The sequence below is a fragment of the Pinus tabuliformis genome, chromosome 2_1, assembly GCF_031772625.1.
Source record: "Pinus tabuliformis cultivar Carrire ecotype Pingquan chromosome 2_1, CPIR1, whole genome shotgun sequence".
NCBI lineage: Eukaryota > Viridiplantae > Streptophyta > Pinopsida > Pinales > Pinaceae > Pinus > Pinus tabuliformis.
The window spans coordinates 463,682,026-463,754,114 of NC_142299.1; the positions used below are offsets into that span (position 1 = coordinate 463,682,026).

Below are 72,089 nucleotides of genomic sequence, written 5' to 3' on the forward strand. Positions count from 1 at the left end.
ATAAATGCAGGAGCGACATTCCAAAGAGCTATGGATATAGCTTTTAGAGGGTTGATTAATAGAACAGTAGTCGTCTATCTAGACGATATTACTATATTCTCTAAAAAGAGGTATAATCATTTGCATGATCTAAATCAAATCTTTCAGCGTTGCAAAAGATATGGTATTTCTCTTAACCCAAAAAAGTCTTTCTTTGCTCTTGATCAAGGAAAACTCTTAGGTTTTATTGTATCCAAAGATGGCATTTATATCGATCCTGATCGGATCAAAGAAATCTCTGAAATCCCTTTCCCACACAATAAAAAGTCGATGCAGTCATTTTTAGGCCAGATCAATTTTGTTAAAAGATTTGTTCCAGATTTTTCTCAAATTATTTTGCCACTTCAAACAATGATCAAGAAGAATTTAGTCTTTAAGTGGGGATCATCAGAAAAGCAAGCTTTTGATATAATCAAGCAATCAATAATCAATGCCCCAGCCTTGAATACTCCAAATTTTTCTAATCATTTTACATTGTATACCATTGCATCCGACGTGTCTTATGCTGCAGTACTCACGCAACTAAATGAACATAATTTGGAAGCACCCATTTCGTTCTTCAGCTCAAATCTTCAGGGTGCTGAATTAAACTACTCCGATGTAGAAAAACAAGCCTTTGCTGTATTTAAAGCAGTCAAGCATTATAGACCCTTCCTTTTGAAAACCCATACAAAAGTGATAGTTCCTTTCCCGGCAGTTAGGCAACTGTTAATTCAAAAAGAACTGGGTGAAAAAAGGAAAAATTGTGTCACAGCGCTTCAAGAGTATGACTTAGAAATTAGGCCAGCAAAGATTGTTAGGGGCCAAGGTTTTTGCAGGATATTGGTAGGAGCATCCAACATTCCAGAATCAAGCGATACAGAGAAAACTGAAGAAATCAATCAGATAAGTGTTACTGATTCTGGATCTCAATATGCAGATTTAATCTTTTATTTAAAGAATGATTATGCACCTCCAAATTTGTCTTACAAAAACAAAAGGGCCATTAGATTAAAAGCGAAGAATTTTACAATTATTGATGACGTGCTTTTTAGGCAGAATTATGATTCTATCTTGTTAAGATGCCTTGAGAAACCTGAAGCCCAAAAGGTTTTGCAGGAGTTACATGATGGACCAGCAGGAGGACATTTCGGAGCTGACACAATAACTCACAAAATTATTCATGCTGGTTACTATTGGCCTACTCTGTTTAAAGATGCCCACGAGTATGTAAGGAAATGTCTCAATTGTCAAACTGCTAGTGGAAGACAATGTAAATCAGCTTTCCCTCTGCAACCAATCAACATTGAACAACCATTTGAGCAATGGGGATTGGATATCATTGGGGAAATCACTCCATCGTCTTCAAAATAGCATAAGTATATCCTTACTGCTACCGATTATTTTACTAAGTGGGTTGAGGCAATCCCTTTAAAGACAGCAAATTCTGAAGCAATCATTGAATTCATAGATCAATTCATTATTACCAGGTTTGGTGTCCCAAATGCTCTTGTTTTTGATAATGCATCTTACTTTTCAGGCAATGCTATGTTTGATTTCGCTATTAAAAGAGGATTTAAGTTAAAATATTCTGCTAATTACTATCCCCAAGGTAACGGTTTGGCGGAGTCTACTAATAAGAATCTGATTAAAATCATTAAGCGAACTATCGAACAAAATCAGAGAAATTGGCACAAATCCTTAGTGTTTGCATTATGGGCTGATAGGATAACACAGAAAGCTTCTATTGGAACTTCTCCGTTTAATCTTGTATATGGAAAAGAAGCAATACTACCCACGAATCTTGTTATTCCTTCTTTAGCCCTAGTGCAGTTTATTGAGGAAAGACCTTCCTCTTCTATTCAGCTTAGACATGACCAAATTCTAAAATTAGAAGAGGAAAGAGAAAAAGCCAAGGTTATCCATGCCAAACATCAGCAAGTCATCAAAGCAGCTTTTGATTCAGTCTCATCCGGTTCAAAACAATTCCAAGTCGGTGATTTAGTTCTGAAATGGGACAAAGCCCATGAGGACAAGGGTAAACACTCCAAGTTCCAGAAGTTGTGGCTTGGACCATTTCAGATCTGTGAAAAGATAGGCCATTCAACCTTTATATTGCAAGATTTATCAGGTTTGAGAGATTCTCTCCCTGTTAATGGCATTATCTTGAAGAAATTCTTTAACTGAGGAGGTAACCCCTTCTCCTTTCATTTCAGTAGGATTTTATAGTTTGTAGGATTTTTTAGAAAATAAGGTTGCGAGATATCTTCCATTGACCTTTTGCTATGTTTGAAAAGTTGTCCCACAGAACTAGTATGAATATTTGCTTTTAAATAAATAGAACTTTTAACCAAAAAAGGATAATTTCTAGGAAATTAGATATCATTGTATTTTGAAACCACAATTCAAGTTTTGTCAACTCCTCTCAAAGCATAGAAATATTGTAACTCATTTTCTGTTTTCAAATCGGTCTCAAAAGGTTATCAATATCAAGATAGAAGTCAATCCAATTTCAGCATCTTCAACTCTTACCCTGTCATCCATTTACTCTTAAGGAGAAGATTGTTCATCCCATTCACTAAAGTTTATGATTATTCAGACTGTAATTCTAAAATATAAGATATTAAAGATAAGAGGTCTTATTACAAGCCTGCTTACCATGTTCATAGGGAAATAGTTTATCTGACATTACCAATACTGCAAACCAAAACAGGGTAATGGCTTGAAATTACAAGACAAGGGGTCTCATCACGAGCCAGCTTGTTCAGTTAGACTACTACCAGTGAATGGCCTTGTCAATAGCTGGCCACCAAACCAGGACAATGGCTTTTTATCTTATCAACAACAAAAAAGGAAATGAAGTACAAAATATGAAAACATATTTTGAATTCATTCTGTTAATCACACTCTTAATTGGATGGGACAATGGACAATCACATGGTTAAAAGGTATCCCTGTCGAAACTATAGATGTTTGCTGGCAGCAGAGGCTCTACCTATGACAGAGGAGTTCATTTTAAAAGCTGATTTGGAAAGGTTTTCTGTTTTATCATTGTAAACTAATAAAGGCCTATTTTAAAGCTTAGAATGTTTTTGTTCTCTTAGAAAAGGGAGGAAGTTAACAAAATAGTTTCATTTTATTCAGAATACATATATATCTGGTTATATTAGAATTTTCCCCTTTTGATTGAAACTCTATTTTTGAAAAAGCTTAAGTATTTCTATCATTTCCAGAGATAACTGGTTCTTCCAGCGAATCGCCAATTGTTGTGCTCTACAACAACCCCCCATTTCATATCATTTTTATTTATAAATATTAACATATGAAATGGGTCCCTTTAAAGATTAATTGGTATCAATACTTATTATTGTTCAAAAAGGTCCGATAATCAAATGAACTCATTTTATAAAACCCTTTTGAAAAACCCATTTAAAGAAATAAGGCAAATCTTTGTCATTGCGATAAAGCGATCGCAAGATCGCATATCGCAAGGACATAAGAAATATAAATAAACGGCACATTGATTTCCGCCGATGCGATATCGCAATCGGCGGTCGGCAATACTTCATGCACATTTTAAAGCGCCCCATGCCATTAGCCCCGATGCGATGCGAAATCGGCGATCGGATATCGGCGGTAATCTTTACTTAAGTCTTAATGTTGCTCAAAGCTTTTCCCCCCGATGCGATATTGCAATCGGCAGTCGGCAATCGGCAATATCCAATGCACATCATTAAGGCGCACAGGTCATGCCCCCGATGCGATCCGATATCGCTATCGGCGATCGGCGATACACTATATGTGCACTTTATAATCCTCATTCTCCCGACGCGATGCGATAAAGCGCAGTTTTCAATAAAAAGCCGTTAAGTGATGGGATATCACAATTCATTCATATTTAAAGCTTGATCGGTTAAGCAGTCATTTACCTACACTCAACCGCCAAAACGCCCACTGCACGCTTAAGTGAATCATTCAGCCGAATAACGATATAATGAGCATTTAAGGAATGACAGGTTTTAAACGGCCAATTAATGAGATCATAAGTCTTAAAATCTTTCCATGGATTGTGTCCGCGCCCATTTTTAAAGGCTAATCCCTTATTACGCACCTATGCATATGTTCTCATCACTTGCAAGTTTTCATTGCTATCTCTGTATTACGCACATTTGCCTCTCTGTGCAGAATCCATCCGAAAGAGAAAACTCAAACAAAATGGGGAAGAAATCCAAGAAGACCGCGGGCGCTTCCGCTACACCAGTTGCAGGACAAGCTGCCGTAGACAAGAAGAAGGGCTTAATATCCGATACTACATGCACGGGTCTCACCAGAGTGACTTGGCAAGGCACTTACAACCTAATTGAAGCCGAAGAACTAGAAAAGACAGTAATAGAAGCTACTGCGGATCCTACTCAGAAGTCTGACTGTACTCTCAAAGATTTAGCCGACTCTTTCCTTCACAGAATAGCGGTCAGGGAGCAAATTCTCCGATACACAGATGTAGTGCGGTGGGCGATTCAAGAAATCCCAATCTTGGACAGAAATTTCAACACTAGAGATGGGAGAATCTTCAGATCGTTCAGGCCGGATAATCTAAGACAAATGTATCATTTTCCCGAGCCGGAGAAGATATATAATAAAGCATTCCTGGAGAAGTTTGCAAGCGAAAATGAAGTTGAATCCGAACCCATCCGGGATTGGAGACAAAATCCAGCCAAACAAAAACACGATGTTGGAAATAATACTGAGAGGGGGGGTGAATCAGTATTATCTAGCAATTTAATAAATCTTCCTTATTTGATCTTTGAATTATTTTAACATGTCAGTACCATAAAATAATGAGCATGAAAAACAGATAGTCACACCAAAGAACACAAGATGTAAGGTGGAAACCCAATGTGGGTGAAAACCACCTGCTGCAATATGTCTCTATCTTCTTTCAATTTAGAAACTTCTTTTACAATGATTTTGTACTGGTGCAGTCCTTTACCAGTACGCAGGCTGCAACCTGCAGAGAGCTACAACTCTCTCTCTCTCTCGTTTTCCAGTCTACTCCTGGAAGGGAGCTACAACCCCCTACTTCTTTTCATAAAGCATCAGATGATCAACAAGTACATAACAGATATAGATCACTACAGATATCAGATCAGCAATAACAGAACTAACCCAGAACACCTTATCAACAGAGAAATTCAATCAACAGAACATCTTAAAACAGAGACGCAGTTTTTCTTTCTGTGGCCTGCGACCAGACGCCGTTAACCTTCTGCTACTCTGCGTCCACACGCAGATATCCTTCTGCTCCGCTGCGTGCCCACGCACTGTTCCTTTGACTGCTCTGCGTTCTGTTGCTTCAGGGACGCACCCAAAGATACTATCGCGCCGCGTCTTTCGCTACAGAGACGCACCTAAAAACACTATCGCGCCGCGTCCTTCTGCTTCAGAGACGCACCTGAACCTTGATCGCCCTGCGTCCCCACGCAGGTCTCTCTCTACTGTGCTGCGTCTCGACGCACTTGCCCTTTACAGTACCTGCGTCCCGGCGCACTTTCCCTTCACTGAACCTGCGACCCTTTAGATATAAATGATATGAAGGCTTCAGGACAAACCCAAACAGTCAGATCTACAGATCTGATCATGCGCCATAGAGATCACAGTCCATTAGATGATTCGCCCTCTTAGATCTAGACTAGATCTCACCAAATAAGATATTCAACCCAAGACAATTGCTCAATCCAAATGAACTCCTTTGCTTTATATAGGCAAGCTCCTCCCCAAAACATGGAACAATACCACGAGCCGACACCATAGAAACACAAAACTGTCAGCTAGATACCACACAAGAAACCCCCACGTGCTTTTCTCTGCCTTGAAATGTGTGCACTGGGTAGACGCACCCCCTGAACGGCTGGCCGGCGTCCCTGGACGCGGGTTCTGCATGGTATACCTGCGGGGACGCACTTTCTGAACCGATTGCCTGCGTCCTTCTTAATTTTCAACAAACTGAGAGCCTTACCACTGGAGTTGCCATCAAGTACAACATCTGTAACATACAGTCATACCAGAAAACATAATGCCAACAATCTCCCCCTTTGGACTTGATGGCAACCTCAACCTTACAAGCTTCAGCTTCATTCTCCCCCTTTGACATCAAGGGCAAAGGGTATGCTCCCCCTTAGCTCATGCTCCTCCAGATCTGCAACAAATAACCAGAAATCCACCATGAAAGAGATAGAGACATATTGCAGCTATTTCCAAGATCTCCTTCTCCATAATGCCAACAATGCATTATGTGCTCCCCCTGAGCCTTGTACCACCAATAAGAAGATGTTCAACAATAAGATGATGCATCAACAACCCCCAGCTTTTGCCTGAGGTATTCAAATGTGTCCCTGGGCAATGGTTTGGTGAGAATATCAGCAACTTGTTCCTTGGAAGGAACATACTCCAACTTGACTTTCTGTTCAAGCACTTGTTCCCGGAGAAAATGGTACTTGATTGGTATGTGCTTGGTTTTTGAATGCATAACAGGGTTCTTTGAGATGCTGATTGCACTTGTATTATCACATAAGATGGGGATTGGTGGAGTACAAGTGATTTGAAAATCCTGCAAAGTCTGCATCATCCAAAGGAGTTGGGTGCAACAAGATGCAGCAACAACATATTCTGCTTCAGCTGTAGATAAGGCAATGGAACTCTGTTTCTTGCTGAACCAAGATACCCGTCTGGAACCCATAAAGAACGCACCACCACTTGTGCTTTTCCTGTCATCCACGCTTCTGGCCCAATCTGCATCTGTATAAGCATGAAGAGTAAGATCTGTATCTCTAGGATACCATAAGCCATAATTTTGAGTCCCTTGAAGATATTTGAAAATTCTCTTTACTGCCTGAAGATGAGTCTCCTTCGGATTTGCCTGAAATCTTCCAACTATTCCAACTGCATGCATGATGTCCGGTCGGGTACCTGTCAAATATAGTAAACTTCCAATCATAGATCTGTAGGTTGGTTGATGTACTGCTGCAGATTCATCATTTGCACTGAGACTACATCCTGTGACCATGGGTGTACATACTGGTTTTGCATCTTCCATGCCATATTTCTTCAAAATCTGCTTGAGATACTTGGTTTGAGATAAAAAGATTCCTCCTTCCTTTTGTTGGATTTGCAAACCAAGGAAATATGTCAGTTCTCCTAGCAAGTACATTTCAAATTCTTTCTGCATGACCGAGGCAAAGCTTTGACTCATAGCTTCTTCATTGCTGCCAAAAATAATGTCATCTACATACACAACAAGTATTAGCAATTTGTCATTTTCAACTTTTATATACAGATTGCTATCTGCTGAACCTTTTGAGAAACCTTGTTGATGAAGATATTTGTCCAACCGATAGTACCAAGCCCTTGGAGCTTGTTTGAGACCATAGAGAGCCTTTTTCAATCGGCATACAAGATTTGGATCATTTCCAAGAATGAACCCATCTGGCTGTTCAATGTACACTTCTTCTTCCAAGTCTCCATTCAGAAAGGCTGATTTCACGTCCATTTGAAATACTTTGAAGTTTTGAAAACTTGAGAGAGCAAGGAACATTCGGATGGCCTCAAGTCTTGCAACAGGAGCAAAAGTTTCTTCAAAGTCTATTCCTTCTTGCTGCGCATACCCTTTACAAACAAGTCTGGCTTTGTTTCTAATTACTTCTCCATTTTCATTCAATTTATTTTTGAAGACCCATTTTTTTCCGATAACATTCTTATCCTTTGGTCTAGGAACCAGCTCCCAAGTGTTGTTCTTTTCGATTTGCTCAAGTTCTTCATCCATTGCTTTCACCCAACATTCATCTTTGCATGCTTCTTTCACATTTTGTGGTTCAGTAGAGGAGAGTAATGCCAAATAGCTTGAGGCTTCTGCAACTGTTCTTCTTGTTTGTACACCTGCTTCTTTCTGCCCCACAATCTGAGATTCTGGATGATTCTTCTGAACATATCTGGATGGAGTTTTCTCTTCTATTCTTGTCTACTCCTCTGGTTCTTCTTGAGGTTCTCCTTGGGGTTCTTCTTCTTCATTATTCTGTCTTTGAGGGTAGCCTTCATCTTCTTCTATATCTTCATGATGTACTTGCCTAGGAATATATCCCTTCTCATCAACCACTACATCAATGCTGTCAACAATTCTGCCAAGTCTTTTATTGTAGCATTTGTATGCTTTGCTATGTGGAGAATAGCCAAGAAGAATGCCTTCATCTGCTCTAGGTTCAAGTTTTCCAAGCTGCTCATCAGTATTCTTGATATAGCATTTGCTCCCAAAGATTTTGAAGTGCTTTACCGAAGGAGTCCTGCCACTCCAAAGCTCATGAGGAGTTTGAGTGCTGTTCACCCGGACATTTGTTTTGTTGAGAATAACAACCGCAGCATGTGCAGCTTCACCCCAGAAAGTTGCGGGAGTTCCTGATTCATCAAGCATAGCACGAGCCATTTGTTGGATTGTTCTGTTCATTCTTTCAACAACTCCATTTTGCTGAGGAGTTCTAGCTGTAGAGAATTCTCTCCTTATCCCATGTTCATCACAGAAATCGAAAAATTCATTTGAAGTAAATTCCCCACCTCTGTCGGATCTGAGGCACTTAATTTTGTGACCTGATTCATTTTCAACCAAGGCTTTGAAGGATTTGAATTTTTCGAATGCTTCATCTTTGTGCTTCATAAGTCCTAACCAGACAAACCTGGAGAAATCGTCAATAAATAATATCAAGTATTCCTCTCCTCTAGGTGTTCTTTTCCTGAATGGACCACATGTATCTGTATGTACTAGCTCAAGAGGCATGCTAGCTGATCCTTCTTTCTCTGGAAAGTTAGTCCTGGTTTGTTTTCCAAACTGACATGATCTGCATATGGTGTTGTCAGGAATTTTGATATCTGGAAGATCGCGAACTGCCTGATATTTGCATGCTTTCCTTATTTGTGAGAAGCTTAGATGTCCCAACCTTCGATGCCATAACCAGTGCTCTTCATCCTTGCTTAGATAGCATTGTTGTTGTCCTTCTTCAAATATGTACAGATTATTTGGAGTTCTTTTGCCTTTGAGTACTGTTTTACCTGTATCAAGATCACGAACAAGACATCCATTCGATCTGAAAATAACCTCGGTTCTTTGATCACACATCTGGCTGACACTTAGAAGATTATGCTTCAATCCATCAACATACAAAACATTTCCAGCTTTGACCTTTCCTTTTAACTGAGCAATGCCTTTTCCTTTTATAGTTGCAGGAGTATCATTTCCAAAAGAGACTTTCTTTCCTTTTTCTAGAGCAGAATAAGATTCAAGTTTTTCTTTATCACCTGTCATATGCTTCGAACATCCACTGTCAATGTACCATAGATTTTCCTGTCCCTCTGCATAAAATGCTATTCCACATCTTTCTGTTTGAGGTTCTTTTATTCTCCATGTTTTGGTGCTTGAGGCTTGCTCCTTTTTCTGCTGAAACCTGCTCCTGCATTCAGATTCTTCATGACCAAAGTTATTGCAAATAGAACATTCGACTTCATTTTCAAGAACCGAAAAGTTGTTATAGGTCCTTTTTGTCATCCCTGTCATACTTCTTTGTTTTTGAGCTTCCCTAGTCATGATTGTTTTATATGCAACACATTGAGCTGCTTTGTGACCAAAATTATGGCAAGAAAAGCATTGTCCATTGAAGAAGCTTCTGCGGTTATTGAATCTACCTGCCAACTGATTGTAATTTCTATTTTCATCTATTCTTGAACCAAACTGAGAAGATTTTACCTGTGGCTGGTTGTAGCTTTTGTTCACCCTTAAGATGGATTGCCCCTGATAGTTTCTGTTTGTATTTTGTCCCTGCTTTACCTGATTATCTTCATTGTTCTTCTGCTCATTTCTTCTTGCCGCATCAAGATAACTTTTTGAGGTGGATGCTTGAGAGGTTTCTCCATTATAACCCAAACCTGTCTTGTTTAGAGGAGACCGCTGCACATTGATAATCTCATCCAAAGTTTCAGATCCTTTGACAAACTTAAGATTAATAGCTTTTGTTTTCTCAATTTCTTTTCTGAGACCAACAATTTCACCTTCTAGTTTTTCAAGATGTTTTTCTTTTTCATCAATTTGAAATTGTAGAGTATCAATGATCACATTCTTTTCTTCTATACATCTCTTGAGTCTAGTAATTTCATCATAGAGGTTATTCACATCTACAGCATCCTCATAATCATCATCTTCAAATGCCATTAACAACTTATATTTATTACCTTGTTCATCTTCATCACTGTTTGATAAACCATCACTATCTTCATGGGTGTAGTAGCTTTTCTTATTTGCACTTTGTTTCTTGTTCCATCTAGCAGGTTCCTTTCCTTTATCCTTATAAGGACATTTTGCAGCATAATGACCTACTCTTCCACAAGCAAAGCATTTGAAAGGTAGCTTACCTCTGAACCTTCCAGAACCCCTTTGAAGATTTCTGACAAAATTTGATTCTTCTTCCTCTTCTTCTGGAACATGGCTTGCTTCATAGTAATCTTCTTTGCCTGATGCCTTAAAAGCAGCTTCCCTTCTGTCTGATGGACCTCCCTTTCTCATTTCATAAGCAGTTAGAATTCCATGTAGCTGAGACATAGTGAGAACACAGAGATTTTCCTTTTCTTCTATTGCAGATACTTTAGATTCAAACTTGGGAGATAATGATCTTAGAATCTTTTGAACTACTATAGCCTCTTTTATTTCTTCACCCAAATTTTTCATACAATTAACAATCTCATCTACCCGAAGAAAATAATTAGCCACACTTTCATCATTATACATCTTGAGAGTCTCATATTGAATCCTGAGAGTTTGAAGTTTAGCTTGTTTTACCTGTTCATCTCCTTCATAGCTCGTGACCATTTTGTCCCATATCTCTTTTGCTGATTTGAAGTGCATTACCTTCATGAATTCTGTTTGGGATATACTTCCTAATAGAGTACTGACTGCTTTTGCATTTGTTTCATACTTCTTTTTCTCAGTTGGATCTGTAGGAGTGGCTGAAGGAAAAGCATATCCTGTTTCTACAATGTCCCAAACTTCTGTACCAAGAGATTGAAGATATGCAGTAACTCTTACCTTCCAATAATTGAAGTTTGTCCCATCAAAAATCGGTGGCCTGATTGATGCTTCTCTCTCGTAGTTGCTCATGATGAACGATCTACCTTCAAGCGATCAAGCTTCTCTGAAGGACCTGCTCCGATACCAATTGTTGGAAATAATACTGAGAGGGGGGGTGAATAAGTATTATCTAGCAATTTAATAAATCTTCCTTATTTGATCTTTGAATTATTTTAACATGTCAGTACCATAAAATAATGAGCATGAAAAACAGATAGTCACACCAAAGAACACAAGATGTAAGGTGGAAACCCAATGTGGGTGAAAACCACCTGCTGCAATATGTCTCTATCTTCTTTCAATTTAGAAACTTCTTTTACAATGATTTTGTACTGGTGCAGTCCTTTACCAGTACACAGGCTGCAACCTGCAGAGAGCTACAACTCTCTCTCTCTCTCGTTTTCCAGTCTACTCCTGGAAGGGAGCTACAACCCCCTACTTCTTTTCATAAAGAATCAGATGATCAACAAGTACATAACAGATATAGATCACTACAGATATCAGATCAACAATAACAGAACTAACCCAGAACACCTTATCAACAGAGAAATTCAATCAACAGAACATCTTAAAACAGAGACGCAGTTTTTCTTTCTGTGGCCTGCGACCAGACGCCGTTAACCTTCTGCTACTCTGCGTCCACACGCAGATATCCTTCTGCTCCGCTGCGTGCCCACACACTGTTCCTTTGACTGCTCTGCGTTTTTTTGCTTCAGGGACGCACCCAAAGATACTATCGCGCCGCGTCTTTCGCTACAGAGACGCACCTGAAAACACTATCGCGCCGCGTCCTTCTGCTTCAGAGACGCACCTGAACCTTGATCGCCCTGCGTCCCCACGCAGGTCTCTCTCTACTGTGCTGCGTCTCGGCGCACTTTCCCTTTACAGTACCTGCGTCCCGGCGCACTTTCCCTTCACTGAACCTGCGACCCTTTAGATATAAATGATATGAAGGCTTCAGGACAAACCCAAACAGTCAGATCTACAGATCTGATCATGCGCCATAGAGATCACAGTCCATTAGACGATTCGCCCTCTTAGATCTGGACTAGATCTCACCAAATAAGATATTCAACCCAAGACAATTGCTCAATCCAAATGAACTCCTTTGCTTTATATAGGCAAGCTCCTCCCCAAAACATGGAACAATACCACGAGCCGACACCATAGAAACACAAAACCGTCGGCTAGATACCACACAAAAAACCCCCACGTGCTTTTCTCTGCCTTGAAATGTGTGCACTGGGTAGACGCACCCCCTGAACGGCTGGCCTGCGTCCCTGGACGCAGGTTCTGCATGGTATACCTGCGGGGACGCACTTTCTGAACCGATTGCCTGCGTCCTTAATTTTCAACAAACTGAGAGCCTTACCACTGGAGTTGCCATCAAGTACAACATCTGTAACATACAGTCATACCAGAAAACATAATGCCAACACACGAATCTTCCGGTAAGTACTCGGTTGATTCTCTTGCTTCTCCTTATTGCTATGCGGGAATAATGATGTGTAGATTATGGAGATTGCATGACTCTGCTAATTTTACCATAGAGATGGTTCCTCTAATGGAGGCAGCTGTAAACGGTATAATTATGGATTGGGCCACCATCCTTTCTGACAAATTAGCACAAGCTGTGCGTGACTTTAGACATCAGACTATCGTCACAGAAAGGAAAATTCCCCCATTCTATTACAGTGCATATATCTTAGATACACTATGTTTCAATTCTGAATTCCCCGTGCTCGGATGGAGGTGGATGCCACAAGATCCCACGGCCATCCACATATACCATCAGAAACTATGGAAGTCCTCTTACAAGCACCATCTGTACCAAATCTGCAATGGCTTTATGGTGCCTATTCACTATTCTATTTTTGACAAACCCATTCCCAAGATTTCCTATCAAGCTTCGTTTGATATAACGGCGGTAGCGAGTTGGTTTGGGGAGGAGAGATTTACCTACATAAGAGTTTTCGGCAGCCAAGCCGACCCACATGTTCTCCCTTTGTATATACCAGACAAGCTACTAGCAAGAGAAATCGCCTATCAGATTATGGCTGAGAGTGTTACGCAAACTCTCAAGAAAGAAAAGAAGAGGGGCTGGCCCTCTTTTCCCTTCAGGTGTGGTGTCTATACTCTGCATGATCTCAAACATGCAGAAAAGGAAGCCACAAAGCTTCAATCTTTAACTCTGGCGACTATCCCAAACAGGCCATATGATCCAAGCAAAGTTGCCTACAATGCACTGGAACAGGCCAAATTGACAAAATTTGAGCACAAAGAAGATTTGTTTGATGACCTATTCGTTGCAGCTGAAACAATAGGTCAAGCTAAAGAACTTGCTCGAATGAAATATAATGATGAAGGGCTGACTGAGTTTAATAAGCTTAGAGAACAGAGGTTGCAAACTCTGCCTCTAGATTTACTAGCAACAACCCCGGCGACATCATCAAGCGGGCCTGTTCGGCAACAATCAAAGGAACCTCCGGTGGTAACAAAGGATCATAAAAAGGAACAGGAGGAAAGGCAGAGGAAAGAGCAAGAGGAACAACAGAGAAAAGAGCAAGAGGAAAGGCAAAAGAAAGAACAAGAGGAACAGCTGAGAAAAGAGCAGGAAAAAGAATGGGAGGAGTCCCAAGCCGAAAAAGAGAAACAGACCACCACCGATGTCAATGTGGACACTACCATAGACCCCAAACTACTCCAGGAATGGCAGCAGTTTCATTCCATCATCAGTGGATTGGAATGTTCAAAAAATGGGGACACTTCCAAGACAAGTGACACACAGGACATCACTTCACCTCAGGTTCCAAGTGGAACCAGCGGCCCACCCATTTCTAAGGATGTTGAGATAATTCCAAAGGACCCCTCTGATCAAATCATTCTCCAGGTAGAAGATATTCCTCCCCTGGATGTTTTCTACAGCCCGAGGCATAGAGCAGTTGTAAAGCGATCAAGGAAAAGACGAAGGACTGATCAACCTTCTATCTTTCCAGAGCAAACAGTCACGGGTAATGTAGTTTGGAAGGAGGAATTGGACCCCTCCGATGACCTAACAAAGCTGTCACAGTATGCAGGAGCCTACTCCGCAGCAACAATCGACAAGGCATCGGAGGTAAGTCTTCTACTGAAGACTAAGGACCAAGAAATTTTTGCACTACAGGCAGAATTGGCCGAGACAAAGCAGAAGGCAGCGCAAGCAGAGGAGCAGTTGCTGGCACAACAGCAAATGAATGATCAATTAACCCAGCAATTGCAGGAAGAAAGGCAAAGGATCGACCAAAACACAATCCAGAAACAAAAGGAATTGTCGGAGGCATTGGCACAATTGAGAGCAGCAAATGAGCAAATGATGAAAACAAAGGATGAGCAAATCGCTCAATTGTCATCGCAGCTCGAAAAAGCAAAGGGCACTTCACAAGTGGCAGAATTCAGAAAGGAAGCATCACTAATCAACAGTGCATTGATATCCCAGATTAGGCTCCTGTGTCAACAAATCCCTCAGGCAGAGCCATTGTGTGAGCTAACGACATCCATAAATCAGCAAGTAGAGAAGGTCAGAAATGAGTTAGACCAGGCCGAAGAGATCATAACTGGATATCTTGACTGGCAAGATTCTGATCAAGGGAGAGAAGCAAATTTGCCCAAGATTTCAGAAACATATAAAGACATACTTTTCACAGAATGGCACACTCAGGTGATGAAAGCAGAAAGGGCAGCTTCAAGGTGTAAATCAACCTCCAACAACCTAGTTGATCTGGTTAACAACACTCTCTACTTAGCGAATATGATCTCCCAATGTACGCCAGGAAAGATAACAACAACAAACATGCTGGAGCAAACATGTTATCCTGACTTGGAGGAAAAAGGGAGATTAATCGCTGGGATTAATAGTTTAACTATGGATGCATATTGGCTTTTTCTGATTAAGCCGCACACACAGAGAGCCGCCCTTAAGTGTTTAACAGATGCAATCGGGTGTATAATTCCCGACATTCAGGATGCCACCTATGCTGCCCAACTCAGTTCGCGTCTCAACAAACCGCCTGAAGTAGAGCCAATGCTTGCGATAAGTCAGCTCAGGTTTAAAGGCAAGCAGCCTACCTGATGAATCATACCGCCGATTGCCAGATCGCTCCGGGAAATAGGATCAATATTTATTGATGCCAATTAAGTAGGATTTCTGTTTATTAGATATTTAGATTAGTTTAGTATTTATAGACCCTTTCGTTGTTTTGGAAAGGGTCGTAAAGTTTTGTAATAGACTTAAAAGACTGAAGTTTGCACTATTGTGCTTCAGTCAATATTCTTTTATGAAACTGGGCCAATTGTTCTTAATTTAACAAGGAAGCTTCTTTATGCAATTGTGCATTATTGTCGTTGTTGAGAATGTTTTTGCGTTGAAGGAAGAACTACAAATAGCGATTGATATGGTATTTCTATCTATGTCTGAATTCATTCCTTTTATATGAATTGTTATGTAATTATTCTTGCTATTGTTGATTATATGCATGCGCTGTAACATCAGATCTTTATTCAGTCCACTATTGGATGTTTTACGATGTGCCTTTTCTTTTAATCATGCATGTGACAATGATATAAATGATAAAGTGTGGTAATATCGCCTTAATCGCTTTGCTTAACTATTTAAGCATAGCAATCATGAACAGAATAACATCCATGTCTGTCAAATGGAGTCATCTATATGCCCGTTTATAGATACGGATCATCAAGCGCTGCACTTTAAAAGCTCAATAAGTCCCCGGGGTAGATCATAGTTATTATATTCTTGTCAATAGTTTTAGTTATTCGCTTATCGCTAGCGTAGTTTATAATCATCCATCCATCCCGTTTATCTATTTCTGGGAAACTGGTCCCATTATCCCCAGTCGGAGCCACTATTCCAAATGGAAAAGGAGCTGTACTAAGGTCCGAACCGGGTGGTTATCCCCGATGTTGTTGCAGCGATTTTCGAGGCATCAACAACTACCTCAACAACCAAGGGTTGTATATTCTATGCAACAATGTGTACCTATGTCGAACATCCCAACCACACCGGCTATTGTGACAGTGTCGCAAGTTCAAACGTTGCCTATTGTATGTCAACCTCAGATTTCTCAGGTTGTAATGCAACAGCCCCTTGACCCTGTGACTCAACCACAATCGCCTACTGGTGGGGCGACACAGGTCCAAACGGGTACAATTACCCCACACCTTGGTCCAACAGTTAGTATAGCGCAACAGAACATGGCTTCACAACCGTGGCTGGTGCAATACCAACAACCACAATTCCAGCAAGTGTACCAAGGTTCTGAGCAGCAGATCTTTGCGAACAGTGGACAACCGTATATTCAAAACGGTCAAAACCAACCACTTTACAGTGGTCAAGTCCACCAACCGTATCAATCATACCGACATCAATTGCATTATGCTGGTATGCAAAGGCCAACTGCTCAGGCAATTCCATCGTACCCTGGGTATGCTTCACGTAACCTGAATCAACAGTTACCATTCGTGGCAACTTTAGAGTTACCCAATTTACACCAGTTAACAAACGATCCAATTGCTTATGCCCCTTGGTGGCCAGCGATTCCTCACAAACTTCCTTCGGACATTCCTAAATTTAATGGAAATCCAGGTGAAGATCCATCGAATCACGTGATGACATTTCATCTATGGTGTTCATCAAACACCCTAAACGATGATTCGATAAGGCTTCGCCTTTTTCAGAGGACGTTAATGGGTCCAGCGGCAAAATGGTATATTGAGTTGCCTAGAGCTTCGTTCGACAACTTCACTACCTTAGCCACGACTTTCTTAACCCATTTTCAATTACCGATAAGGTATGAAACAGGAACGGAACTCCTAACCAACTTCAAACAGACAACGGCCACTCACATATCTGATCGTATACATGAGTGGCGACGTCGTCGTAGGATGGTGAAAACGTACGTTCCCGATCAGCTATTAGCTGAATGGTTTATCAAATCCTTACTTCCTACAATCACGGAAGATGTGGCAAAAGGGGGAGTCGTAACAGAAGAGCAAGTCATCGCTCGTGCGCAATATCTGGACTTGGTCTATACTCAGTCTGGCACGCTCTACGACAAAATACCTGACGCCCCTAGACCAGAATTCTCAATTCCTCCTCCTCCTAAATCAAACAATGAATCTCACGCCGACGATGGCGTGATTGGCAAAACAGATACGAAATCAACAAAGGCTACATCTAAAAAGGCCTGTAAGATTTCTAGTCAAAATGCAAATGAGGAACTTCTTGCCTCGGAAGTAAATGTCATGTCGACCGACAAGGGCAAACAACTGAAGCAACCAAGGGGCAAGAAGAAAAAGAAAGGGAGAAAAAGGAAACCCCCTGCGGGGTGTCATATATGCGATGAGGATAATTGGACGAGAGATTGTCCACATATAGCTGAAGTTAAGAAACTCTTTAAGAGTTCAAAAACCCCAGCGGTATTGACTGATCCGTTTCCAAGCCCGGGAACCAAACTGGTTGCTAATCAAAATGCTTCCTGATCCCAAGTGCTTATGTTATCTGTCTCAAGGAAGCAAAATGATGCTTTGACAAGGAATAAAGATTACAGGAATCCACGGCTGTCGAATAACAAGGCTAATGAACAACCTAGTAGTTCGACGACAACTTTAACCAAAGTTGTGCCACCCATCATTCCTGAACCAATGATAAAGTCGCCAAAGGGAGTAGTACACAAATCGACATTTAATCCTCGTGGCAAAGTAGCACAAAATTATAATATAGTAGAGGACCTGGCCCAATCGCCGTCCGCTATGTCGACACTTGAGGTACCGCAAAATTGCCCCTCCCAAGAGCAAGCTTTATTATCAGCAATAGGTGGGATTGGCCCAATGGATTCCAATCTTGGGGCCTTTGATCATAAAGGATATGACCCTCAGTTACCAGCTCAACTAGCTTTCCTTATTCAAGTGAAAGCCCTCAACAAAACTGTTCATCGAACAATTATTGATGAGGGGGCATCTACATGTCTTATGTCGATGAGTTACTGGAAAAATTTAGGCTCACCACCCTTGTCGAAATCGTCAACGACGTTAAAAGCATTTGATGGACGATCATACACTCCATACGGGATTTTAAGTAACTTGCAAGTTGAACTGGGGGGCAAAACAATAGAAGTTGATGTTGAAGTAATCGATGGAAACCTCGATTACAACATCCTACTGGGAAGGCCCTGGATATATGCCATGGCCGCAGTTGTGTCGACCTACTTCAGGAAGATTGCATTTCCCTTTCAAGGAGGAATTACAGTCATCGACCAACAAACTTTCCTCCCCGAGAGTTCACAAGTTACGGGAAGCACTCCAATGATCCATGGAAGCAATCATTTGCTCCAAAATATTGGAGTAGGTCTCCTAAAAGACCCTGCCTTAATGGGTACTTTTGCCCTACCGCCTGCAAGTAATTTGGAGGAAGTGGCCACAGTGGAAACCTACAAAATGAAATCTTCTATATCTAATGGATTCAGAAGATTCCTAAACATTTTGTCAGCGTGGATCATCGCCCTAATAGAAATACTGTAAATACAGTGGGCTCCGAGGACGGTTCTAATCTCGTGTCAACCTCGTTAAAAAATGAAACAAGGAGTCATGAGGATAGTTCTTTTACTGTGTCAACCTCATTAAAAAATGAAACAACCCCTTTTCCAAATCTCAAAGGTAAACCTTCATTCCAACCACCAAGTTGAATGCAATGAAGATTGGGGGGCATGCACCTCGATTTGCGTTGTTATGCTGGGGGCATGCAAAAAGATCGAGCAGTTTTAGCACACAGTTCATGCTCGTTAAAAAATAAACGCAAGATCCGAGCAGTTTTAGCACATAGTTCATGCTCGTTAAAAAATAAACATAAGATCAAGCAAATGTTTCCACCCGCGTTTAAGCTCGTTAAAAAATGAATTATCCCGGTAAATAACCACTGTGAATGTAATATCATCAGCCATTAAAGCCTTGGTCGTGTTTGCACCGTCACCTCCACTTTTCCATTGGCCGATCGTTCACCTCCATATGTTTGTTTACCCATTTTGAGGAACAGCTGCGAAGAGTGATTTCACCTAGCCATCCTTGTGACACTGCCGTGATTGGAAAATTCCAACCTGTACCTGGAATCAGCTGCTAACCCTGTTTATCACTCGTTCCTCAAAAGACGAGTCTTCTTTAAGCTCTTTTCATCTGACTCGTAAAATATGAAAAGATTGCCGAGTCCTTGGCCTTCCAGCTCGTTAAAGGGACAGGAAGTGCTATCCCTCCTCTAGATTTTAATCTTTTTGGACCTGAGGGATTATTGCACAAAAAGATCGAGCGCTTGTTTTATTCGGCTCGTTAAAACTATCGAAAACTCATCCCTTCTGTATTGTTTTATACTTTTTTGGACTTAAGGGATTAGATGACGAAAAAGAACCTTTAGAGTTAACTTTATGTACCTTTTCAGACTCTCTAAAAATGAAAAGGACCGAGTTATCCTTGTCGTTAGACTCGTTAAAATCATTAAATAGCGACAAACTTGTCTTTAGACGAGAACGAGTTTCACTATCGCTAGGCTCGTTAAAACATAGCGATGGGCTTGCCCGAAGGGCAGGTTATAGAACAATCATATGTTATCCTCCTCAAGCTTGACAAAAATAAAGAGGTACTGGTTAGCAATGACTGGGGAAAAATTGGGAGAAACTAAAGAAAACTTTGATGGTAGCAAGTCGCTCTTGAACATGACACTTTTCCTCCGTACCACAATCGGGTTGGGTTGTTTCATTCACCGGTCACATCCATGGTCTCGCCATACCATCCATATTTGGGGTAATGCTACCAATCCATCGCATCAGTGTTGCCATATGTTCAAGAGAAGTCGTTCAGAAAAGTCAACCGTGTCCCATCCACTACCATACATTGTCCTTCACCCTTTCATGACCGCCACCCTGAATCATATGTCACAGAGCGTTTTCACCTCCATTAAAATCATTAGCTCCGTTCCGTGTCACTGATGTGGGATTCATTAAGGCCCTCCTTTGATGGATCGCTTCTTGTCGACATCAGCTCATTATCCAAGAAGTTGATCTAGGAACAACCCCTTCAGTACTTTGAAGCTTGCATGCCTCAATGGCAAGTTTCTCACTTCCGGCGACAGGTATACATCAATGACCTTCAAACGAAAGATTTTGCGTGGTGTTCGACGCCAAGTCCTTTATTCACACCACGTGAATTGTACTGCAGTACCTTGAGGGTCATTATCATTATCGGTGATTCCTCTCGCGCTTGTTAACGGTTTACATCATTGACCGGTAATCAAGCGATGTGTTTCCATGTTCGACTTCAGGACATTTCTCACATGGATCGACTTGTACTTAGAGTGAAGATCGAACGAGTTTGAAGACCCCGGATCTAGTTTCATCCATCCGGGCTGCGATATATATTCAGGAAAGATAAAGACATTGACATGTACATCATTGCAGCAGATGATCATCCTACTCAAAGGATGATAATTTCATCAAAAATTATCAGTCTACCATCAGACGATTGTCTGTTCTATGTACAGAAAAATGAATTTATAAAGCTGAGCATGGGAATGCCCGCCCAGCTAGATCATGAAAGCAGTATGAAAAATAATGTATTGTATTGTATCTTATTACAGGTCTCCTCCCAGCATTGGATGAACTTCGGATCCCCCTGATAAAGCATTTCACTCGATAAACAGCCTCATACTTTAGGGGGCAACTGTTATAGACATTTTTGTGCCTTACAGCATTGAGCATGAAATGTCCATAATCTAAGGGATCCAAAGTCCCTAAACATGTTGTTCCTACCCCTAGAGGAACAAGGCTAACAAACCACAGCAATTCACAGAAGTTCTCCACCAGAAACTGCTCAAAAACAAGTCAATTCAGGATCATTTCAGTGGCTACACTAGCTGTTTGCGCTGAATGTCAAAGCCAACACTGGCTACCTACGTTGAATTTCAAATGGAACACTGGCTACCTGCGCTGAACGAGAGTGGACATGTGGCGAGCTCATTTCTCAAGGTGTCAAAACCCAGGAAGCTTCCAAAATGACACTTGCCTCAGGGAATTCGACTGGTGATGAGTAAGAGGTTCCAAATCTCCAAGTGGAAGCAAGAACCTCCAAGTGGAATCAAGAACTGACAGAGGGAGAGGACACTAGTCAGATCTCAAGCTGACTCATCCTCTCTCCAAACATCTATATATGGATCTCTCCTCCATGAGGTCTGGAGGCTGGAATTTTGTTATTGCAAAGAATTGCTGTTGGTTTGAGATTGGAATCATTGGGTGCTTAATGCTTTGAAGGGGGTGAAGATAGGAATTCCATTTGCTGGGAAGGAGATGCTGGATTGGAGCCCTCTGGGTTGTATCTCTTCCTGAACCTTGTTATTCATCAATAAAGCTATCTTGGTTTCTCCTATATGCTGATGTATTCTTGATGTATGATTGCATTAGTGTATTTGGTTTATTTCTAATCCTAAACTAGTTATGAATGTGAATATCTGTCTTTGTGTAGTGTTCTTCTCTTGTCGCAAGTAGCTGTTCTCTTGTGATCTTGCAGGAACCCGTTGAAGCTGGACAAGCAAGAAGGCAAGTAGCTATTCTCTTGTGATCTTGCATGAACCTGTTGAAGCTGGGCGAGTGAGAAGGCAAGTAGCTATGAACTCCCAAAGAGAAGAGAGATCGGATCGAGGGACGAACAGAAGACACCGGTAAGTCCATTTATCTCTCTTCTTTCACATTTCATAAAGGAAGAAACCAGAATAGCTGTCTCTATTTGTTGCTAAGGCACTGTCACACCTTAGGTGGATAGGATCGTCCTGCATAGGCATTTTTCCCCACAACAAAAACACTCACCGATACAACTAAGAATGACGAACCAGTATTGTATACAAACTATTGGAAGCCTAGAAAACGTGGAAGTAGATGTGGTAGGGGTGAAGACGCACACTGAATTCGAGGTGATCGAAATAATGGGAGATAAAGATCCATACCCACCACTCCTTGGGATCGACTCGGCCTATGAAAACTATGTTGTAATTGACCTAAAAAAAGAGTTGATTATTTTTGAAGTATAAGGAATGAGGGTGATCCAACCCTTGGACTCTTATAAAGGACCCAAGTTCACAGAACCTGTAGATGACAGGGATGAACCAAGAATGTTAGACCAACTATACACACTAACAATGGGAAAAATGGAAGATTACATAAATCCTACTGTGGGAGAATCCGTCAGCTGGAGAAGTATTCAAAGCTCAAAGACCAGTTCAGAAGCTTCATGGGATGCATGGAAGCAAGGCAGCTATGAACTAAACACTAGGCGATATGCAATGATAAGCCAAGTAAATTGGATAGGAGCAGAGATAAGAGACTATCCCAAGTACTAAAACGGTGAATCGGTGGATATATTCTTGAATGAGGTAGACAGAGAAATGAGGTAAGATCAAAATATTCCTTTTCTTGATATCGCTCTCATGACAACACTGATAACATGGTGGAGAACAAACTATAGCACACTGCAAAACTGGGAAACCATCAAACAAGCCATGAGGGAAATATTTGCTCAGGATGAAGACTGACCATAGGATAATATGAAATACAAATGGAATTCAAGTCCCGAGAGGCACATCGAGGCCTACATAAAAGATTGGAAAAAGTAGGGAATACCGAAGGATCCGTGGGTACATATAGTCATACATACCCTAGGAGTTGTTCCCTGATCTTGGTATGTACAGGAGGAACTCTGTCGATAAACGACGAATTGAGATGTTTTGGAAGAAGAATTTGTTAGCAACTTTTCATTCAGAGGTAGCAATGAATGTATGACTGAGACAATTCATGTTATAAAAAGGGTTCTGTTCGCCCCAGTACAGTTAGTTGAAGGTTGTTCCAACGAAAGTTTTCTACAGTGTCTATATGACATGGATTCTCCAGAATATGCGACCTATGACAAGGTGGATGCAGAGCCAGAAGAGGTTGGGTTAGATGGATTGAGGCACCTAACCTTTGAGGAAATAGAAGGGGAGAGAGACATCTAGGAGAGTCCCTCGAGAGAAGGTGCTCACCTTCTGCTGACGAAGCCGAGAAAACAAAATGTTAGGACGAAGGATAAACCCAAAATGGCATCTATAGGAGATTACTGGGATGAACAAACCACAAATTTTCTTTTTGACCTATTACAAGAGTATGAGGACTTGTTTCCAGCTTCAGTAGTAGAGCTGATGATCCAGGTGGATGTTGGTGGCCACCCACCTATCCCATTTGGACCCCCACAACTATCTCTTTCAGTTTTTCAGTTTCCGTAATTGTAGCACAATTTATTATTTTTAGCCGTTTTTCGGGTCCTGAACTTTTGGAGCTGTTTTGAGGCCCTAAACGACATTTTTTGGAAAATATGGGAGAAACATGGGTCCATGGACCGATGTTTCTCTTCCCAAAGTTGTATTTATTGGATAGGTCTTTCTAACAAGCTATTGTACACGTCAAACGAAGATCGGGTGCCAAAGTTACGACCCCGAGAAGTTGATGTACCAACTTACCCAAAATGGGACCCACAATTTGGCGTTTCATCTTCTAGGGTTAGGTTTTGGGATGTTAAGGGTTTTCCATTGTTTCTCAACAATAAATAGGCCTTCGAGTCTCATTGTAGCATAGTTCATAGGCATGTAGCCGCCACATCTCTTCTCAGAGATAAGCTACCATCGCCCTAGCTAGTTTATTTTCATTTCTATTTGTAAGCATATTTCAGTATTTTACATTAATGAAATGAAGTATTATTTCTGCTGCATCTTTGTGTATATGGTTATCTCTATATTTTTTTGTGTTCCTATTTAAATCTGGATTATGGTATTAGAGTGGTCTATTTTTTCTCTGTTTTTCTTTGCATGTCCCCAACGAGGTCAGGATATAAAGAGTTAGGGCTTGAACTGGTCGAACCTTTGCAAAACCAACCTTGCAAATCCCGACGGCCTCCCATGGTGGATGAAAAGAAAGACGAGGGGGTAAGAGATCCTATCAAAATCTTGCTCGAAGAAGCCCTCAAGTGGCAAAGGAACGCGATGATGGATAGCTTTGCGTAGATCCTTTAGCGGCTACCCGGAGGTGATGCATTGGATTCCAACAGCTACTCTGGAAATGCCACACTGTTTAAGGTACAAGTTAATTTTGAAATCCCCATATTCAAGGGTCAAATAGACGCAGATGCCATAGATAAATGGTTAAATCTGCTATATGGGTATTTTTTTGTTCATGAATTTTCGAGTTGGGAAAAGGTTGTTTTCACTCTTCTCAAAGCAGCCCCCCATGTCAAGGACTGGTGGGAAACCTACTGCGAGCAAAAGAATGAAATTACGGTCTCACTATTTTCAGCCACACCCGCTTGGGATTCCTTCTGGGATGCCATCAAGGAGCAGTACTACCTTGTCAAAAGCTATGAGGACAAATACATAAAGTGGACCATGCTGCGGCGGGGAAGGGACCAAGATGTGCCAGAGTTCACAAACATTTTTCATACCCTTCGCACACAGTTGGGTATCATGGATTCTGAGCTACATTTGGTACTCAAATACCGTGGTTGCCTATATGGATACATCTAGGAAGAGATGGAGTTCTTGAACATCTCCTCACTTGGCACGACGTACCAATACACTGTCAAAATCGAGCAAAAGTTCAAACAGAAGAAGTGAGACTTTGGATCTGCAAATCCAAAAACCAAAGGACAAAGCCAAGGTGGGGTTACCCAAGACAACCCTTTGAAGCCGCAAGAAAAGAACAACATCACGAAGTTGAAGAAGGACACATGAAAGTAGTGTGAGTTCCACAAGAGTCCCACTCATAACACAAGTGAGAGTCAGACCAAGCAGTCACTGGTGGCCAAGTTGAAGGCTTTAGAATCAGATGCATGTTCCAAGCCTGAGTCAGAACCCAACAAGGGGAATGGCAAAGGGAAGTAGATCATTGATGCAGAGCCTAGCGTCACTGTTGCCACCACCAAGATCCAGAAGAATGAACCCGAAGACCCAGAGGAGGGGGAGAGTCTTTTCCACTCATAGATGTGGGTGAAGGATTCACCACTGCAATTCATTGTCGACAGTGGTAGCCAAAAGAACCTAATTTTAGCAGAGGTCGTGAAGCGGTTGGGCCTACTCACTACACCACACTTGTAGCCGTACAGTATCAGGTGGCTTCAAGAAGGATGAGATCTCAAAGTTTGCCAGTAGTGCCACCTTCCCTATAGCATCAAGCCCTTCATAGATGAGGTATTGTGTGATGTTACACCTCTGGATGTTTGTGATGTACTATTAGGCTAGCCATAATTGTGGAGGAAACATGCTACTTATGAGTTAAGGCCTTGTGCTATCATTATTTCTTTGTGTAATTCATTATACAGGATACCGGAGGTAGCCCCACCTACCACCACCTCTTTGATCACTGCTAAGAAAGACAACAAGCTCATCTCCCAGACCAGGAAATTCATCTGTCTGGTTCACTCCCAAAGTAAGGGGAAGGTAGTCACCACATCCATGACCCCCGCAAAGGGTTCCTCCATGTAGCAACAACAACAAAGGGATATAGTCATGACAGAACACAAGAACAACTTCTCCTCACCCACAGGGGTACCACACAAGTTTCAGGTGGGCAACAAAGTCTGGTTGCATCAGCAGAAAGAACACCTTACAAGAGCCCATCAGAAGCTCCAACCACGCCGACATGGTCCTTACATCATTACCAAGGTTGTGGGAAATAATGCTTTGGAGCAAAGCATTCCTCCATTCCTTCACTTGCACCAAGTGTTTAATGTGTACCGCCCTCGACCATACTTCCCACCATTACTGGACACATCCGAAACTGCAGAACAACTCACCAGGGACCAAGTTCAGCAGATGGAGGAACTCAACGCAATGGGGACCATTTCTTCCCAAGGGGGGAGGAATGATCTAGGTGGATGTTGGTGGCCACCCACTTATCCCATTTGGACCCCCACAACTGTCTCTTTTAGTTTTTCAGTTTCCGTAATTGTAGCACAATTTATTATTTTTAGCAGTTTTTCTGGTCCTGAACTTCTGGAGCCATTTTGAGGCCCTAAACGACGTTTTTTGGGAAATCTACGAGCAACATGGGTCCATGGAATGATGTTTCTCTTCCCAAAGTTGTAGTGATTGGGTAGATCTTTCTAACGAACTATTGTACGCATCAAACGAAGATCGGGTGCCAAAGTTACGACCCCGGGAAGTTGATGTACCAACTTACCCAAAATGGGGCCCACAATTTGGCGTTTCATCTTCTAGGGTTAGGTTTTGGGATGTTAAGGGTTTTCCATTGTTTCTCAACAATAAATAGGCCTTCGAGCCTCATTGTAACATAGTTCAGAGTAATGTAGCCGCCACATCTCTTCTCAGAGATAAGCTACCATCGCCTTAGCTGGTTTATTTCCATTTCTATTTGTAAGCATATTTCAATATTTTACAATAATGAAATGAAGTATTATTTCCGTTGCATATTTGTGTATATGGTTATCTTTATATTTTGTTGCGTTGTTGTTTAAATCTGGATTAGATGAAGGGGATAAAAGGAGACATAGGGGAGATGATGATTGTTCTAAGGACAGATGCCCATTCGGTAAAGCACATACCATATAGACTGAACCCAAGGGTGAAGGAGAAGGCTAAGAAGGAAATCGACAAAATTTTGGAAGCAGGGATTATATTTCCGGTAGATGAAGCAGAGTGGATAAGTCCAATAGTCATACAAAACAAGAAGGATGCGACTAAAATTAGAGTATGCATTGATTACAAAAGTCTCAACAATGCATGTGTGCATGACCCATTCTTGACACCTTTCAGTAATGAAGTCCTAGACAATGTGACAGGTAATGAAGCATATTCTTTTAAAGATGGATTCTTAGGCTACCATCAAGTTTGAATAACTGAGGAGGATAAAAGGAAAACAACATTCACTTCTGAATGGGGGTCATATGCATACAACATAATTCCCTTCGGATTGAAGAATGCACCAGTGGTCTTCTCAAGGATTGTCATTGCTGCATTTCAAGACTACATTCATAAGTTTCTAGAGGTGTACATGGATGATTGGACAATATATAGCTTGTTGAAGAAACACACCATCTTACTAAGGGTTATGTTTGAAAGGTGTCGACAACTGCAAATTTCCTTAAACCTCAAGAAGTGTATTTTCACGGTCCCGTTTGGAACACTATTAGGCCATATTGTTTGCAAGGATGGAGTATGCGTAGATCCAAAGGTTACGACAATTGTCAACATGGAACCACTGCACAACATGAAGAAACTAAGGTCCACCCTAGGCCATACAGGGTATTACCGACGCTTCATCAGGAATTATGCATCAATCACAACCCCAATGGAAAAATTACTAAAGAGGATGAAAGAGTTCATTTGGACTGAGGACTGAATATGTTGAAAGAAAGACTGGTAAGCGCCCTAATCCTTGTCTATCCATATTGGAACAAAATGTTTCATGTGCACATTGATGTGTTAGGGATAGCACTAGGAGCAGTCTTAACATGACAAGGGGAGAGAAATATGGACCACCTGATGTATTACGCCAATGACATTGTTGAAGCATTCAACAAAATCTTGGAGAAAGGTATAACAAAGATTATATCAGCCAACAGGGATGACTGGGATGAAAGAATAACAACAACTCTATGGGCATATAGAACAACGATGAATAGAATCCATAAACAAACTCTATTTCAGCTAGTATACAAAAGGGAGGCAGTGGTGCCAACATAATTCATAATACCAAACATGTTCATATTTGAAGCAACGAGAATGATAGACGGTATGGCATTGAGAGAAATACTGAGTCAGCTAATGGAACTTGACGAATCACGATTCTTAGCCGAGTTTTATCAGTTAGTGAAGTAGAGAAGGCATAAATCTTGGCATGAGTCATCCTTTTCATCATAGAAATAAGCGAAATGTTAATAAGGTTGTGGCAACAATATCATCACGCCATAACCCATTTTTGGTCCCTGGGGGGGGAGGGGGTAGAATTAGCATTCACACATGCAATCAAAGTCCGCAAGTTACATATAGGTAGACGCTTTTTCCAGTCTTTATTATCACACATTGTAGACGTCCTTTCTATCATACCAGTAGTCATTTTCATAATAAGTAACCAATAATGCAACCATCAAAGTAGGAGCCGCAAAATATTTTCCTGTTAAGCACAAGTTTAGTTAATAAATAAACCCGTCATGACAAAATTAATATGCCATGCAACCCACTCTATTGTTTCCCAGTCCACGTCATGGTTGTCAGGTCTAGGTAAGCCAACAATGACAAAGTATGGCTAGAACACATGGGGAAAGTTTTCAGAGTAATTAGTTTCTAAGGTCTAGTCAAGAAACGTCGTGTCAAGCCCGACTACTTAACTCATAGGATAATGAAGGAAATTACAGAGTTTCAATTGCAGATAGCAGAAGAATTCCAGGCCCACTCTAAAGAACAACTGAGGAAATGCATAAGCGAGAAACCTCAGGTGACAATTATGTACCAGATATGAAGGGAGATGGCAAAGGAAATTGTCTCTGTTCCACAAGATCTATTAGATGAACGAATTGAGCTGGTTAATGTTATACAACAAATTGACCTCCTCATCAACTCAGAGGGGAAAGACATGATGACTGAAGCAAAGACCACAATTACAGGCCTTGATTCCACACTAACACTAGTTTTACACTAATAACCTGCTTTATAAAGCTTGTTACCAAGCCTAAGGGTGCATTAGTGACCCTGCTAACTCAAGTTGTTAGGCAGGGGACAACGTTAGTGAAACTAGATGCAGTTCCAAGGGTCAAAGGAATGAATTGACTCATAAATATCTAGATATTTGTTCCTAAAATCACTCAAGAAAAGCAAGGAAACATCCAAAATGAACCTATTTGGAGAAATTCTAATCTGAAAGAAGGAGGCAAATGGGAAAGAGCTGAAAAGCAGGGCAATTTCATTGCTTTTTCCCTAGTGAACTCTAGAAGGAAATTAGCAACCCTAACTCGATTGCTACATAAGCAAAGTGAGGGTCATTGTGAAAGGGGTCAGAGCATTTGAAATGATAACCTACTTAGTTGTTGAAAATTGTCTCATATATGAAGAAGTTGGCAAGGAGGGAGAGAGAGAGAAGCGGAAGGGGCAAAGGAAGGCTGATGCAACAAATGGTTATAATCATTCTTCCATTATTAATACAGAACTGCAGTTGTGTTTCCTACTCTATGGTGTCGATACTATCGTTCATTAAGTTGTTTATTGGATACTTGTTTGTATGAGTAGCTTAGTTGTATGCAATTATATGTTATTCATGTATTCATATATTAGTTTTCAAGGTTGTATGCGGTGATTGCACTTGCCTTTTCTTTGTGCAGGAATTGATCTGGAGCTAGCTTTGAGGGAATTCTGCTTGGCTGCATTGTGATCTCCAAAAAAATCCACATGGAGGCTCGAGGTAATCCCTTTTCCATACTTTGTTAGTTGATAATTGTCTATGAACATGTGTATAATTCGTAACATCTGCAGATAATCTTACAATTTGTCGAAGGTCCCGGGAAGAACTTTGAGGGAATTTTCATTCTCCATACATCGTGCATTTTACCCCATGGAAAAATTGGCGACTCCACTGGGGAATACACATCTAGCTCTTGGTTTACCCAGACTCTTCTCAATTCTCTCCTCCTTCTAAGAGCTCCCTATACTTTTGCAATCCCTTTATGACCCACCAAGAATCTTGCTGCATCTTGCTTACATATATTCATCTCTGAATCTAATCTTGAAAGCCATGTTTTTGGTTGATTTCCCACACTAACGCAGGTTAGCAGGCTACACAAAGCTTTATAAAGCACTGTGCCTATTCACAGGGAGCGTTAGTGGGCCTACTAACTCTCTGTAGCCACTGTTACAGAGCGTTAGTCTCCTAATACCTTGATTTTCAGCTGTGTTTGTGAGCCAAAAGGGATAGGAAGTCTTCTCATGGACTGAAATAAGATCTGTAACTGCATTTTGTCAGCAAAATAGGTGTCCTAGAAATTTATTTTTAGGAAAAAAGTTTTGTTTTTCTCTCTTAAAAACATTTTTTCTGAAATAAAGACTCGTAATTTTTATTTCATCCTTCTGTTTAACTGGTTATAAGTTGCTTCATTTTGGTTTCAAGTAGTTGTTAAGAAACATTGGAAAAGAATCTTTTGGTTATGCATGTGTTAAATGACTAAAGATGCATGGAAAAAACTATGAATATGTGAAAAATATGAATATGTAGAATACAACTTGTTTTCATCGAATTGAAATTTTTTTCAAAGCATTGTTTTGTGCATGATTTATTGAGTCAAGAGTCTCATCACATTTCATACGTCAACTCCCCTACCGAAGACAATAATCAAGTACACATAAAATTTACCTAAAATCAATCAGTAACTCTTTATTGAGCAAACAAACATTAGTTAGGCTAGGATCTTGGGATAGGCATGTGAGTGAACTGCCCAAGGTCGAAAACCAAACTAGTGTCATTAAAAGAGAGAAAAATTCCTTCTGCACTCATACTACCAGGACCACTCTAGTAAAAGTGGAGCGAAATACGAGACAACATCAGACTGTAAGTGAAGGTAGCCCGCCTTCTCTTACAACTCCTTTGGGTATTTTGTGTATTGGGGATCCCTTTGGGGATTTTGGAACTAAGTCGAGGACTCAGGTATCCTGCCCACACAACATGCTATCTATGACTATGTCCCCCCCAGTGGTGTCTATGATCTGAGGTATCTTTAGTGGCCAAAATTTTAGGGACTTACACAAGGTGACTGGGACGGGATATCCTGGTACCTAACATGGATGGATCTACTATGTCTTCAGTTTTTGGGAGGGTGCTCGCCTTCACGAGAGTACTTTGCCCCTCAATCTAAGGTTCGGGCGAAGCTCTAGAGTAAATGTAACCGTACATCTAGCCATCCTTCTCTGTTATTAATTGAGATACTGGGTTTCATATCTAATGATCAGTGCTTATTAGACAGGGCAATTTCCCTCTGTTTGCTGATTGAACCATTTAGTGTATTTTTCAATGTTTTTTAAGTACCTGAGTGCTATCATTTGACACTTTAATGAATATCACGATATAATTTATTGATAGAAATTAACAGTCACCGTGGCTACATCCGGCCCTCGTCGTCACTCTAGACGATTGTTAGGACTTCCTCCACTCATTGTGGAAGATCCATTGAGTTCCACTAAACCGGATTCTCCATCTTCGGAGGATTAGTCTCCTAGATCTCACACAGGATCTATTTGGACAATCGACGATTCAAGTTTGCTGGAGGATTTCTTTACTAAAGGATTTCTTCCTCCCTTTAACCCTCTGCTCACGAATTCGTTGGAACCTGTCTTGGCTCCCATGGTACTTGTACTTCCTACTTTAGTAGTTGGAACATTTCCATGTATCCCGTCGATGACTAATAGGTTGTGGGACTTTAGGGACACTTTTGGTCCTCCACCACTTCCCCAGTTGACAGTCACCATAACACCAGTAATGGCGAATCTTGATATCCTGTTTGTCCCAGGTACAACCACTCACAAGACATCCTCTATGAGGGGAACCTAGTTGATGCCAGGTTCTACCCCTATGGTGTCAAACATGATACCTTCAGTAAGTGCCACAAACAGCGCTCCCTATAACACTCAATGCGGCATAATGGGTGCGGTTCCCGTTTACCAGCAATATGGTCGACCACCATTGTATAGTTCAAACCCCCATATTCATATACCTGGGGGGGTTCCCAATATGCACATGTCAGTAGGGAATGTAACAGTTCCCCCTCCATTCTTAGGCATGCATGGTTAGTTTCTAATTGACATGAGCATTCCTTCTGTCAATCAAGGACAAATGGTTAGTTCTGTGTTGGGTGGGAATCCTCAAGGGGTTCCCAACCAATCCATGGGGGCACCCTACTCACATATTCAAATGAGTCAAGGAGATACCACTTATCCTGTGGGAAATTCTATACCCTAGTATCAAAATCGTCATGGAAATCCACTCTACAACACCATACCTCAGGGAAACTGCTACACCACGCAACCCATGTATAATATTGGGAACCAAACGATGGGAGGAGCACAAAGCTCCTCAATTCATCTGTCATCACCATGGTCTGAGTCGAGGGCACCAAACTCTCTACCTTTCTTGGCAACAATGGATATACCCGACTTATACAAGCTGACGAACGACCCCATTTATCACAACTTATTATGGCCACCGATCCCGCATAAGATACCAACGGACATCCCAAAGTTTGATGGAAATCAAGGGGAGGATCTGGGCACCCATATAACCACCTACCATCTTTGGTGTGTTTCAAACTCTATGGTGGATGATACTGTATGGTTATGTCTTTTTCCCCTCACCCTCATCGGCAATGCAGTGAAATGGTATATTGAGTTACCAAGCGCATCAGTAAACACCTTCAACGCTTTAGCGATGGAATTCCTAAAGCACTTCTAGCTACCCATCTGCTATGAGACTGGGATAGAGCTCCTCACTTCATTTTGTCAGGATACTGCCACCCACATCTCCGATCATATACATGAATGGATACATAGGCGGAGGTTAGTCAAAGCTCCCCTCCTAGACTTTCTCTTAATGGACTGATTCTGTAGGTCCTTACTTCCAAAAATTTCTAGAGATGTCACTCTAGGTGGTGCAGTCACAGAAGACCAATCCATACATCATGCCCAACACTTAGATTTGATATATTCACAATATGGTACTCTTTACGACATAATCCCCAATGCCCCTGGCAACCCTAATGATTCCACTACTACCAAATCAATTGCTCTTCCTACCACTGAGATAAAATCTGTGTAGTCTACACAAAATCTCGATGGTAAGAAAAAGAACGCTCCTTCTGAGGAGCAGTCAACAAAGTATCCAAACCCAAAACAGAAGGCCACTACGCCTACTGATGATGGAAAGGACAAACCCGCCACATTTCCTTGCAAAATATGTGCTGAAGACCATATGACCTATCGCTATCCGCATCTTCAGGAATGCATAGAATACATTACTAGAAAGGATATTGGCTGGACCCCCATTGTCCTAAAAAATGATTCCCCTGCTTAGCAGTAGCAAAACATTATTGCAAACTAACCACAACCCTCACAAGGGGGCAACGATGGTTTGCAACATCCTTCAGTTGGTGAAGTATCTTCTACCGTTTTCACATTTGAAACAGTAGATATAAAAACATGAGCCAAATCGTATGGAGCTCTTATCGCTCATGCAAAGGAACCTTCCTCAAGTCCAAACCCATCGCCACCCAAAGATTTGCATATCGAAAGGCCGGTTGCGGACCTTGTAATTCGACCCCCAAAAGGGGCACTTCGATGCAAAATACACAATACATTTGCACGTGCCACCCAAAATTACAACATTGTAGAAGATTTGGTGCAAGCATTGTTAGCTATGTCGGCACTCAAAGTATTACAAACATGCCCAACACAACGGAGAGCTTTTCTTTCGCTATTGGTGGTATTGACCCAGAGGATTCCATGCTTGCTATTTTCAACATGGACATGTGTAAACCTCCCCTTTCTCACCGGCTTGCATTCTAGGTGCATATTATTTTGAAAAGTAAAGGTATACATAGAACTATCATTGACGAAGGTGCTTCTACCCGTGTCACGTTGGCTCACCCTAGGTTCTCTAACACTAACCCCATCGTCGAACTCCTTGAAAGATTTCGACGGTCATACTTTCATCCCAAAAGGATACTTAGCCAGCTATTGTATAGGAAAACGGTAACAGTGGACATAGAAGTTGTAGACAAAAAACTCGACTATACTTTCCTACTAGGTCACAGTTGGACATATGCCATGATGACCATAGTATCTACTGTCTTTTGCATCATCCAATTCCCATTGGATGGAAAGGTAGTTACAGTAGATCAATTGTCTTTCTGCATCCCTGATTATTCGCCATTACCAAGCAGCTCCGTACTCCTAGTAAGTGATGTGCCTGACTCTTACATCAGTATCAGTACCGATCTATTGAAGGCTTCTTCCCTCATGGATTATTTCCCTCTTCAGCCGTTGAAGGTTTCACAAACAGTCAATATGCTTTCATCTATTCCTCATGAACAGACTGATCCATGGATCCTACTAGCTCCTTTAGACCTTGACACATATGGAGACCAAATGCTACTGTCATGAGTTGAACTGGCATACCAAGCCATTCAATTTGCATCTGCATCTCCAGTCACGTTGGTTACAACCGACAGTACCACTACCCTTCCCATAAATTCTCCTCCTTTTGATCTACTTGATCAAGTCCTACCTACAGACGAAGTTATTCGAGAAATCATGAGAGAGCGACCTTGGGAGGATTGGCACCATCGTGTTTTGATATCTAATTTGGACACAATGCCTCCTCAAATCCTGTCCGCTGACATACTAGAAATAATTTCCTTTCCCTATACAATCCTCTAGGATTTGGAGGCGGAAGGAAACATGGGAAATGTTTCAAAAACATCACTCATCAATATTTCCGTCAAGATAGGCACCGTGGAAGACATATATATTGGAGCTAATCACAATCCTGAGGAAATTGTGAGCTTCACATACCCGTCTAGGGACTCTGCGATGTATTCCCTTGGTCTTATGAGGAAATGCATAGCATAGACCCTTCTATTGTTAAGCATGAGGTCAAGGAAGATCAAGCATTCTTTTTACGGTATTTTTCTTGCTCATTAATACGAAAAATCCTCGAGTCTCCTTCTTTGGGCTCCTTAAACTTCCACGAAGAAGATCGAGCATTCTTTTTATGGTATTTTTCTTGCTCGTTAATCTGAAAAACCTCGAGTCTCCTTCTTTGGGCTGTTAAACTACTACAACGAAGAATAGAGCACTTTTTCGGATATTTTATTGCTCTTTAAAAAATAGAAACATCTTCGAGCCTTTCATCATTGGGCTTGTTAAACATATACGATGATGGTCTAAGCAACTCTTTTTCGATCTTTTTCTAGCTCATTAAACTAAAAAAGACCAGTTGAGCATTATTTTTAGGCGCTTTTTCTCGCTTGTTAAATTGAAAAAATCCTGAGTTTTGTCTTTAGGCTCATTAAACTTTATAAAGATGACCCGAGCATTCTTTTAGGTACTTTTCTCACTCGTTAAATTGAAAAATCCAAAGTTTTTATCACTGGGCTCGTTAAAAATATACATAAGCAACAAGAGCACTTTCTTTTTTGGGACCATTTCTCACTCTTAAATTGAAAAATCCCCGAGTTTTCCCCCTCCTTCGAGCTCGTTGAATCTACGAAGAAGGAATGAGCAGTTCTTTTACCTCTTTTTCTCGCTCACTAAACTGAAAAAGATACTTTGAGTTTTCTTCATTTGACTCATTAAAATTTGATTAAGGTATTGAGTTTGTCGTCACGTGACTCATGAAAAATTCACAACGAAAAACGAGTTTAGTCTGTCGCCTCGTTCTTGTAAAAAAATGAGGTTGACATCTATTGAACATAGGTTTCTCTTTATCCGGATTCAATAGATTAACTCACAGAAAAGTAACTGATCCAGGTATACTATTAACCTTATGTCGCACCTGGTTAATAACTATGACAAAGGGACCACCATGGAGTTGCTCTTTATGATCTTTTCAGACTCTCTAAATATGTGTTGGGCCGCCAAATTAACCTCAATTTTGACTCCATTTTCACCTTTTATCCTCATTTTGTCATCTCATTTCACCATATTATCATTACATAACCCTATATTTCCATTACCATATGATTTTATATTTTCATTTTCCAAAGTTATTAATTTCATGTATTTAGAGTGAATTTATGATTAAAAGTTAGAGAAATAACATGTATTTTCTTATACCTAAAAGTGGCTTGAGTTTGATGACATGTGTAGATCATTTGGAAGCTTCCAAGGCACCCTTATGTGGCCTCCCAAGATCAAACTCGAATTTCAACTCAAGAGGTGGACCATATTCCAAGGAGAAAGATCATGGAGATTTTGATGTGTCATGGAATTTGTATCTAGTATCTAGGGATAAGTTGAGACAAGTGTGGGTCTAGTAGATATTTAAGGGATCTACATTTATTGAGTAGATATCCCTAATTCATGTATAAATAAGAGGAGCATCCTCCAAATTATGTTATGAAGGAGGAGGAGGGAGAGAAAGAAATTATCAGTTATTCATTAGCATTAGATTTATGTTCATTCAACATGAATAATACCATTTTCTCCAAATCATGAGTTATGCGTGTTGTTTGATTCTTAAGGTGTGATAATTGTTTATGTGTGCTCATTGAGGAATGGAAGGATCCCCATACTAAGATAAGTACACTTTGTTGTAGAATAATGTTGTGAATATACTAATTTCAATTCTAATGTTCATCTTATTTCTTTGTTGTAAATAATTGTAGATAATTTCAATATGAATTCATGATATGGCCATGTTTTGTTGTGTGAAGGTTGATCTCCTTTCAGTAGCTAGTTTTGATGTGAGAAGGAAAACCAGGAACTCCTAAGTTAGGAGTCTCTTCTCCATGAGCTAGATTAAATTGAAATAAGATTTACTTTCTCATATGCTTTCCTAGATTACATTTATGTGAATATTGATTCCCTTTCAGTATCTAGAGAAATCAAGTCCTCCTAAGTTAGGAGACTCTTCTCCATTAAGAACTGAACTGAAAACAATATTTACTTGCTTTCATTTACATGCTTTCTTTCTTGCTTTCTTAGGTGTTTGATAATGTTATTATAGGAAGATTGTAGAAGGACAATCAGGACTCTTGAACAAGAGACTCTTCTCTATCTTCTAAAGTAAAATAATTCCATTAATCAAACATTTGTTCTTATGCTTTCATAAAGTAGATTTGATAGTTTAGATTTGTAATATGCATTTCCATTCTAAACAAACTTCTTACACCTGTTTCATCTAAGGTCCCATATATTTTGGTTTGCTTCTAAGTTTACGATTCCCCAGATTGATAAATTAAATGACAGGGATTTAGCAGACAACTAAATCGCCCAACATTTTGGCACCGTTGCCGGGGAAGCAAACTTAGATGTAAGCTAGTTAAGAAGATTGTTTAGGAATTTTTTTTTTATTTAGGATCATTTAGGGTTAATTGCATTTAGGAATTTTCATTTAAGTTTATTCTCATATATAAAACATAGAAATAGAACACAAATAAGAAAACCCCCCATTCACTAAAAAAAAATAAAACACAATAAAAATCCATATGTATATATGGAAAAACTATGAGTATAAGTTTGGAACAACTTGCTCAGATCCTAGCAAGTGTTAGGATCTCCTCTTCTTGCGAAGAAGAGATATTGACAACATCCAAAAGCTTAACTACTCCTTTAGAAGAAAACAATGAATTAACATTTGAAGAATCATCCTATATATCTAACGATGAACAATTATTTGAACAGGAAATTGAGGAGGACGAAGAGAAGTTGTAGTATGATCTGAATCAGAGTGGAAATCATGCCTATGAAAGCCTTATCGACAAGTGGTTTCGATGGTTTCAAACAAGTACGAGGTTAGATCGATTTTGTTTTTATTTCATTAGATCATACTCACAAAAACTAGATTCGATCATCCTTGTATATTTTCAATTTAAAATTGGGAAATTGAAAATGAATATATTTTTACTACTATTGCGTGAATGGTTACACTGGAAATTTAATTACACGTAATAGTTTGTAATCTTCAATTAGCATAGAGTAGGTAGGATCATATTTTATGCTTCGAATAAGTATGCTCTCCTCATGCGTCTTTGAACGATCTCGAGGATTAGAAAGTAGAATGTTTATAAATGTTTTTAGGGTAGCAATATACTTGTCTCCATTTGCTAAAAAATCATCGTAGATCAATAAAAAATCCAGGTCTTAAAAATTTAATTTTTTTTTCAAAAATATTTTGATTTTTAAAAAAAAGAATTAGAATAAAATTATTTTCCTTAAAGAAAAAAAGTTATGATATTAATAAAAAAATTAGAATAAAATTCAATTTAAAAAAATTAAAAAAAAAAAAAAATTGGAATAAAGTCAATTTCTTAAAAAAAAAGATTTTGATTTTAACATAAAATTCTTAGGAATAAATTTAATTTCTTTCTATTTTTATTTATTTATTTTCATAGTAACATAAAAAAATTCGGAATAGAATTTATTTTATTTTATTTTTAGTTAAAAAAAAAGGAATGAAATTCAATTTGTAAAAATAAAATCATTTTTTTTTTTTGGAATAGAAATTTAAGTTTCAGTTTAAAAAAAAACCGAAACAAAATAAATTTCATTTTTTCAATTTTTAGTTTTTAATAACAATACAATATAAATAAATGAAACAATTAATTCATTTTTCCTTTTTGTAGTTTTTTTAACACAAAACAAAATAAAAAAATTTTAGTTTCAACAAAATAATTTTAATTTAGTAAAAAAAAAAAAAAAAGCAGAAGAAATTTGAACACTTCTTGCCATACAACTTGCGTACAAGCTGAATGCAATTCATTATATGTAGTCGACAGGGATCCATAATAAGGATTTTCCTTCCCAGAAGTTCTCATCACTCCACAAGTATCCATCCTATTTTGATGCTTCTTGCAACTCACATGATGCTCCGTACCAAAAACTGGAACTGTATTGCAGGCCATTCTATCAAATCGGGTGGAATGGGCAAATTTCTTCCACCGTTATGCCCAATCTGTGCAACATGAAAAATTGATTATATCAGCGACAATGAAAGATAGGCAGGTATATAGAACGCAAGAGGGAAGACCTTACATGTGCTCACGGAGGAAAATTCGGTTTAATTGCTGGCATAAGATCTGATAGTTTCGTTGGCTGAAGCGCCCGGATTCCAAAAGGCTGCAGGTGGTGCACCTGCTAATGTGGCTGTTGGAATTTCAAAGCTCGGTGGCCGATCCGCATTTGTTGGCAAGGTTGGGGATGATGAGTTTGGGCGCATGCTTGCTGACATTCTGAGGGAAAATAATGTGATGGACCGAGGAATCCGATTTGATTCCCATGCCAGAACCGCGCTGGCATTCGTTACTTTAAAGATGAATGGCGAGAGGGAAATTATGTTCTATCGTAATCCCAGCGTTGACATGCTTCTCAAGGAATCTGAGCTTGATGCAGAGCTGATCCGACAGGTCAATGTGATTTCACTATGATCCAAGCCGCTATCAATTTAATTCCAGCGAATAACCAAAATCATATTCCTTAATAGTCTGAGCAGTCTCCAGCTCCAGAACAATCATCGATGTAAATCCTTTGTGGCGGTTTCAACTGCCCGCAATTTTTACGCATCTGCTAAACTCGGTTAGAGAAAAATCCTCCTAAAATCGGCCTTTCTGTTTCAATTAAATGTTATCCTATATTTATCTTTAAGACCTGTCAGCTTACAGGCACCCTGAGGCAGTACATTGTCATCTACTACTCCGAGCGTGAGGCGCAGAACATGGAAGATGACCTCGAGACTGTGAAACAGATGCGCAACGATGTGGAGAAGGCCTCGGACTCACTGGAATCCCGTCGCGATCTCTTGCCGAATTACTACAACCAAAATCCCAGTACCAGCAAGAATTTTACTTCGTTGCGTATCCTTTTCTGGAGTTGCCCGAGTTGAAATCGCTCGAGAGAGAATTTGCTGAGAGTCGTAGAGCCCACTCTGAGATAATCGAGACCATGAGAGCCACAAGGGCAAAGCGGAGGGAAGCTGTAGAGAAGTTAAAGCCTCTCTTCGCTGAAGAAAAGGCCTGCAAAGAACGCTGCAACGAAATAAGTAAAAGGTTATCGGAATTGCAGTTCAATTTCAAGAACGTGAGAGTGCGAGCAAATGCCGGCGAAGACACTAATACATTCAAATCTGAAGCTGAGATTGATCGAGAGGTAAGAAAACTGGAGGCTCAAATAAAGGGCGGTCGGAATACACGAGCAGAAGAGAACCACCTGCTGAAACAGTTAAAAGATCTGGAGAGATCGAGAGGACAAAATTTGAGCATTGAAGATTGGAACCTGAAGAGGAAATTGAAAGAGATTTGGAATGTGAAAAAAGAGTTGAGGGAACTTGATTTCGAGATTTCCTCTCTGGACAATGACATCCAATACTATAGTAATCGGATGGGCGAGGTATATCCATCTCTACAGCAACTACGGAAGCAGCGATATCAAAACAATAAACTTTGTTTGCAAATGCGGGCCGAGATCGACGATGCAATATTTGAGTACCTCGCCAACCCTAACCCTTCTGCTCTGGAAGACAGATCGAGGCTGGAGGTTGAAAAGTTCATGAGATTATGGAATGCGAATAAAGAGTTCAGAGAGGAATACGAGCAGAGAAAGTTGAGAGCTCAAAATGCACAATATGCCCCCTAATTCCAGTGCTGCATATCGCGACTGACCCGACGTTTACAATTACTAATATAGGGCGTGTATTCTCATAACATAGGGCGTGTATTCTCATATGGCACTGATATTTTTGTGTTATATTCTGACAAACACTGGTACCATTCTGTAAGGGTCCTTTTTTAGGTAGGGCAAACACAGGCCTTCTATAAGGGTGGTCTGTTTTTGGTTTTGTTATCAACGTAAGTCCGGCTGTACTTGTTCTTTCCTTATAGTACTATAATGTAAAAGAATTACTAATATTTTTTTTAATTAATAAAAAATTATTTTAGACAAAAAAATAAAAATAAATAAAAACAATGCAAAACATTATTTTATTTTATTTTTATAACAATCCAAAACAAATTTTAATTTAAAAAAAAAATAAAAAAAAAATCAAAGCAATTATAAAAAATATATCAAAAAAAAAAACATTAAAAAAAATTAAAAAATAAAAATAAAAAATTTTCAAAAAATTGCAAATGGACATTTCATAACAGCTGGAAACATTTTATGCTAACTTGTCTTGTTGGAGTTAGGAACTAGCGCACAAAGGCAACAGGTAAAAAATTCATTTCATTTTATTTTGTTGCTAGCATTTATACTTGTATTTTATGTTCTTCAAAAAGCTCTCACAATTTTCATGCAAGATTTGAACTGAGCTTTGACAGGTGCGCGATGATCCAAGTCCATGAAGATGTGATCTCTCGAAATCACATTCATTATTGAAGCTTGAAGGAGTTAATTAAATATGTCGTGACATTTGTCGCTACACATCATCTTTTGCGTCATGATATGTTACCCACACTTCTCCTTCAAAGCCTCATCAGTCATCCATGTTAAAGTCCATTGATTCATTGCCTTATCCATCATGACTTCATACATGTCTACTTTTCTGAGTCACATACATTTTTTGCCTACTTTTCAGTTCATCTTTTTGCCTCACGAATAAACCATCCATCTCTCTACATTGCCTTGTTTTCCTTACCATAAAAACTGTTTGACCATAACATCTTGTATCTATAGTCCTACCAATCATTTTGTACGAACTCGCGTTGACTGATGTGGGATTCCTTAAGGCCCACCTTTCAACAAGTCTTGACCCATCGACCTCAGCACCTTATCTGGGATAAAGACTAGAGTCATTATTAGTACCTTGAGGCTTGCATGCCTTAATGGCAAGTCTTCTCGCCAACGAACAATGGGAATACATTAATGTCCCTTGTTTGTTGGATCTTGCAAGTGGCTCGACATCAGCTCATTTATTCGCACTTCGCAAGATGTACTTGGGTACCTTGGCACTCATTGACATTAATGGTGAGTTTGCCTCGCATTGGTTAATGACATTCATCAATGGTCGGTAATCCAATGACTTTTTTCCATGTTCGACATCGACACATTCATTCACATGGAAAGAATTGTGCCACGATATGGGACGAGACGAAGACTATATGATTCAAAAGAAGATTCAACAGGTTCAGTAATAGTAATAAAGGATCCACATTCGCAACTTCATCCATCATGCATACAACCAAGACACAGATCACATTCTTGTATTCTTCATCCCATGATTCAACAGCAGAAGCTACACTTTTCTACATATACACAGTTTGTCCACTCAGGTAAGTAAAGGTATGTTCTTTTCTAGCTTTTTATCATACAATTCCTTTAATACTAAAATTATAATTTTTGGAAAATGTTTCACCATGTTCATATTCACATCCATACTCCATTATCACCTTCCATATGTCATATATGTCCTTTCTACACATATCATCCTAACCAACATACTTTTTCTAACCAACATACTTTTTCCAAACAACTACTATTGCATTATGATTCAAATGTTACATGTTTTGCAAATAATGATCAAAGAAAGAAAGCTTGATTAAATGCAACACAAAAACAATGAAAGTATTGTTACACAAGAACCAATACTAAGCAAATTTTGGTTGTTACACAAGAACCAACCAAAATAATATGTTGCAATCGATTAAATGTTTTCAAAGTCTTTTGATGCAACACAAAAACAATGAAAGTATTGTTACACAAGAACCAATACTAAGCAAATTTTGGTTGTTACACAAGAACCAACCAAAATAATATGTTGCAATCGATTAAATGTTTTCAAAGTCTTTTGATGCAACACAAAAACAATGAAAGTATTGTTACACAAGAACCAATACTAAACAAATTTTGGTTGTTACACAAGAACCAACCAAAATACTATGTTGCAATCAAATGTTTTTAAGAGAGAAGACTTTGCAAAAAGGAACAAAGTTGTCAAAAAGAAAATTATGTGAAGTTAAAAAAATCGATATCAGCCAAAGTTCATGTAAAAGCAAGGCAATTCAAAAGATCAAATCATGATCAATGTAATAGATTGCATGAGGACATGCAATAAGTTAAGTTGGGGGGTATGTTGGGCCGCCAAATTAACCTCAATTTTGACTCCATTTTCACCTTTTATCCTCATTTTGTCATCTCATTTCACGATATTATCATTACATAACCCTATATTTCCATTACCATATGAGTTTATATTTTCATTTTCCAAAGTTATTAATTTCATGTATTTAGAGTGAATTTATGATTAAAAGTTAGAGAAATAACATGTATTTGCTTATACCTAAAAGTGGCTTGAGTTTGATGACATGTGTAGATCATTTGGAAGCTTCCAAGGCACCCTTATGTGGCCTCCCAAGATCAAATTCGAATTTCAACTCAAGAGGTGGACCATATTCCAAGGAGAAAGATCATGGAGATTTTGATGTGTCATGGGATTTGTATCTAGTATTTAGGGATAAGTTGAGACAAGTGTGGGTCTAGTAGATATTTAAGGGATCTACATTTATTGAGTAGATATCCCTAATTCATGTATAAATAAGAGGAGCATCCTCCAAATTATATTATGAAGGAGGAGGAGGGAGAGAAAGAAATTATCAGTTATTCATTAGCATTAGATTTATGTTCATTCAACATGAATAATACCATTTTCTCCAAATCATGAGTTATGCGTGTTGTTTGATTCTTAAGGTGTGATAATTGTTCATGTGTGCTCATTGAGGAATGGAAGGATCCCCATACTGAGATAAGTACACTTTGTTGTAGAATAATGTTGTGAATATACTAATTTCAATTCTAATGTTCATCTTATTTCTTTGTTGTAAATAATTGTAGATAATTTCAATATGAATTCATGATATGGCCATGTTTTCTTGTGTGAAGGTTGATCTCCTTTCAGTAGCTAGTTTTGATGTGAGAAGGAAAACCAGGAATCCTAAGTTAGGAGTCTCTTCTCCATGAGCTAGATTAAATTGAAATAAGATTTACTTTCTCATATACTTTCCTAGATTACATTTATGTGAATATTGATTCCCTTTTAGTATCTAGAGAAATCAAGTCCTCCTAAGTTAGGAGACTCTTCTCCATTAAGAACTGAACTGAAAACAATATTTACTTGCTTTCATTTACATGCTTTCTTTCTTGCTTTCTTAGGTGTTTGATAATGTTATTATAGGAAGATTGTAGAAGGACAATCAGGACTCTTGAACAAGAGACTCTTCTCTATCTTCTAAAGTAAAATAATTCCATTAATCAAACATTTGTTCTTATGCTTTCATAAAGTAGATTTGATAGTTTAGATTTGTAATATGCATTTCCATTCTAAACAAACTTCTTACACCTGTTTCATCTAAGGTCCCATATATTTTGGTTTGCTTCTAAGTTTACGATTCCTCGGATTGATAAATTAAATGACAGGGATTTAGCAGACAACTAAATCGCCCAACAATATGAAAAGACTAGTGAGTTGTCTTGTCTGGACTCTTTAAATTGCACAAACAAGATATAGAGTCACTCTTTTTACAATACTTTTCAGACTCTTAAAAAATGAAAAAATCGATGAGTTTTCTTGTCTAGATTCATTAAACTAATCAGATAGGGCAGAGAGCCGTTCTTTTTGCAGTCCTTTTCATACTCTTTATATATGAAAATATCGATGAGTTTACCCATTTGGAATCATTAAATTAATCAGACGGGGAAAGTGGACAACACAATTGTATTATGTATTAGAAAGTGTGGTTTGGCAGTAGTCGTTCCCTTGAACATGGAACTCCCTTAGATAAACCTTCCTTTTGACAGCCTCTCAATATGAACCCTACCATCCTATGAGTTTAGCCTATATACCTTGATGATTACATCTCTGTATCCTAACACTCCTTGTGTTCATGAGTCTAGTGTTGTCTAGTTAAAACCGTTGTCATGCCTTCTATTGTTCAAGGGTTAACCATGTGTTTCCTCCGTCAACCCATCAAACATATCCTTTCATCATGCCCTCCGTTTTTTAGACCCAAATGCTCAAAAGATTCCTAAAAAAACAAAATCATTCTTGTCCCATTTTGTGTTGATTGATGTAGGACACATTATTGCCTACCTTTCGACAGGTTTCTTCCTATCGACTTCAACACTCTATCTCAGAAGATAACCCAGAAACACATTTAGTGCCTTGGTACTTATAGACATTAGTGGCAGGTTGCCTTGCGTTTGATCATGGGTTCTCATTATTGGCTCCTAGTTAAGCGATTCTACGAGTGTTCGATGACAAAGACATCTTTCACACTTGTTAGTTTGTACTGTGCATCTTGGAGACCATCACCATTATTGGTGGCCTTCCTCGTGTTTGTTAATGGTCTCCATTATTGACTGGTAATCAGATGATTTCGTGCATGTTCGACATCAATGCATATTTTTACATGTATCGATCTATGCTGTTCGGTGAAGCGAAAATCAAGACCTTGGGTAGAGGCTTGCATCATTCAGCCTTGTTTCCTCTCCCAAGATGCGGATATTGTTTTTTGGAGACGACTATTTCAGGATGATGCTATTATGACACCGAATCCACATTATGCTTATTGGCAACCAGTATCATCATATCTCTTTGGAGAACATCACTCTGACATAGCTACTAAGCATGGGAATACTCGACTTGGGACATGATTTTAGCAGTCATATATATATATATATATATATATATATATAGATATATATATACATATATGTATGTGTGTGTTGTATCAGGTTTCCATTGCCACTTGAAGCTTTGATCCTCTCTCGCTTTTTGAAAAGAAAAATTACAGTTAAAGTAAATTATTTCAGCCATCATCACAACCTCTGATCTCATACTTTATGGGGCATCTATTATACAACAAATTGACCTCCTCATCAACTTAGAGGGGAAAGACATGATGACTGAAGCAAAGACCACAATTACAGGCCTTGATTCCACACTAACACTGGTTGTACACTAACAACTTGCTTTATAAAGCTTTTTACCAAGCCTAAGGGTGTGTTAGTGACCCTGCTAACTCAAGTTGTTAGGCAAGGGACAACGTTAGTGAAACTAGATGCAGTTCCAAGGGTCAAAGGAACGAATTGACTCACAAATATCTAGATATTTGTTCCTAAAATCACTCAAGAAAAGCAAGGAAACATCCAAAATCAACCTATTTGGAGAAATTCTAATCTGAATGAAGGAGGCAAATGGGAAATAGCTAAAAATCAGGGCAAGTTCATTGCTTTTTCCCTAGTGAACTCTAGAAGGAACTTAGCAACCCTAACTTGATTGCTACATAAGCAAAGTGAGGGTCATTGTGAAAGGGGTCAGAGCATTTGAAATGATAGCCTACTTGACTGTTGAGAACTGTCTCATATTTGAAGAAGTTGGCAAGGAGGGAGAGAGAGAGAAGCGGAAAGGGCAAAGGAAGATTGATGCAACAAATGATTGTAATCACTCTTCCATTATTAATATAGCACTGCAGTTGTGTTGCCTACTCTATGGTGTCGACACTATCATTCATTAAGTTATTTATTTGATACTTGTTTGTATGAGTAGCTTAGTTGTATGCAATCATATGTTTTTCATGTATTCATATATTAGTTTTGAAGGTTGTATGCGGTGATTTCACTTGCCTCTTCTTTGTGTAGGAATTGATCTGGAGCCATCTTTGAGGGAGTTCTGCTTGGCTGCATTGTGATCTCCAAACAAATGCACATGGAGGCTTGAGGTAATCCCCTTTCCATACTTTTTTAGTTTATAATTGTTTATGAACATGTGTATAACTTCGTAACATCTGCAGATAATCTTACAGTTTGTTGAAGGTCTCGGGAAGACCTTTGAGGGTATTTTCATTCTCCATACACCGTGCATTTTATGCATTGCAGTCAACAATTTGTATGGGAAATATGATAAGGCGATTCTGGTCGACAGTGACCTTACGGATTGCTTCTAGTTCCTAACTCTAAAGAGGGAGGTTTATACAGAAGACATCCAGAGGGACGATGACACCAAGACTTCCAGAGTCAAGGGATATTTCAAAGGATTACAGTGCTCAACCTTAATTAATTTGAGAAGCCTACCTGTTTTTTGGCACTTAATTTGCCGCAATGCAATGTATTAAACTCCTAGCAAGTAGAATGCATGGGGGATCACTGTGGCTTGAAAAAGAGTACCCCATTCATGTAGAAAAATATTCATCATCCAAAAGGGTTGTCAGCAGGAGGGAACGCAATCAGCACGACATTCTAGGCAAGGGCTAAAAGAGCCAAGAAATAGAGTGAAGATAATTACTATGCAATATATGGGACTGAACGAGGTGGAAGAGGAGAAATGTTTGATATGATAAACAAAGTTGACATCAGATTTTCTTGCTACATCATAGTAGGCAAAACCATGAGACACTTCTCAAGAAACGAATGCACATTGGACACAATTTCAGTTGTGGAACATTGCTGCAAAGGGGAGGTACTCAACTAGTCTGCTTTTGTTCTTAACGAACTTTTTGAAGCATGTGAAGATGTGTATAGGCGGAGTACCAATTTTCTATTTGGGTACATTCTAATGTCTTTGGCAATGTGGAAATGGAGGCCGTCGAGAGAGAGGGAAATGATGCCCACTGTCGAAGGACAACCGATAGCACTCCATTAGGAACCATGGAGAGTGTATGGGGATCCAAACACGAAAGAGATAAATGAAACAACTTTTAGCGATTGATATGAACTGATGCTAACAACAGTAAGGTCGATGCAGAGGATACCTAAGACTTTGCTAGATGAATTTTCAGAAGAAGTCTGGTTCGGAGCCTCACATGCTCACACCTATCTTAGACCACAACGCATCCACCTAGAGACATTTAAGATGAGGCTACAGAGATTTGTTCTAACTTTAGTGACGCTACACACCGAGGTGGGATCATGGCAGGGGGGGGCTTGTGAAATTACTGATGAGAAATACAACTATCTGTTTGGGGCCTTAAAGCAATAAGCTCAAGGGGGAGATGCAACAGAAAGTAGCAGAAAGAGACCAGCCAAAGATGTCCTCCACCTGATGGTGCTTTAGATGCCGGAGAAAATGTTCGTGCTGAGGTAAGCAATTGCAAGTTTCAAAGGCCAATCAGATGAGAGTAACTAACCCTTGCAATTTCAAGGTTCCACTATGTTTTCACCCATCATCACAACTCCGCTGGCCATGAAACTCCCCACTGGAGTAGCCCATACTCCATCCTAGACAACAATCCTGAAGCCAAAGAAGAAAAGAGTTGTTCGCAGTCCGGCTATTAAAAGCTGAAAACTGCTCCACCACCTCCAATTTTTGACCTTAGAGATTAGGTCGAACACTCAGTTTAAGAAATTCCTCCCACCACCTCCACCACTTTAAATCAGTCACATGAATCCTCCACGCACACAGCCTCCACCTCCACAACCCGGTCAGAAACCCTCTTGTTTGGTTGAGGATGAACAAATGCAGAAACATAAGTTGAGTCAGCAGGGTAGGATAAGGGCACCACTTCTGTGAGCGGTGCACAACCAACATCACTAGCATCACTACTTCTTGGGTTGGACCCACCACAAGGGGGAAGCCCAGACACTGCTCCATAGGGAAAAAGGGTTGAACTATACCAACCTCTGTTCCCTATAAATCTCACAATGGTCCCGAACCCTAACATTGTCCCCCCCACTCAACAGTACACTCCACAGTCACAACAACTTCATTCGCTTGCCTTCCACTCCAAAAAATCCATAGCCAATGATCTACCCATAAAACAACATTTCCCAAAGCCCAGCACAATGCAAGCCGACACACTACAACACTTGTCGTTGGCGCAACTATTCACATTCGTACAAAAAGCATCACACATGGTCGAAAAGATCCATGAGGATCTGGCTAATGAGCATGAGAAATAGACAAAGAAATTGCAGGAGGTGATGGAAGAGCGAGATCACCTGAGATGGGCCAACAGAGATTTACAAGCCCAAGTTGACCAAGTCACGTAGAGATTCTAACTGTTATGGCCAACGACCATTGATGAAAACATGGAGGTGCCAACGGACATCAAAACGTGCACACTGGTAAGTTTTTGTGACCATATCCAAGCGGCATGCTCGAATCTAGTAGCCACTAATGCTGGCATGAATAAGAAGCTAGAGATCATAAGATCAGCACTGCCAAACCCAGTTGAGATATACGTGAGGACTGTCGAAGGAAAAATCATCAAGGTAAAGGCAAAGAAGAAAGCACTAGCCGATGCCTTCACAGATGGCTATGCCCTGATGAATAGCGTCCACAATTGGCTAGGAAGATTGGAGCTGAAAAACCACCTAGTATACCCCATGAGAGAGCGGATATAAGAATTATTTTCCAACACAAAGGACTGCACAGTGATCTAGGTGGATATTGGTGGCCAACCACCTATTCCACTTGGACCCCCACCATTGTTTCTTTTAGTTTTTTAGTTTCCTTATTTGTAGCACAATTTACTATTTTTGGCATTTTTTCGGGTCCTGAACTTCTGAAGCCATTTTGAGGTCCTAAACGACATTTTTTGGGAAAACCAGGAGCAACATGAGTCGTAGACTATTGTTGCTCACTCAAAAGTTGTAGTCCTCAAATAGATCTTTCTAACGAGGTATTGTGTGCATCAAATGGAGATCGTATGCCAAATTTCCAATTTTGGAAGTTGATGTACGAATTTACCCAAATGGGGCCCATAGTTTGGCACTTCATCAACTAGCATTAGGATTTTGGATGTTTAAGGTTTTTCATTGTTTCTCAACAATAAATAGGCCTTTGAGCCTCATTGTAACACAGTTGAGAAGCATGTAGCCGCCACATCTCTTCCCAGAGATAAGCTACCATCACCTGAGCTAGTCTTATTTCCATTCTATTTGTAAGCATATTTCAATATTTGATATTAATGAAATGAAGTGTTATTTCTACTGCATCTTTGCATTTATGGTTATATCTGTAATTTTTTGCATTCCTGTTTAAATTCGGATCAGTGGTATCAAAGCAGTCTGCTCTTCCTCTATTTTTCTTTGCTTGTCCCCAACGAGGTTGGGATATAAAGAGTTAGGGATTGAACTGGTCGAACCTTTGCAAGACCAACCTCAAAAATCCTGACAGCCTCCCATGGTGGATGAAAAGAAAGATGAGGGAGCAGGAGATCCTATCAAAATCTTGCTTGAAGAAGCCCTCGAGCGAGAAAGGAATGTGATGATGGAAAACTTTGCCCAGATCCTTCAACGGCTACCCAAGGGCGATGCATCTACTTCTGACAGCTACTCTGGAAGTGCCACACCTTTTAAGGTACAAGTTAAATTTGACATTCCCATATTTGAGGGTCAAATAGATACATACGTTGTAGATAAATGGTTAAATTTTCTAGAAAGATATTTTTCCATTCATGATTTTTCTGGCCAGGAAAAGATCACTTTCACACTTCTCAAAGGAACACCCCATGTCAAGGACTTGTGGGGTTCCTTTGCACTGTTAGTTCAAGCACTCCATCAATCTAACCCCAGGTGTGTTGCTACCCAATGGACCAATCTCTCAGCGCTCCATTCTAGAGAATGACAAAATCAAGAGGCAGATTTAGAAGCTGCTGCAAAAAGGTCACATCCGATTGATTTCGTCACCTTGTGGGAGCCTAATCATGCTGATACAGAAGAAGGATGGGATTTGGAGACTCTGTATTGACTATCGGGCACTGAACAAGATCACTGTTCAGAATAGGTACCCAATCCCACAGATTGATGACCTTCTGGACCAACTGAAGGGGGGAAATATTTCAGCAATATCGACATGAAATCAGGATAGCACCAGGTACCAATCGAACCCTTCGATGTGTGGAAGACTGACTTGAAAGCTAAGGAGGGCCTTTTCGAATGGTTGGTTATACCCTTTGGGTTGACGAATGCTCTTGCAACCTTCATGAGGCTGATGGATGACATATTGCAGCCATTCACCAACTCATTTGTAGTGGTATACTTGGATGACATCTTGATCTTCAGCGAGAGTTGGGAAGAGCACCTCCACCACATCCGACAAGTTCTCCAAACACTGCGGCAACACAAGCTATGTCCAAAATTGGAGAAATGCACTTTTGGCATGACCCAGGTTCATTATCTGGGATACATTATTGATGAAGGGGGGTGCACATAGATCCAACCAAGATCCAAGTCATTCAGGATTTTCCAGCTCCAACCACTTTAATAGAGGTCTGCAACTTTCTGGGTCTTGCCAATTTCTACCGTAGGTTCATGCTGCGATTCTCTCATATCACTTGGCCCTTGAGTCAAGTCACCAAGGGAGGAGCGCAAGAAAAATTCTTTTGATCTGAATCTCAATAGAAGACATTCTTAGAGTTGAAACATCACCTCTACTATACACCAGTTCTCACATTACGGGACTTGCAACAACCATTTGAGATCGAGACAGAAGCCTCTGACTATGCTGTTGGGGCAGTCCTTACTCAACAGGGGCATCCAGTAGCATATCACAGTGAGACACTTTCAGACATAGTCTAGAAGTATCCCACTTATGACAAAGAGATGTATTCGATTGTCCAAGCCTGCCAACAATGGAGGCATTACATTTTTGGGAAGGAAACTGTCATCCACACAGACCACCGCCCTTGCAGTTCATATAGACAGAAGGGAAGTTGTAGAATGATCACATTAGAAGTGGTCCACATACCTGTAATAGTTCCATTTGAATATCAAGTATAAGAAGGGCAAAACTAATAATGTTGCAGATTGCCTCAGTCGACCACCGGTCATGGCGTTAACTACCGTTCTTGACTCTTGTGAGCACGAGACTTCTGATTGGCCACTTCTCTACAAAAGTGACCCAGAATTCAGCCAAACATACCAGACGCTCTTGGAGGGTCAACAAGTTCCATATTTTTACCTCCAGGATGCCCTATTATGCCACCTAGGACATCTTTGTGTTCCTTCAAGCGAGCGTGCCAAGATGATTTGGGAAGAAAACTACAGCTGGGCCATTGGGCATTTCGGGGTCGAGAAAACGGTGGAAGTACTGCAAAAGTATTCCCATTGGACAAATCTTTGACATGATGTCGGGAAATGCATCAGACCCTACACTGCTTGTGCCATTGCCAAACCAACCATCAAGAATAAAGGCCTATATACTCCACTGCCTACCCCTAGTTGACCTTGGGAATCCATTTCCATGGATTACATGTCGGGCGTTCCTTCTACTAAGCATGGAAATGATTGTGTTTTTGTGGTCATCGACAGATTCTCAAAGATGGCCATTATGGCGGCCTACAAGAAGAATATCACAGTGGAAGCCACTGCTAAACTCTTCTTTGAACAAGTGTGGGTACTGTTATCACTCAGGTTGTTCCCCAAAAGCAGTGGAAAAGGGAATACGGCCGAGGTAACCACTAACCAGTCTTTCAGCTGCAGATTCTAGCTAGTCTGCAACTAGAGAGGGCTCTCTCTTTATGATTTAGCTTTGTTTTGCTATATGTTAGGCTAGTTATGACGTGTAGGTAATTGTTTGATGTTTGGAAGGTGACATTCAATAAAACAGGGCTACAAAGTATGAGAAGTTCATACCATTGGGTTAATGGAGTCTAATGAAAATAAACTTTTGGGTATGGTTTCTTTGGCAAAAGGAGGAACTACAGAGCAAGATAATTAAACATAGAACAATTTTCAAGCTGGAACAAGATGGAATGAAGTCAGGGAATGAAATGCAATCAAGAATCTTTCATTATGCTAACAGAGGGAAAGTGAGTGAATACTGCCAAGGAGCAGTTAAGAATTCCTTAATTGTATTCAGGGTGTAAGAACCAGGGAGATAGGAGCAGTCAAGAATTCTTGCCTATGCTAGTCCTGTAGAAAACATAAAAAATTGATAGGAATTGAACACAGAGTACAGCAAGGTAAATTTTGGGCTATTCTTTTTTCCTGCAACTTAGAACATGATATATAGATGATATATAAAACATAGGAACAATAAAACAAGGGTTCAAAAGACTTATTGATCCATGAGGTAATATGAGAATTCTGTAATATGTTCTTCCGCCATTAATTCCACAACCAGCAAGTTCATCAGCAAAGCATTCTAGCAATATTTATTCAAAAGAGTTCTCAAAATTTTACAGTGCAGGTCCAGAATGATATTCACCAACCAACCCCCAATACATTTCTAGGGGAGGTATTTATACAAAAGAGAGTTACAAAATATCTCATAGAGGAAATATCAAGCATTAAATTTATCCATCTACTTCTTCAAAGGCAATAAATGACATTGAAAACAGAGCATAATCAATGTAGGAGTAACTTCCACTGTACTAGATGCCTTAGGTGGTTTGCTGTATTTGAATTTTTGACTCAACAAGTCAGCTGGTAGCTGTCTCTTCAATTTGCGTCCCTGCGTTGTTGTCACGGCCCTGCCATCTGTGTCTGATTCTGCTTTAATGCGTTTGGCGTAAATTCCTTGCTCTGTTATTTTCATTTTTTTGATATGTGACACGTGCATTTGAATTTGATTATATGCAGATGATCAAAAAGAACAAGCACCAAAACTACCTTGGTAAAACTTCCAACATTCTCTGCCACCATTGGTCTGTTGGCAACTGGTGTCTTTGTAGTTTTATTAGTATTTCATCAGCTTCAGTATACCTGTAAAAATTGGGCTGTACCTCAAAAAGCTGTGTAATTTCATGCTCAATATAGAACATATTTTCTAGCTTATCATATAAGCTTTGTCCAGAGGGAGGTACTATGTCTTCTGAAGTGCTTGATGATGTTGTGATCTGGTTTGCAACATATGTGTTCACCCTGTGAGCATACTGTTCATGTGACAACAACCTCTAATTGCTGGTTAACAAACTGGGTAGACCCCTTTGCTGCAAGGCTGTAAACATTTCTGTAAAAGCATTTATTTCTACCTGCATTTCTTGACATTTTCTCTCTAGATTTTGCACAAAATTCTTCATAGTCAACACCTTTTTCATTTTCAAAATTGTACCTGTTCTGTCTCCGATATCTAGAGCTGCTAGTTGCTCTCTGATATGTGTATTCAAAAAATGAATTAGTCTATTGCCCTGTTCGGGCATGTTTCTCAATAATGCTCTGGCCTTTTGAATCTCCACTCGAGCTATTTCTATCAGTTCAATTTGCTCATGGATGGTCTGTATTGATCTCCATTGATCAGTGATGGACTGGCGAATTTTAGTCCACAAAATTGTTTTGATTTCTGACAGAGTTTTATGAAGAGTCAGATCTTTTTCCAAAGATTTCACCTTATTTTCCAAGGCCTTTACCTCTCTTGTTTTCTCAGCCACCGTTACCTTTGATTTATCATAGCTTACCTCCAACTTGGCTAGTTTTTCTTTAGCTTCCTTTAGCTCTGCCATTTGGAGTTCTAAGGCCTTTATTTCCTCCATCACCTTTTCCATGCTCATGCTGGTATCTGGCACTACTGTTACTGCTGCTGCTGAAGTATCTATGGCTGATGTACTTGTTGTTAAAGCTGGGGCAGTGGGAGGGATTGATGTTGTTGCTGTAGGAGGAGCAGTTGTAGCTATTGGGGCTGTTTGAGATGGCTGAGAGGCCAACTCTCCCTGTTTTTCCTGCAATGCTTTCTCCAATGCCTGCTCTGTTTCACTTAGCCTTTGATTCATTCTTATTAACAACTCCATCATATCTTCTTCCTCTTTTTCTTTCACCATTTCTGTGGCCTGCGGATGCATAGTAGCTGGCAATTTTAATTGTTTCTTGAGGGCAGCTATGTCATCCTCCTTTTTCTTTATCAGTGCTTTTATTGCCTTGGGATCCTTGGGATTATGTCCCAACTCAATGATGATTTCTTCCAAGGAATTTATCCTGTTGTCCTTGGCCAGAGAGGATACCCTTTCCAACTCTAATTGAGCAGATGTATTGTTTAGTGAATTCTACAATTGCTGAGCTAGTATGGCTTTATCTGCTAAAGTGGAATAAACCATTTCACCAGTTTGTTTGTGCAGCTCAACCTGGTCCAAAGGGTGAATGTCTTTGGCCAGAGCCTCCAGATTTGTTCTAATATAATCGGCAGCTGACTGTGGCTGCTGCACTGTGGGCTTGAAATGACTCAAGATCAATTTCCCTTCCTTGATATCATAGGCAGACATCAATCTCCGCTGTTTGGCAGGAGTCATTTTGAGGAACTAATTGTAAAGTTGCATTCTTATTGGCTCATTTTGTGCTTTGATCTCCATGAATGGCCTCTTAATATCAGAACTCTGTTTGCTTTGTGGCCGTGCTGATGAAATTTCCATAATAGGCTATTTTCCAAATTGCTGTCCATGAGAACTAGTAGGTGATTCTGTCCCTAGGGAAATTAATGGGCTGGCTGCCCTTTCACTTCTCGGACTCTCAATAATCTCCTCTATAACTTCCTCTTCAGGTAGAGGATCCACTCTTTGCCTCTTTGCTTCTGGTTGTTCTGCTGGCCCGCTTATTGGTGTGTCCTCTTCTCGGTCCCTTTTTCTGCCCTTCTCCTCATTGAGAGGAGTCTGCAAAGCTGGTATCTCTGGTGCATTGGTTTGGGCAAGAGGAATTTGCCCTTGGTCTTGTTGCTGTGATGATGTAGGCTGATCTGTGACTTCTTGTTATTCTGAATGCATCACTTCTTTGCCTTTGGATGTGCCTGCGGGAGGAGTATCTTCTTGGGCAGGTTCTTGTGAAGTTGTAGCAGCTGATGTGCCCATTCCATTGTATTGAGGCAATTTGAAAGAGACCTGTCCAAAAGAGTCCAGGTCAAGAGTTTTTTCAAGGTTTTTCATTGCCTGCTCCATTTTCTCTTCATCAGTAATCTGTTCTACCAATGTACCTTCTACCAATTCATCTTAATTAGCATACTGTTCTATATCAGGGATTCTACAATGTTCATAGCCTGATAGCCTATATTTTGTCTTTCTAGCCTTGATAAATCCTTTTGGGTCATAGGGTACCCACCAAAAACTCCTTTTTAGTTTGAGCTGCTCACTTAGTATCTGTTCAGCATCTTTCCACCCTTCCTTTTTGTTAATGATGAGGGGGCCTAGTTGGTTTCTTAGTTTCAGCTGAGCTTTATTCTTGGCTTCATAAAAATTAGTCAAATTTGAGCTAATAAACTGCCTAAAGTATTCATGGGAAAACAATTTCATAGGCACATATCTTGGTAGCTTGTAGGGACACAATTCACAGCCATAAATCCTGATCTCTATGTGATTTTGGTAAAAGTACTAGTCACCTATTTTATAGCTTTTGGACAGCTGCAAGATTTTCTGCATTTCAGCTGTGAGTCTAGGAGGGGGACTTCTCATCAGCAGAGATGGGACTAGATATATGAATAGATCAATGAACTCACAATAAGTATAAGGAGATTTTTGGACTCTGTGGAAGACTGGGGTCCAAAATATGATAGATCTCCTTTCCCTTTTGCATCCAATTTCTTGACAGGGAACTGAAAACTATCTGTTTGATAGTATAAGAACAGATGATATATGTAGGCTGTATACTTGAAAACCCCTTCTCTATTTAGGCTCATGAATTGTTCATGGATTTTGTTGCTAATGAAGCTAGCAAAATCAAACTTGATGGTAGGAGGGTGTCCTGGAATAAACATGGACATCACAGCTAGAATAGTTTCATCAACATACTCACTTGTTCTAAAACCCAGGACATATGATATCATGTCAATGACAGTTCTCCCAACCTCATTGAAATAGACCTGGTGATAAGGAGGTGAGTCTCTGGGCTGGGAGTCTGGTCTCATGAATAAATTGGAAATTCGGCCTATTTCTGAAGAGGATAGTTTGGAGCCTTGGTCCAGCAAATGTTTCATAGACAGAGGAGCCAGAGGCTGATTAGGCTTGAAATGCAGCATCTCATTGATTGAGTTAGGAGTGATATAGAACAGGATAGTGCCATTTGGGGACATGACTGCCCTTTGAGTAGGCTCATAGTTAGCACAACACAAACGGATTATATCTGGAAATACATTGACTAAGGGGAGATAATATATGGGCAGATTGGACTCCCAAATGCCATAGAGATCAATCTTGTTTAGGTAGCTGTTTCTAATTTCACAAAATGTTTGCAGGTGGTCTTTGATACCAATTAGGTCTTGTATTTGGAAGCCTTATCAGCTAAGGGCAACCATTCCAACTCCTTGTGTGGTGCATTTAAGGGGGAAACATTGAGGGCAACTGGAGTCTCCATTTTCCACCCTCTGTGATTTTTTAACTTGAAATTTTGAATTTTGACAGTAACAGTGGGTAAAATATGAGTTTGTGGGCTTTTCTGTGGAAATTGCAGGTGGAAACGAACTTAATTTCAGCTCAATGGACGAATTTGCAGAGGGAAACATAGTTCACAGGAATTCTTTGGAAAAAACGGGCTGAACAGAGGTTTGAAAGCAAAGGTTCGGGGCAGCACTGTGTTTTTAATTCGAAATTTGGTTCTACGGGCAATTTTTTGGAGAAAAACTTGGAAAAACAGGTTTTTGTAGAAGAATTTCAGTAAATACCTGTTTTATGGACGCCTGGTACACAATGTGGGTGGCAGGCCAAGCTAAGGGACTGAGCAGTGGAGTTGAATTTCCTGGTTGGTGGACTGTGCAGTAACAATGGCATTTTGGTCATTGAAAACCATGCAAATAACGCGCAGAACAAACAAAGTGAAATGGGAAAAAATGACGTTTTAATGGTTTTTTGACAAAACTTTTGATTTTGGCGGGTTTTGGAGCGCTTTGGTCGGGTGACGTCAGCATGACGTCATGATTTTGTCGTATAGTGGGGGTACGGAGGTCGACTTGGCAGTGACGTGGCAGACACGGCGGATGATACAGAGGTGGGGTGGCGGATGACATGTTTGCTAATGTGAGGGTGAAGAGAGGATGACGTTGGCGTGGAGGGGGGGCATAGGCGGTAAGCGGTTTGGCCCCCGCACCTCCTTTGGGCCAAAGTGGTTTTGTCAGAGGGGGCAGCGATCACGCCGGGCGCTTGCCGCGTGTCCCGTGTACGGCGGAAATACCGCCCATCCCCCGGATGCTATCATTCGACATGTGAAGGCTCGCGATATGCACGTAGGCCGTCTGATCTGGGGGATCAGATCCAACGGCTGGCGGCATAGTAAACTGGCAGAGGGGTAATATACGGGGCCCGCCATAACATTTCATTGTTTTGTAAGGTTTTGCGAATAATTATAGTGCAATTCGATTTTGGGTTTTGAGGGTTGGTTATTTACTTAGCCAAATTTTAATTAAATCCCAAGGTTTGTATGCGCAGGGGGGTTATTATAAGGTTCCAAGTGAACCTATAATTCCCGTAAAACTTAGTATATGGCTATATTAAGCCGGGGGTTGGGATATTTAGATTTTTAGGGACTTTTATGTTATTTTATGTATAATAGGGGTGGGGAAAACTTTAAATAGGAGCTATATAATAAAGTTAAAGTGTTAATATGGTTTTATGGATAGAAAATGCTAAGTTTATAAGGTAATAACTTAGGTTTTTATGGAAATGAAAGGGAAATGGAATGAATATTTTTACACAAGAAATGTGGCTTGTTTTGGCTAAGTAAACACAGAGTTCCACTTAGTATTTCTCATAAAATGAAATGAACTAGGACCATTGAGCAGATCCCAATGTCCTTGAGGGGATGTTAGTAAGTGTTCTTGGGGAAATGAGAGGGGAAATTAGTCATGCTCCACTTGAACTGTGACCAAACAAGTGCCATTGCACTTGTGATATTCATGAGATAAATCATATTCAAAAAGAAAAAACTGATCACAAACTTGCTTCTGCAACATCAAATTGCTTACCCAGCCTAATACACCTAACATTTTTTCTTCTTTTTGATTGGGTGAATTTGAACTAGCAAACCCTTTCTCTTTGGTTTTATTTTAGCTGTCCTCCTATCTAAGTCTGCCCTTAGATCTTCCAGGGGCTCAGATTTAGCTGTTGAGCACCCTTGCTTCTCTACCTAACTACTGATCTACCAAGCTTGAACTGTTGGAACAGATCTTATTCTCTAATGCTAAAACAAGAAATTTAAACATAGACTAGCCAAGATTGAGCTGTTGGGCCATCCATCAAGTGTGACCTAAGTCACTGATTGCACATTCTGAACTTATTTGCAAAAAATAGGATAGTAGTGGCATTTTGACTAGCCACTTTCCTGGTCTTTTCTTTGGGGTTCATTTTCTTTGTCTTCTTGACCAATTCATTCTTTTTTCCCTTTGATTTTTCTTTTAGGGCATACCCTCTTTACATTTTTTAAATTTTTTGGAATTTTGAAAATATGGAACCTTTGCAGCATGGAAAGGATGATCATATTTGGCATTTCCACAGTCAATCATGAAATATGACACCTATTGGTATAGGAACCTAATAGTGGCTCCACTTGGGGATGGCTTTTCCAGGTGAAAAGCCAAGAACAGCAGGTCAGATGGCCTTATATTCAACTCTTGCTGTAATCTGAAATTTCCTTTTGTTGAAGACAAACAAACTGTATCTTTGTGGCATATATACATTTCTCATGAGCTGATCTGAACAGAATTACAACTCTGTCTTTGCTAGTTTGTCTGAGTATTTGTCATCATTTTTATAGCTCCCAAGTCTTCTTCCTTAAGTCTTCCAATAGACTCAAAATGGAATACAAAAAGGTGGCACAGACCCTTGCTTTTCCTCAAAATTTGCTGCATCTTGTTCCCTATCTTATTGCTGTAAAAAAAAAAAATTGCAGAAAATAAACACTATTATGTAAAAAATACAGTGCTGATGTGTTAACAGAGAGGATCAAAATAATGTTTGAGCATTCGCCCATTGACTAGCCCATCCTCTACTTCTGTACCATCTAGGCTTCTCAAAAAGTAAGTGTTGTTTCCTTGTACAGCCTGAATAGCAAAAGGTCCTCTCCATAGGAAATCAAATTTACCATGTTTTCCTTTATCTTCCTTCCTAGAGTCCCACTTTAGCACTTTGTCTCCTATGAAAAGATCCTCTGCCTTTGTCCTTTTGTCAAAAATCTTCTTCAGTTTCTCTTGTAGGATCTGAGTTCTTTGATACACTTCTTCTCCGCTCTGCTGTAAATGAATTGTTTGATTGATTCTTCTTCGAATATCATTGGGTTCTGCCTGTATTTCTTGCATCAATTTTATCACAGGGATTCCCAAGGATGAAGGGAATACTACCTCCATGCCATAAACCAACTCATAGGGGCTTGTTCCAATAGATCTCTTTGTGGTCAACCTGTCTGCCAAAAGTGCATTAACAAGATTTTTGTGCCAGTTCTTCTTATTTTCCTCCAATACTTTCTTTATGATGTTGATCAAGCTCTTATTGGATGATTCAGCTAGACCATTACCTTGAGGGTAATAGGCTGTGGAATGGCCCAAGGTAATATGGTATTTATGACAAAAATTGATCATTCTTTTGGATTTAAAGGCAACAGCATTATCTGTTATAATCTTCTCCGGACAACCAAATCTAGAAAGGATATTGGTTTCTAAGAATTGCATGATGATTGAGTCATTGGCTTGCCTACAAGGGATGGTTTCTATCCATTTGGTGAAGTAATCTGTTGCAGTTAAAATCCACTTATGTTGGCCAGAGGAAGAAGGGTGAATTTCTCCAATGAAATCTAAACCCCATTGTTGAAATGGTCTCTCAGTGGAAATGGGTTTCAGGGGTAAAGGTAAAAGCTTTCTCTTGCCCTCAAAGATTTGACATTTATGGCAAGAAACTACAAATTTTTGTTGAGATTGCAACAAGATGATGGAGCTTAGTGAAAAGAGTCGCCTTCACTAAGTGGGCCCGCAGGCTATTTTTGGCGCAAGTCTATTTTTAGACTATGTCTATTTTTAGACATATGGATCATGTCTATGTTTATGGATGATTGATCAAGTTGGGAAAAATAGATGGACTTCTATTTTTGATGAAAGTGTGAGTGATCAAGTCTATTTTTAGACTGGCTGTCAAAAATAGAAAAGTCAAATATTATTATCTCACAATAATATTTGGACTATAAACTTAATCTTATTCTCTTGGAGCACTTCAGTTTGAGCTACGGAAGTGGAACATGCAGCTGTCAGAAGGAAATTCGTTTTTCTTATGAGTCAGTTGAGTTGTTGCATGCATGACTTCAGTTAGAACTCAAGTGAGTTGAGTTTAGTGGACTGGAGGTACAGTTGATGGAGTTGTGTTCAGTTTAACTTAGTTAAACTGGTTGTAGTTAGTCTAACTGCAGATAGACTAATGATGAGTTGTTAAACTAATTATTAACTCATAATACAACTAAATAATACATCAGTTAACTCAGTTGCATGTCAGTGCATGTTCAGTTCAACAGGGACAGGTGGTAGAGAATCAGATTGCTATCAGTTGTGACTATAGTTGTGCACCAGATCTTGCACAATCAAAGGATTGAGTATGCCAATGAGTTTGCTCACGTATTTGGCCCGCATTTTAGCCTTTGCTCACGTCCAACAAAGAGTGAGTGACTATTTTGCAGGTGAAAATCAAGTTTGGGAAGCTATTTTCATCAGTTCTTGAGCAGGTATTGAGCAGTGGAGGCAGGCAAGCAGTGGAAGAGATTTGGAGATCAGATCTGAGCTGTATTGTGTGTAACAGAGGTGGAGATACTTGTGAGAAGTATTATGCTGTGTAATGTTACATGACTCAATCATTAATATACAGATAGTGTGGGGTTTTTAGCGAGATGCTTTCCCCGTGATACATACTGTGTTAATGTGTGAATGCTCTTGATGTTTTATTGTTATTGATGCTGCTATATTCTTGATCAACGTAGAGGAGCTTATGTATTGTGTATGTTTTCCGCATTAGTACATGATCAGGATAATCTCCATTGAATATGTGTTAAATTATTCAAAATTTCTACATGGTATCGGAGCTAGATAATTGTAGAAAAAGTTTCTACATGGTATCAGAGCAGCTTGATTTGTAGAAGAGATTTTTACAGGATATCAAGCGAGGGTTGATCGGAAGCAGTTGAGTTGGTTGCTGGTGGAATTCGAATTTGCAGCAGTGTTGTTGAAAATGTCTTTCAACGGATTGCAAATGTTATTCCAAAGCAAGAGCGACTTGGCGCTCAAGGATAAACTCAGTAACAATAAAGGTGAGAATGGATCTTCATCAAAGGTATCTGATGAAGAGAATTGCGCTTTGGCTGCCAAAGCAAAGAAAGGGAAGAACGAGAAATCTTCTCATTCCGGTGCGAAAGGAAAGAAGCAGGATATGTCCAAGGTGAAGTGTTTTCACTGTCACCAGCATGGACACTATGCCACAAATTGTCCGCAGAAGAAGAAGAACAAGCAAGCTGCTGGATCTGCAGGGGGAGAGGCTTTAGCTTCTCAGTTTGAGCTTGATTTTTCATTGATTGCATGCTTGGTTTCAAGTGTGATGGGATTAGTGTGGTTCCTGGACAGTGGTGCGTCTTTTCACATGACGGGAGATAGAGATTTGTTCTCTGATCTGGAGGACAAAGATCTTGGAGTGCACATCGAGATGGGCGATGATGGTAGATACAGTGCGACCGGTATCGGTACCATTTCCTTTGAGAGGGAGTCTGGTAAACCCTTTGTATTGAAGGAAGTCATGCATGTTCCAGGATTGAAGAAGAATCTCATCTCAGTGGCGATGTTAGAAGACAAGGGGTATGATGTTGTTTTCAGCAAGGGAAAGGCCTTCCTGCGCAGCAAGACAACTGGTGAGACCCGGAAGATAGGGGTTCGAGTGAGGAACCTTTATCAGTTGCATGTAGATGGATGCGCAGCAATGGCAGGCAAGGCAGAAGGATTGGTGAGCCGGGATGATGGCGAGTTGTGGCACAGGAGATTGGGTCACCTTCACCATGGAGCCTTGAAGATAATGCAGCAGATCACTACAGGGCTTCCTAAAGGCACACTTGCGCAATCAGATCAATGCAAGGGGTGTACTTTGGGGAAGTTTGTGAAAGCCACCTTTCACGAGAAGGATAGTCGCGCCACGACGATCCTTGAGAGAATTCACACAGATGTGTGTGGACCTTTCTCAGTTGCTTCGACAGCAAAACACAGGTATTATGTGATTTTTGTTGATGATTTCTCTCGTAAGTGCTGGATCTTCTTCATGCAGAAGAAGAGCGAGACATATTCAAAGTTCTGTGAATTCAAAGCATTGGTCGAGAAGGAGTCGGGGAAGAAGGTGAAGGCTCTTAGGAGCGATAATGGTGGTGAATACATCTCGGACGAGTTCAAGGATTTCTGCAAGGCAGAAGGGATTCGTACAGAGCTCATAGCTCCCCATAACCCACAACAGAACGGGGTAGCTGAGCGGAAGAACAGAACGATTGTGGGTGCTGCACGGGCAATGTTGCATGATCAGGGCCTACCCCTTCACTTGTGGGCGGAAGCATGCAATACAACAGTTTATGTGTAGAACCGTTGTCCTCATAGGATACTTGGCATGAGTACACCCGAGGAGGCTTATTCTGGTAAGAAGCCTGATCTTTCTCATTTGAGGATTTTTGGTGCTAACGTTTACATGCATGTGACGAAGGATGCCAGAAAGAAGTTGGAGCCGACTGCAGAGGTTGGGATACTTGTGGGGTACACTGATACGCCCCACAACTATCGTGTGTATTTGCCAGACAGTGGTAAAACTGTTGTGCGACGGGATATAAAATTTCAGGAGGAGAAAGCCATGAAGTGTTCGCTTGAGAGGGAGCTACACTTGCATGCAGATGAGGAGCTATTAGTTCCTAAGGATGAGCTTTAGGACGTGGATCAGCCACAGGACGAGGTTCATGGAGTGGAAGAGACCACTCATGCAGCGCCAACCATCAGAGGGCGAAAGCGCTTGACAGAAGCTGAGCGACTGGCTCAAGATGCAGAGAAAGTTGTAGGACCACCTACAGCCCAACGCAGGCAGAGACAGTCACCTGATCGGTACACTGGATACATGGCTCTTATGAGCAAGTGTGTTGTGACTGAGCCATCCTCTTTCGAGGAAGCTGTGGAGGATCCCGCATGGGTAGACGCCATGGTGGAAGAGTATGATTCTATTGTCAGAAACAGTGCATGGGAGATTGTTCCTAGACCGGAAGGGAAATCAGTGGTAGGTTCGAGATGGATCTACAAAGTTAAGTAGGCAGCTGACGGGAGTGTGGAGAAGTACAAGGCAAGATTTGTTGCCCGAGGCTTTTCACGGATTGAGGGGATCGATTATGAGGAGACCTTTGCACCTGTCGCAAGGTATTCTTCCATACGGACGATTCTTGCTCTCTCAGCGCAGATGGGATGGCACATTCATCAGATGGATGTGAAGACTGCGTTCCTCAACGGAGTCATTGAGGAGGAGGTGTACATTGAGCAACCCGAAGGCTTTGAAGTCTTCAGCAGCGAGTCGCATGTGTGCAGGCTCAAGAGAGCGCTCTATGGGTTGAAGCAAGCACCACGTGCTTGGTACACACGGATAGACAGCTATTTCACAGGACTTGGATTCTCCAAGAGCGAGGCGGATCCGAACCTATACCAGATTGTGGTGGAGGGTAAGTTGCTTATCATTGTACTGTATGTTGATGATTTGATTCTAACGGGTGATGAGTTGTTGATACTGTCATGCAAGAAGGATCTTGCTACAGAGTTTGAGATGAAGGATTTGGGCCTCCTTCACTATTTCCTAGGATTGGAAATATGGCAGCGCAGTGGTGGACTGTTTGTTTCTCAGGGCAAGTATGCTCGGGAGATACTGGAGAAGTTCAACATGCATGGCTGCAAGCCTGTTGATACTCCTCTTCCTGGAGGTTGGAGGAAGGAGGATGCCACTTCGGGAGAAGAAGTGGATGCCACTGTTTATCGACAGTTGGTGGGGTTGCTGATGTATTTGGTCAATACACGACCTGATATATGCTATGCAGTTAACCAACTTTCACAAGCTATGGTTAAGCCTACCAAGCTCTTCTGGAAGGCGGGCAAGCATGTATTGCGCTACTTGAGAGGCACATCGGGATATGGTTTGTGGTACAGACAGGAGGATGAGGTGAAGCTATGTGGCTTCACGGATGCAGAATGGGCAGGGAGCCCAACGGACAGAAAGAGCACATCAGGAGGGGTCTTCAGTATCGGATCGACAGTAGTTTCTTGGTACAGCAGGAAGCAGAGATCTGTGTGGATGAGGATGATCCTGGTCGGGTTTTTCGGGTCCAAGCACATCAGGTACCATCATATCAGAGATTGTGTGCAGCGGAGGATCATGTTACTTTCGTACATTCCAACGGAGGACCAGGATGCTGATATTCTGACGAAGGCTCTCACCAGGAGCAAATTCGAGTACCACAGAGGCAGGATAGGGGTTGCTGATAATCCATATCTTGTCGAGAGGGAGTGTTGAGATTGCAACAAGATGATGGAGCTTAGTGAAAAGAGTCGCCTTCACTAAGTGGGCCCGCAGGCTATTTTTGGCGCAAGTCTATTTTTAGACTATGTCTATTTTTAGACATATGGATCATGTCTATGTTTATGGATGATTGATCAAGTTGGGAAAAATAGATGGACTTCTATTTTTGATGAAAGTGTGAGTGATCACAGTGTGAGTGATCAAGTCTATTTTTAGACTGGCTGTCAAAAATAGAAAAGTCAAATATTATTATCTCACAATAATATTTGGACTATAAACTTAATCTTATTCTCTTGGAGCACTTCAGTTTGAGCTACGGAAGTGGCACATGCAGCTGTCAGAAGGAAATTCGTTTTTCTTATGAGTTAGTTGAGTTGTTGCATGCATGACTTCAGTTAGAACTCAAGTGAGTTGAGTTTAGTGGATTGGAGGTACAGTTGATGGAGTTGTGTTCAGTTTAACTTAGTTAAACTGGTTGTAGTTAGTCTAACTGCAGATAGACTAATGATGAGTTGTTAAACTAATTATTAACTCATAATACAACTAAAGAATACATCAGTTAACTCAGTTGCATGTTAGTGCATGTTCAGTTCAACAGGGACAGGTGGTAGAGAATCAGATTGCTATCAGTTGTGACTATAGTTGTGCACTAGATCTTGCACAATCAAAGGATTGAGTATGCCAATGAGTTTGCTCACGTATTTGGCCTGCATTTTAGCCTTTTCTCACGTCCAACAAAGAGTGAGTGACTATTTTGCAGGTGAAAATCGAGTTTGGGAAGCTATTCTCATCAGTTTTTGAGCAGGTATTGAGCAGTGGAGGCAGGCAAGCAGTGGAAGAGATTTGGAGATCAAATCTGAGCTGTATTGTGTGTAACAGAGGTGGAGATACTTGTGAGAAGTATTATGCTGTGTAATGTTACATGACTCAATCATTAATATACAGATAGTGTGGGGTTTTTAGCGAGATGCTTTCCCCGTGATACATACTGTGTTAATGTGTGAATGCTCTTGATGTTTTATTGTTATTGATGCTGCTATATTCTTGATCAACGTAGAGGAGCTTATGTATTGTGTATGTTTTCCGCATTAGTACATGATCAGGATAATCTCCATTGAATATGTGTTAAATTATTCAAAATTTCTACATGGTATCGAAGCTAGATAATTGTAGAAAAAGTTTCTACAATTTTTTCACATCAGCAAACAGGGAGGGCCAATAAAAACCAGCTCTTAAGATCTTATCAGCTATTGACTTCCAATATAAGTGTCCATTACAGTCCCCTGCATGAAATTCCTTGAGTACTTTGTTAGTTTCATCCTGTGTTAGGCAATTCAACAGAATACCTTCATGATTTTTCCAAAATAAAACATTGTCTAGAATACAAAATTTTGAAGCTTTCATTTTCAAGAATCTCTTTTTAGTTCTGGATAACCCTGGAGGAGCTTGCAGGTTTAACAATACATGAATTATATCAGTATACCAAGGTGATTGTAAGAAGGCTTGATGGATCTATGGAGTCACCATATCCTATTCGTTATCCAGTTCATTGATGTCAAGGGCTTGAAAATTGGTTTCAGTCATCAATTTAGCTAAACCTTGTCTTTTTATCAGTTTTGTTGGCTTAATTTCAAGGTCATATTCCATAATATTAGCTATCCATTTGCATCTTTTTCCTTCAATTCCTTCTTGGGTTAAAATGTCTTTGACCACGGCATTTGGGACATAAGCTATCACATGAGAGTATAAGATATAAACTATGAAATCCTTGATGGCTTTTACAAGGGCATAAGCTTGTTTTTCCATGATTTGATATTTGAGTGGAGCATCTCTAAGTGCTTTGCTGAAGAAAGCAATGGGCTTCTCGCATCCTTGGTCATCTTTTTGTAATAGGACAACAACAATAGTATGCTCAGATGCAAAGGAAAAGATTATGAAGTCTCTATCCAACTTTGGGCTTGTGAGGACCGGTGTTTTAGTCAAAGCTATTTTGATTTCCTCAAAGGCTTGTTTAGCTTCTATTGTCCATTTGACTTTGGAATCTTTCTTCAGCATGTTATTCAACAGTCTTATTAGTTCAGCCAAGTTGGGTATAAATATTCTTAGGAAATTGATCTTTCCTAGAAAATCTTGCAATTCTTTGATGTTTCGTCGGTGAGGCACTTGGAGAATAGCTTGTATTATGTCCGGGTCAATTCTAATGCCATATTTTGAAATTATGTGACCTAGGAGTTTGCCTTCTTCTAAGCCAAACAATGACTTCTTTGGGTTCAATGATATGCCATATTTTCTGCAAATTAGGAAAACTTGTCTGAGATGTTCTAAATGTTCTTGATCTGATTTTGAAAAAGCAGTGAGATCATCAAGATATATGACTAGGAAATCATGGATCTCTTTTGCAAAGGCTATGTCCATTGCTCGTTGAAATGTGGCCCCTGCATTTTTAAGTCCAAAAGGCATTTTTACATATTTGAAGGTTCCCCAAGGTGTTGTAAAGACAGTTTTTGCTTGATCATCCGAGTGAACTAAGATTTGATTAGATCCTGAGATTCCATCTAACAGTGAGATCCTAGAAGCTCTCACTACCCTTTGTAAGATGTGATCCATTTTTGGTAAGGGGTAGTGGTCTTTGAGAGAGACTTTATTTAGATTTCTTAAGTCAACACACAATATTATCTCTCTCGTTTTCTTTCTAGTGGGCACTAGATTTGAAATCCATTCTGAGAACCTAATGGGTGCAATTATTCCAGCTTGGTACATTCTCTTTCTCAATGAAAGGAAGGAGGACTAGATTAACCCTTCTAAGTTTTTGTTTAAAAGGTTTTTGATTTTCTTTCAAAGGTATTGTGTGTTGGATGACCGAAGTATCATAGGACTTGAGGTCCTCATAGCTCCATGCAAAGACATCTTGAAACTCTTTGAACAGCTCAATATATTTCAGTTTCTGGTCAGGAGGTAAGGCTTTGGACAATTTTACCATTTTAGGATTTTGTGTAGTTCCTATATTACAGTCCTCAATTTCTGCATTTAAAGGTTGCATCTTTGGCTTTCTTGGTATGTCATTTGAATCAAAAATATCCTCCAAAGGAGTCAAGCCTGTGGGCAGAAAATTATCCTTCAATTCAATTACTTCAGATTCTCCCTCAGCAATTTCATCAAGGCCCATCTGTTTCAGCTCTTGTAAATTTTTTCTGGTAAATATTGGTGGATGCAAAATGTGATTTGTTGTTTCAGCTGATCTATGTTTCTCAATTTTGTCTGTTTGTTGTTCTTCACAAGTGGTAATTGTATCTATGTTTGTACCTAAGAATTCCTCTTTCAAAGTCAAGAAATTATTGATTTGTATGTCATTTTCAAACACTTGCCAATTTTTTACATTATCTGGAACAACAGGTTTGTGTTTAATTTCAGCAGTGAAGTGGTGGTTTGGCTCAAATGGCAGCTTGCAAGTGCTGGCAAAAGTTACCAAACTATGCGCGTGTAAATTATGGTTTCTTGGAATTTTGGTTAGCTGAAATTCTAAGAAGGTGTTAAGTATTTCCATTGCTGTGCCTCTGTAAGCTCTTAGCCTAAGATCATTTGTGACAAAGTTTCCCTTTATCTATTGGATAATCAAATCTGAGTCCCCTAGAATTGAAACTTTAGTTGCCCCTAGATTTCTAATCAGTTTGAGTCCCAACAAAAGGGCCTCATATTCGGCCATATTGTTTGTAGATCTGAAATTCAGCCTATATGCATGTCCTTCAGCATGGTCATTCTCCATGTTGTGTACCCAAATGCTTGTCCCGGCTCCCAATTTATTCACTGACCCATCAAACTCTAAGTACCACAAGATTTCTTGATTATAACTAGCCTTAGGAGTTTTAGAAACTGTCTTAATGGGCAGCTTTGGATTTTGTAACTCATATGGTATGTCTTGTTTGTTTGTTGCATCAATTATTTCAACAATATTTTGCTCTAGAGCAGTAGATTCTTCATTTATATCTCTTACTTGTGCTAATTCTAGAAGTTTGTCATCAGTTTTGGGGCACATTTCAGCATTGTATAAGATAAATGAATCCATATCAGAATGCATGGAATAAATGGGGAAGTTTTGGGGTTTCCCTTGACTGCTGACCACATATTTCATCAATGTTTCCCGGTGCAATCTCTTTGGCTGGCCAAAGACTGAAATGGTGGCATAAGACATCTTACAAAGATCCTTGGAGTTTCGCACCCCAAGATTTGGACAAAAGAATTCCATACTTTGGTGGGATATCAGCTACCACCACATCCATTAAAATAGTCTTGGCAGGGTATTGCACTAGAGATACACACAAATCTTTGATAAGGCCTAGACACCTGACCTGGCTAGAATCGAATGAGAACAAATCCTTGTATGGCCTTGTGATATCTAGGTCCAATCTTTCCATCACAGACTTAGGTATTAGGTTATGGGAAGCTCCCGAATCAAACATTGCATTATGTAGCACTTTGTCATGAATGTTTAAGCTCACATAGAATGGAGGGACTCCTCCATCTACTATTTTACCATTTACTTCAGGACCAAAAATTAGTTCTGGTTGGTCATCTAATACATTGACTGCATCTATATTTTCTGACATTTGAAGTGACCTATTGATTTGTTCCCTATAAACCTCATGTTTAGCCAATTCGGACAATGGAATGGCTATTTTTAACTTGCCTATTTTTGTCTCGAGGTTGAAAGGTTTTTCCACTTGAATTGTTGTATTCCGGGCAGGAAGGTTTTCCTTTTATGCTGTGTTTTTAGTGATTTTTTCTTCATCATGAGTGCTGTTATGAACTAAATTTGCTTTGAAAATATTTTCAGGAGAACTGTTTACATTTTCTTTTGGAGAAAAGGATGTGGATGGCTAGTTATTTGATGGCTGCAAGTCTGATATGTCCTCAACCATAGGTTCTTTTGGGTTGAGGTTTGTTTTAGCAGGGAGTTCTGTCAAGGCAGTTTTGTCCTTTGCTTTCTTAGGCTGCTTGGTATCTTTCAACTTGCTAGGTTCAGGCACATCTACTGTTCTACTTCTCAATTTGTATTGTTTATGGACTTCATAAACAGTTGCATCATATCCTTCTCTAAAATCAAATGATTCTCCGGATTTGGTTTGAAATTGGTTGAAATTATGAGCTTCTTGGTCATCTTGGGTTAAAAAGATTTGTTGTTCACTGTTCAAACCCATTAGGTTGATTTGGGTATCCTTTTTTGGCTCACTAGAGGTTGAAGCCTCATCATAATTCTCTTGAAATGGGGGTCCGATATTCTGATCAGGGCCAGCCTTTCTGGTGTTAGGATTTTGATTTTTTCTAAAGTTTGGATTCCTAGTGATGTTACTTGGTTGTCCTTCCCAAGAGGATTTCCTTTCAATGGTTTCCACTCTATCACCCAGTCTATCCATTCCTTTGATAATTGCATCTAGTTTTTGCTCAAATGCTGAAGGCTCTTCTTTGAAAGGAGTCCTTCTTTCAGCTCTAGCTCTAGCTCTTTTAGAGATCAGATTGGCCTCTACACTAACAGCTATGCTTTGCATGTCTTCAAGACTTGGAGGAGCTCTTTCCCTTAGCTAATATGCCATGTCAGAGTCAAATCCATCAGGGAATTTGATCAAGGCTAAGTCAAGTGGAGGTCTGAGGTTCTGAGGGATAGAATTGTATGCATTGTTGAATCTAATACAGTGATCTTGAACACTTTCTTGTGGACCCATTTTCAAATTTTCATATTCTGTTAAGATTTGTAAAGGGTCCTTCTTCTTTTCCCATCTGTTCAAAAAGGTTTGGTACAGGGCATCCGGATCAGAAATTGTATTTGCAGCAAGGGCCCTAAACCAGGTCCTTACATCGCTGGTTAGACTTTGAACAAAAATTTTGATTCTGACATCATTATCATCAATTTCATAGTTTTCAAAGTAGTCCATCATTTTCTTGGTATGTTGTTGGGCTATGTAGGAGCCAGTACCATCAAAATATGTAAATTTTCTTTGATAATCCTGAGGCATAGCCCCTGGATTTGCAGGCAACTGTAAGGGAGCATATCGGTTTGCCATATTTACAGGTATAAATGGGACAGCTGGAAGCACAGGGATAATAGCTGAGATAAGTTGAGCGGATGGGGGAGTAGAGGAGGTGCTTTGAAGTGATGATGGTGAACTAGAAGAAGCTGCAACAACAGTAGAAAGGACTACTGCTTTTCCAGGAGGAGATTGGAGCAAATTTTGTTGAAGTGTATCAAGGTTTAAATCAGTAGAATTTTCTAAACTTTCTTGTCTTCTAAGATTCTTAGAGATCAATTTAGGATTTTCAAAAATAGCTGGCGGATTAGGATCTGGATTTGATCTAGTGTAGTGAGTTTTCTTCTTTGGAGCCAGCTTCTAAATTTGTTTTTGGTATTTTATAAAGATATTTGAAGGATGATGCTTTTGACAATATCTTTCTAGGAAAATATAAATTATAAGAGCCTTGAATTTTCCTGAAGATTTTTTGAAAACAAGAGGAAACTGATCAAATTTTGAGACAGCTGTTTAAAGCCTAAAGCTAGGCTGGAGATTGACTGAAGCAACTTTTATTTACTCCTGTAAATGCACAGCAAAACAGTTTCAAAGGCTACCTGGCTAACTTCAGGCTCCATCTGTAGCTTTAGAAAATAAACAACAGTAACACACACAGTCATTCAGGTCCCCAGTGGAGTCGCCAATGATGTTATCACTCAGGTTGT

The 72,089-nt window shown here is 40.0% G+C and overlaps 1 protein-coding gene and 1 pseudogene across 1 annotated transcript; both read left to right on the forward strand.

Moving 5' to 3' along the window:
* The first annotated feature begins 31,854 nt into the window (after positions 1-31,854).
* On the forward strand, positions 31,855-39,876 carry LOC149200930 (putative fructokinase-7 pseudogene; annotated as a pseudogene).
* A 59-nt stretch (positions 39,877-39,935) lies between these two features.
* On the forward strand, positions 39,936-40,864 carry LOC149200931 (proton pump-interactor BIP131-like). The gene has a single exon (XM_089401124.1). It carries the CDS (start codon positions 39,936-39,938, stop codon positions 40,623-40,625), a length of 690 nt encoding a protein of 229 aa, XP_089257250.1. The 3' UTR covers positions 40,626-40,864.
* The last annotated feature ends 31,225 nt before the right edge of the window (positions 40,865-72,089 follow it).

Bases quoted from the DNA above. Each gene is read 5' to 3' on its own strand.
- LOC149200931 (XM_089401124.1), top strand. From the start codon at position 39,936: ATGAGAGCCACAAGGGCAAAGCGGAGGGAAGCTGTAGAGAAGTTAAAG.